A 72,089-nucleotide genomic window follows, 5' to 3' on the forward strand; every position below is an offset into this window, starting at 1 on the left:
ACAAGGACACGGTCGAATGCCTTTTCCAAGTCCACAAAACACATGTAGACTGGTTGGGCAAACTCCCATGCACCTTCCAGGACCTTGCTAAGGGTGTAGAGCTGGTCCACTGTTCCGCGACCAGGACGAAAACCATACTGTTCCACCTGAATCCAAGGTTCAACTATCTGATGGACCCTCCTCTCCAGAACCCCCGAATAGACTTTTCCAGGGAGGCTGAGGAGTGTGATCCCTCTGAAGTTGGAACACACCCTCCGGTCCCCCTTCTTAAAGAGGGGGACCACCACCCCGGTCTGCCAATCCATAGGCACTGTCACCAATGTCCATGTAATGTTGCAGAGACATGTCAACCAAGACAGTCCTACAACATCCAGAGCTTTGAGGAACTCCAGGCATATCTCATCCACCCCTGGGGCCCTGCCACCAAGGAGTTTTTTGACCACCTCGGTGACCTCAGTCCCAGAGATGGGGGCCCACCTCCAAGTCCCCAGGCTCTGCTTCCTCATTGGAAGGCATGTTAGTGGGATTGAGGAGGTCTTCGAAGTACTCCCCCCACCGACCCACAACGTCCCAAGTCGAGGTCAGCAGCGCACCATCCCCACCATATACTGTGTTGACAATGCACTGCTTCCCCGTCCTGAGATGCCGGAGGGTGGACCAGAATCTCCTCAAAGCCGTCTGAAAGTCATTCTCCATGGCCTCCCCAAACTCCTCCCACACCCGAGTTTTTGCCTCAGCAACCACCGAAGCTGCATTCCACTTGGCTTGCCAGTACCTATTAGCTGCCTTCAGAATACCACAGGACAAAAGGGTCCGGTAGGACTCCTTCTTCAGCTTGACGGCATCCCTCACCACCGGTGTCCACCAACAGGTTCGGGGATTGCCACCACGACAGGCACCAACCACCTTACGGCCTTAGCTCTGGTCAGCCGCCTCAACAATAGAGGCACGGAACATCGCCCATTAGGACTCGATGTCCCCCACCTCCCTGTGGACATGGTCGAAGTTCTGCCGGAGGTGTGAGTTGAAGCTACTTCTGAAAGGGGACAGACGTTCCCAGCAGACCCTCAAAATATGTTTGGGCCTACCAGGCCTGACCAGCATCCTCCCCCACCATCGAAGCCTACTCACCACTAGGTGGTGATCAATTGACAGCTCCATCCCTTTCTTCACTCGAGTGTCCAAGACATGTAGTCGCAAGTCCGACAACACGACCACAAAGTTGATCATCGAACTGAGGCCTAGGGTTTCCTGGTGCCAAGTGCACATATGAACACCCCTATGCTTGAACATGGTGTTTGTTATGGACAATCAGTGACGAGCACAGAAGTCCAATAACAAAACAACGCTCAGGTTCAGATCAGGTCTCACTGTCATTGCCCATGTGAGCATTGAAGTCTCCCAGCAGTACGAGGGAGTCCCCAGAAGGTATGCCCTCTAGCACCCCCTCCAGGGACTCCAAAAAGGGTGGGTACTCCAAACTGCTGTTCGGAGCATACGCACAAACAACAGCTAGGACCCGTCCCCCCACCCGAAGGCAGAGGGAGGCTACCCTCTCGTCCACTGGGGTAAACCCCAATGAACAAGCTCCAAGTCGGGGGGCAATAAGTATACCCACACCTGCTTGGCGCCTCTCACCAGGGACAACTCCAGAGTGGTAGAGAGTCCAGTCCCTCTCAAGGAGATTGGTTCCAGAGTCCAAGCTGTGCGTCGAGGTGAGTCCGATTATATCTAGCCGGAACCTCTCGACCTCGTGCACTAGCTCAGGCTCCTTCCCCTTCAGAGAAGTGACATTCCACGTCCCAAGAGCCAGCTTCCGTAGCTGAGCATCAGAACACCAAGGTCCCTGCCTTCGGCCACCACCCAACTCACACTGCACCGGACCTACTTGGCCCCTCCTACAGGTAGTGAGCCCATGGGAAGGGGGACACACGTTGTCTCTTCAGGCTGTGCCCGGCCTAGCCCCATGGGTGCAGACCCGGCCACCAGGCGCTCGCCATTAAGCCCCACCTCCAGGCCCGGCTCCATAGGGGGGACCCGGTGACCCACGTCCGGGCGAGGGAAAACGTCGTCCAAGGTTTTTGTTCTTCATAGGAGGTTTAAAACTTTCTGATGATTGTTAAACTTTGTGAATTGCAAACATTATTTAATAAGATGTGTTGACACAATAATAATAGTAATTAATTAACCTTGATATCATAAGTAATTTGAATTATTTTTAATGAATTTACTGATTAAAAAAAAAACTAAAATTATGTTGTGGTAACTTTAGTCAAATTTGTTGTGTTTCTCCCAATCTTCCCTTGAAACAGGATGTCTCATTTCCCACTTACTTAGTATGTCTGCACAAGTTCATGGCATGTGGTTTGCAAGTTGAACACACTGACTGTAGTGCAGAAACACTCCATTAAAGTGAGGATTGCTTTATGCACAAGCTTTATTATCATTAAAGCAATGTCTGTATACAGGCTTTGGATTGTGATATAACGGATAAAGGTTTTATGTTGATGTCACAATCTAACTTGGAAATGCTAACACAAAACTATGTGGAACACTTTAAATGTGTGAAATGTCATCATAAAAACATATCAATATTGATATTTATATTTACAAAGTTCATAATGCATAAATGAGTCACACAGAAGCACTGCTGCCACTGTTCACATATCTGGACATGACATGTTCTCATCATGTCAGTGTGGGTTTCTTCCAAAAGTCCAAAGATATGCAGGCTAGGTGAATTGGTACTGATAAATCTGCCTGTGTGTGTGTGTCCAGGGGTTGTTCCTGCCTGTCCTAGTTGTTTGTTGGAATAGGCTCCAGCTGCTCTGTGACCCTGCCCTGGATTACTAAAATACCCTTAAATATTGAGAAAGAAGCACTTTTCAATAACTAGCTTTTGTGTAGCCAACTTTAAAAAATGAATTTATACTCCTAATTAAGTACAGTGAAATTAAAAGTACTTTTAAAGTTAAGGAAAGGATTATGCACTTTATTCATTGCAAGGTGTTGGATCTACTTAATTTTAACAGAAGTTCACATTACTGATAAAGTTAGCTGCAAACTTTTTTTATCTGAAACATTTGTTTTACAGTGTGTGTCGCCTTTATAAAATGTATATATTTACCTATTTAATTTGTTTTTAATTTGTAATTGTTCGAAAGGAAATTTCTATACAAAACTACATTCAATCAAAATACTTTAGCCGATATGTAATTTCTTTAAAAAAAATAAAAACGACGTACTTATTCTTGTCCGTCATAGCTTAACAGAGTGACAGGCAGGTGAATGCGCCCACATAAAAGAAACAATGACATGAAATAAATATCGAAATTAAAAAAGAAAGCAGTAATACATAAAAGATGTCTAGTTATAGTCCAGCCAACAAATCCAAAGCCAGCAGCAGTCCTGGCGCTCGTCCAATACGCTCCCTTATAAAACTTCGCAGCGTGCAGGCGAGCGCAACAGGATTTGTGATTTCGCGATTTCAGTCCGGTCTGTAACTGGGCACTGGAATCCCACAACCACTAAAGCCACCTACACTGGAAGCCCCACACAGACTCTTCCTGAAGTGTTTAATGTCTAATCCCTTGCGCCAACTTCAGATTCGGATTTCAACAGTGGAAATCTTTCATCAGTTTGATGGAAAGCTGCGAGTCCCCACCCCAAGCCCTCCTCCTCCTCCCCCTCTTCCTCCTCCTCCCGAGGAGCTTCATGTGGGTCTATGTGAATATGAGCCGTGAGGGATCACACACAGAAAGAAATACAAAAGGATCTGGACACGCAGAAGAGGTCGAGTAAACAAGAATGTCGTGTCAGAGTGGCAGTGCCGCACACGCGTAGCTCTGCACGGCTGAGAGGCGCTAACTGCCTGAGGCTTCGTTGGATTTAACATCACTGCTATTTAGGCGAACGCTGTGCGTGAATAAAATCGCGCGGACTTCAAAGAAACTTTTAAAAGTGTCAGCTGCTCGATTCATGAAACGAATGCTACGATAGCTTAGCGAGTCCTGCGGACCTTGAATACTTCTGGCGGGTTGGTCTTTGGCAAAGCGACCTTCTCGTCCTTTAATTCTGGAAGAGCCGTTCGTGTAAAGATAGTACGTTCTCTGTCGCTGTGGACTTCTCTCAAAAAATAAGGTCTTCAGTGTGTTTTGTACTACAGAACCTTCAGAGCTGCTGTCAAGTGCTTTCCCAAGGGATTCTCCAGGAGGCGCAGCGAGGTTATATATTAACTCGGGAAAAGCGACGTGCCGCCCGTACAGTAGAACGGACAGCCAGTGTTTGGAAACGGCGAGAACCATAATAGGATTTTTAAAATGTTACCTTCTTCCTCACGGTGGATTTGCAACTATTTTTTCGTATTTATACTTGTCATCTATGGTAAGCGTCCCTTTTACACTTTATTTTCTTAAGATCATATCACGAATTTACATTGTGACTAAACGAGGGTGCGTGCGCGTGAGCTTGCTGTGTTCTGTCATTTGTATCATCTTTAGTTGTTTCCCTGCATCCGATGCGACAGGGAGAGACACCGGCTACCCGTCACCCCGTAATGGAATAAACGCTCAGATAATGGGAGAATATACTTATGAATTCTATTTATGTATCATGAGAGCAGCAAGTTGGCGCAGTTATGTTACCTCTTCCCTACTGTATATATCTTAAATTAAATCCCAGCCTGGGCGCAGTCACAGTGTTCATGTGAGTTTTCGGCGCTTACCGAGTTCTCCACAATCTCAAGGACAGCTTCTTAGGTTGGCTGATGACATTAAACTGACCCAGTAATTTGGCCTTTACCGGGAGCTTGTAAACGGATTAATGCAAATTTTGAGTAAAAATATGATGGAAGAAAGAGGTCACGGCTGAGTTCTGCCATGATCCCGTTCAATGAAGGCAGAGCTCTGCTCGGGCTGTCTGCGACTCTGAAATTGAAATGTTGAGTTTGTGAAATTAATGGGTACAATAGTTGAAAGAATAAGTACATACACGTAACCTGCCTATCCAATGGTTATTGACTCCTGTGAGGCAGACGCAATAGCACCTTGCCTTGTTGAAAGCAGGCATGATGTCGGGCTGACTCGCAGCAGTAAGTCGAGCTGTTGATCCCCGGGTTTAATGTATCTGCAAAACTGACTTTTGAGTATTAGATGGTGCATGCATTGTCAATCTGCAGCCATGAACTGGAAAATCTTAAGTTCAGAAAATGTGAAAAAAAAGTAGCAGCGGTAATGGTGCAATCTAAAATTATACTGCGTGACTGTTAGAGAGAGAGAAAAAGAACTACATCCATGTAAACATGACTGAGCACAGATTCGTAGTATAGTTAAATATTCACGAAAAGATAATGTGCTAACCAAAGTCAACATTTACAGTTTACCATACTTTTTAAAAATGAACTGGTAATTGCTCTGGCATATTAAGGTAACTGTCGGTTCTGCTAGTATTGCACGAATGAAAATGGTAACTGAAAATTAAAAGCACCTGAAACGTCTCTAAAATCAGCAGTAGGAATATAAGAAAGATGATATTTGGTAAAAAAAAAAAAAAAAAGCCACATGCCTCCTTGTTCATATAGTTCATAGCTCAGTTAAAAGTAATGCACTAATATAGCGTCTTTGTCGGATAGATTGCATTAGACGGTTTCCCAAAATAGCAGTTACACAATTCGAAATTTTGTCTTTGTTAGCCCAAGAGATTGATAAAACAAGTCGATTAACTTAATCTTTTTCAACTATAGTAGCACAGCAAGGAAGAAATAAAACGCATTAACTAGTAAAGTGAGAGCAAAAAAACTGCAAATAAATATAGACACGCACACAAACACATAGAAACCTAGAAAGGATTCGGTAGAGCGTTCATGCCCCCCGAGTTTTTTTGGTATTGTTTATAAAGGTGACTGTATTGAAATTTAATACCGCGATCATTGATTGTTATCTTATAATTGAATGACCAAGAAAAAAAGAGCACAATTGGCTGATCGGGTTTATTTGAAGAGGTATAGCGATCGGATAAACCAAAGAAGCTCTCAGTTAATGTAAGAATATTATTTGTAAATAGTATGCCTACGTCACAAATGTATTAGCATTCCACCTTGGAGCAAGAACGTGAGCTTAGTGGAGCAAAATGCAGGGTTTCCGCGATCGCTTGGTGCGGTGCCAGTTTCATGGGGTGCATTGAGTAATGCGCTGGCAAAATTGCCAGGATGAATGAATTAGATGCTGTGCACGACTTATTGTGTGGGAAATAAAAGTGCACGTTTTCGCAACAATTTCTCAGCATTATCATTATTCAAGGAGGAACCCCTGCGTATGCTTTCTATAAAGTTGTCAGTCAAGTAAAGCACTTTTATACGCAAAAGGACAAGCTATTACGCATGATCCGACATGGATATATTACACAGGTCATGTACAGCAAGACGCCAAGATACTGTACCGTAGTGAATTTGTGACAGCATGAGAAAGCTTCATAGATAAGATGTGAAGCTGGAACATATTCAATCAACCATTGGTGTACTTCTTTTTATTACAAGTAACATCTACCGCTCTTTCAATTTCACATCCGCTTGGTCTAATGAGGGATTGCATCTGTAAGGCAAAAACCCAACCCATGAGCGAGTGCCAGTCCATCGCATGCACACTCACGCACGCAGTCTATCTGGACCTACTCATATAACGGTTACTTGCTCTTACTTATCGTTTTCTAGCATATAAACGTTTGAAGAATAACTTTAGTGCTTCCGTGCTGTAGTTACGTATTCTCGCGGCAGTCTAGTACAAACAGAGCATGTACTCCCAAGCAGCAAGTGCCCAAAGATATTAGGCAGCCGTAAGTCTAAAGTGTCGTTTTCACTTTTCGCACTTCACAGCAGTGACTATACGTACATCGGGTAGCCCCTGTTCTGAAGTACTACGACCGATTAATTCATAATAAGTGTAATATTTTAGAAGCAACGGTATCATCGGTGTAGCGCTTAGAATTATTTTTTTATTCCACTTCATGTTTATAATATTATTTGAAGTGTTGTAATATCTGCTGATTCCGTAACAGGCTCGCCAATGAACAGCGCATACATATCTTAAAATTAATATATGCGTCTGTATAACCTTATTGATGTAAACGTACCGTGGCCCAGTGATCGACGTATTTACAGTACTACATATATTTATTTATTTATTTATTCCATAACTGATACGTGGTTCCCAGCGCCTCTAAACGACAGGGTCAAGTGGGTTTCGGATTTGCATGCATAGTTATTATTGTTGATCTCATTAAGATGCTCACAGTTGCCATACAAGTAAACAAGCGGTCAAATTATACACTTGACTGAAACATCTGGTTACTAAATACTGTACATGCAAGCGTTATTCTTTTGTAGTTTAAAGTGTGGATTTCATTCATATTTCGTTAGAAAATAACGTCCATTTTGTCCAAGTCTTTCTCTTCCAAATGCTGCTTGATCCTGGATTCTAAACCGTTAGCTGCATTTGAATTTTGACTAATATGTTTTTTTCTGTACCCACAGTCATTTTCTTCTTATTTTTAGTCTCTGGATTCTTCTCCTTTAAACCTTTTAATTAGGCTAAGAACAACAGTTATTTGGACACACCCCTTCAGTCTAAAGTGTCTTTTGAGTAGACTGAAGAAATCAAGATGCCTTTGAACTTTGCATATGATACAGAAAAACAGTAAGCTGGAGAAGTAAACATTACAATAAAACCAGCATCAAACATATTAACTTAGTTATTTTTATAAAAGGACTTCTGAAAAGTAATTTCAAGACATATTCAAGATGTCTCATTGCTTATAATGAGGAAGGGCAATTTAAGACACGCTGCCTTGTAGTTTTAGGTTTAATTTAAACACTTGACAATCCGGCTTGTTCAATTGAACATGTAGCCTTCAATTAACTTTTCCTTTGGTCTTAAAACCAGAGCTCAGTCCTGGTTGTCCCTGACCTTGCATGGCAGCAGCAGTTGATTGATTTCATTGCAACTAATCTCCTAATCAGAGGAGTATGGCACAGGTAACAGGTAATGTTTAATTTGAAATATTTCCCCATATGTACCGTTGAATTTTGCCATGTGGCTAATACTTCTAAGATAGGTTGTGGCCCGTCATGACCTTAAATGGATTAAGCTTGTTTGAAAACGGATGGATGCTTTCCGTTTGTGGATTCAAAAATTAACTTAATCAAGATGTGTAATAACTATAAGGAAATGTTGTGCAAATAATGTCTTTCATACTGTTTTTCATATTGCCTTTTGATCTTGTTTTATTTTAAACGAGTGGCACAATTTTTAGTACTTCTGCCTCACATTTTTGGAGACCAAGGCTCAGGTTCTACAGTATACAGTATGTTTATCAGGTGTCCATGCGGGATACCTCTCTGTACTCCAGTTTCCTTGCACATTCAAAGTAAATTGGTCTGCTATAATGGAGTGTGAATGTGTGTGCAAATATGCCACTGATTAATCCTGGGTGGTTTCCTTATACATTCTGTGCTCCTGCAGACAGTGAGCTGTGTTTTCCCAAGTAATGGGTAAGACAGGTTAAAAAAATGGATAGATGCCCTTTATTGACAATGAGAAAAGCAGCCAGTCTTCAAGGAATTATGTTAATGTGCATTTGAGTCAGTAAACGTTTCAGAAATCAATTTGGTCTTATTACTGATTTTATCGAATACACTGCAGCAAAAGCAGACATGCTACTTCCAAAAAGGACCAAAGTAGCTGCAGATTTTATTCCAGTTTAAATGACCATCATAAACTAAGATAACTTCAAATGAGCTTCTTTCTTACTCACATTTGTTTTGAGTTATTTTCATGTAGGTCTTCTAACAAACACTAGCGTGACACTTGTCTGTGTCCACTTTGATAAGTTTCTGTACTTTTTGGTATATCTGCCTAGAAGAATGCAACACAAGTGACATCGTTGTAATGCATTATTGTGTTATGGTGTTTTGCAAAAGCTCACTAATAACATAACAATAATGTAAACTTCATATGAAGCAGTGAAGTTCAGGTGAGCAGACACATTTTAACATGTTAGTCAGTACACAAGATTCATTCTACTACATGTTAACCAGAAGTGATCTCACCATAAAACTTGCAGTCAGTATCTCCCACTGTGTTTGAGCAGCCTTCAATTATAGAGACAGAATATATCCATTTATCTATTATGTCTACAGATTTGTCTGGTAAACTGTTCCAGCAAAAGATGTAAAACAAGTACTGAAGCTCTACAGTTGTAAATATGGACACTTTAACATCACAGTCTTTATAGTGTGGAGTAAACGAGTCAATAAAAAAATATTAGAAAAGAACAACAGTTGCCAGATAAAACTGTGCAAATATTCAGACAGCACACAAACTACACATAGAAAAAGGTTGGTGTATAGGTGTGCCTTGACTGCAGCACTGTCAGAATTTATAAATGTAACTACTGTACTTAGAAATGTTAAGGAGACCATTAAATAGGTTCCACAGATTTTGTGCAAAACATGTAAGAAAAAAAGTGTTAGTATTAAAACAGTTAACATCACAAAATAGACTCAGATTTAGAGATTTATTGTAATGAAAATGTAGATGTTTGCACTCTCCAGGACCAAACCTAGCAAAAAACTGAATTACTTGCACTTTTCAAGTCTTAATCTATTGAAGGCAGTGGCCAGCTGATGTGCTTTATCTGAGCAAATACTTTGGTTTGATCAGACAAATTTAACTACAGATTTGGAATGTCAGAAAATCTATTTTATTTGAAAAAGCCAATGGTTTACAAGTCTGCAGTAATCATTACAAATTTCAAGACAAATACTATGATTCAGTTCTTTATAAACATTCCAGGTGCACATACTGCAAAACTGTTGATTAGAACTGGCATTTTTCTTTTTTGTAATCCTTATTTGCTCATTCCCTGAGTATCTTGTGTTTTTATTCAGCATCTACAACAAGCTTGAATTTGCAAATCAGATATCAATATGTAAGTTAGGTTTGAATGAAAATTAACACAGCAAGTCATTGAATATTCTATGGCCAGTGTTTAATTTGTAAGTCATTAACTGATAAATAAAACAGGCAAAAATAAATCATTACATAGTGTTTACAACAGTTAGATAACCCTGGAATTTTTAAATTGTATTATGAAACCACTTGTTAAAGAGAGCCTTACAAACCACTAGTCATATCAGATGATGGAATAAAGCCTCAAAGATTGTTTGCACACTCGTTTATTAATAGGATTTTTGTAAAACCAGTAGAGTCCAAATGTGTACAGTAGTGCTTCAAACAGATATATGTGGGATGTATGCTCTATTGAAAAATAAAGTTAGTAATATATATAAATTGTAGCTACATTTCTTTAATGTGTCTCTTTCTGAAATTTTCTTGAATTGTCCCATTACTGAAAAGGTAAAGGTTGAAACACCGAGTATAACCAGTAACATTTTACTATAAGTTTGAAAGTAAAAGAAAAAAATCATACAAATTGAAGAGAAAATTTCATAAAACACAGCAAAATACATTTCTCTATGACAGGGATTCCCAAACTCGATCCTGGGGAGCCACTGTGGCTGCAGGTTTTTGTTCCAACCAACTTCTGTTTTTCACTGGACTCTTAGCCTAATTCAGTAAGTCATTAATTCCTAGTTTCTGTGTTTTGGAGCCAGTGTAGAAATTACAAACTAAGTTTGGTAGACTTTTATTAAAATGTAATAAGCAGTTATATGGGGAATATGCAGGTTTTTTTTTTAGTCGTTAACAGTATTTTCAACCTAATATTCATTCTGCTTTTCCATGTGTTGTGGTTATTTAATTGATTATTTACTAATTAGTGCGACTGACACTGAAGTCATTACACCTTTCGTCATCCTGGGTGTTTGCTGTGCTGCATTAAGTGAAGGGAGCAAACTACATAGGTAAAAAGAAAAATAATAGGAAAACAACAAAAGAGAGTTAACAATTTATAGCTTGAGAAAAAAATAGAGATATATCAAAAAGTCTTATAAATGTCAAAACCATACTGTTGTGTTTTTCTGAATGCAGAATAAGAGAAGAGTAAAAAAGACCAGTTAATTAAATGCGATCAGTTGTTATCGATTACTATCACTGATTGTGAATCTGGTTGGAACAAAAACCTGCAGCCACAGTGGGTCTCCAGGATCGAGTTTGGGAGCCACTGCTCTATGACGTTACTAGTTCAGGCTTCTATATGTACAGTATGGCCTTTTTTATTATGTCATTTATGTTACACTGTGTATTACTTGTCAGTTTTGTTACATTCAAAAAATGTATGTTTTAATTCCTTGACATTAGCCAACAAATTGAACCCATTTTACTGCTTGTACAGAATATAGCAAGGTGGATAACTGGAATGTTCCATTTACATACAATATAAGCTTGGAGGTGAGCTAAACAAAGCTGTCAATAGTAATATTTTGTCCTTAGCTATGTATTCTAAAGCCAAACAGTTTTATAAGTGAGTTTATAAATAGACTGAAATTAACCGCATATTGTTTATTAGTTTAATGCATGTGATTGTAATTAACCTGTAACAGTATAATGGTCCACGGAATGGTCAAACTGTTCCAAATACCATAGCTGCTTTAGCATTGTTACTCTCACTGCACCTTCCTTTTCTTCTTTCTTCTAATGCGCAGATTTATGCATCTGGATTTTTCTGTGCATAAGCACATTTCGGCTTTTGTTCTTACATCATGTTATAGTGTGAATTCTACGCACGGCGTTATGCATGAGGCCCCTGGACACTAGTCCACTGCAGGACATCTTACCCAGAAAAATTCTGATGATAATAAAAATACAAGATCAAATGTGCAGACAGGGTGGTTAAGCTAATGAACTGTATGACGATGTTTGACCTTAAACAAGTCACTTCCTCTGCCTGTGCTCCAATTGGAAAAATAAGAAAAATTTTGCCAATTGTGTCTCTCAAATTTTGTAAGTTGTCTTGGGTAAAGGTGTTATCCAAATAAGTAAATAAATAAGACATGCTTGTCCATGGGCAGAAAATTAGGACTATCTTTGTGAAAACACTTATTTTGCGAACATGTAAATTCCATAAAGAAAGTATCTTCACAGAAACTGACCCATCATTATAAGGGGAAAATTCTTCTTGCTACATCTCTGTCACCATTATAGCACAATATATATTAATGGCGCAGCTGGTCCCCTTAACATATGATACCACTGCAGACTAAGAATAAACTGTGCCAGACCACAGTCGATTACTCAAGAGTTAAGTTATAAGATGGGCAAAACACAAACCATAAAGAAAACAAACAGCAGCCTCATTCAGATTCACTTGGATAGCTGCTTGAATCACTCACTAACCATAAAGGCAACTGTAATGATCTCTTTATGACTATACCAATTGTCCCTCTTAACTTTATCAATCTCTTTTCACATTGCTCTTGCTGCATTTGAAGTTTTAGCACTTAGAGAGCCTATCAGCTTCTGTGGGTACTAGCCCATAACATACACAGCAGGTCCATCTTCTTTGTTATGATAAAATTAATATAAGGCTCATCTCAGTCAAGAAATGTGGCATTGATTACTGTTATCACTTATTGTTATTAGAGTATAAGTAGCACAAAATTTGATTTTGTATAGTAAAACAAACACAAATACACAACATAAGGACAACAGCAATGATGACTCCACAAAAAACTACAACCACCAATCTTAAAAAAACACTCTGATGTACTGTATATTACTTTCAGAATTTCAATTATATAAATCAAGGATACAGTCCAAGCAGCACTAGGAATGAGTTTGAGGCTCATTTTTAGAAGTCCATTCATGTATATTATGCATAGGGAGTAAAATAATAAATCTAATGTATGGTCTTACTGTAAAATATAAGTACAGGCATCTGTGAGTAGACGCCCTTGTTGACATTGGACATGTGGTGTAAACGAGCATGGCAGACAGAGGAGACACATAGACATTTTTTTTGCCTAGTGACATTTCTGAGGATCCTTTAATAATACACAAATCAGTACCCAAAGGGTGGGATTATTCACTTATCAATAATTTGCACCCATCCTTAAGCAGCAGCCTGACATTTAACGCAGCATGATAAATATAGCACAATTAAATTTTCATTCAAGGTTTCAAGATTATGTTCTATTTCATTTGTTTATTTCTTTGATAGCCCACATTTACATTTATTCTTGGCATTTTGTGTAGGTCTTGTGGAGTGTGCCATGTTACGCAGTCCAGAAAATCGAGGAAATCCTTTATCTCTACAAAAACATGCAGGAAGGATGCCAAAGGACTCTCACTGCCATCACATGTTAAAGCATCTTCACAATGGTGCCCGGATCACAGTACAGATGCCCCCAAACATTGAGGGCCACTGGGTTTCTACAAGGTAAGAAAAGCCCACATGGAAGAGCTATCATTTGCAAACTGGTGTAAACATGCATCTGAATGAGGATTATATAGGGTATAATTATTGTAATGATCTAACTGGTCTTCAGTTCGTTTATGCATTTTGTTTTTACATAGAATTAAAAGAGTATTTTAAGAAGACTTTAAGGACAATAGTTCCATGAAAATAATGCACTGAACAGAAGCAGTGTAAATGCGGATTATATGTGAATACAGATAAGGCACAGTACCTATTTAGGTATGAATATCAAAGGTAATGGACTTTTGAATACAAAGATATCTTCCTATTTTATGTCATTGACTTATATCCATACTCCTCAAGTTCAGTCTTTGTGATGCATTGTGTATAATTATAGTTTTGACTACTGAATAATTTAGTTAATTAAAATAAGAGTTTTGGAGTTTTTAGTTTTATTATTGTTACTCATGAAACAAAAAAAACTTGAAGGTATGCATCTGAATTAAAAAAAAAAGAATAAGTGGAGCACAATATTGATTGCTAAAGATTGGTTTATGATTTTTGTGGTTGTGATGAATCTGCAGAGCATCACTGTTAAAAACCACAGAAGAAAGCCTAAAGAGGGTACAGTTGCTCAGTTAATTAAGTAAAGTATGGCCATTAGAGAAATTTGGTCGAATTATAAAACTAACATTCTTCTAATTGGAGAGTCTACCTTGTTTTTTTCCAATTTACCAATATTTTCTTGTCTTTTGGGCTATGGTACACTTGCACACGCAGTATACAGGCAGATTACCTCATTAAGAAATCAAAGGATACCTGTCAGGTCCAACAGCCTATGAGCGCAGTCTCCAACTGAATTCCTTTTTAATTTATGCTCTCATTTATAATAAGGGTGGCACAGTACTTAGTGCAGCTACCTCTCTTATCTTTCAGTTTAGTCAGTGTGTGTGTACGTACATTGTCTGTGTTAATTTGGGTATATTATGATACCCTTTTTGTCTAATATACCTCAAAAATACACATTTTAGATTAATTGTCAACTCAGAATTTTCTAGGTATCAGTAAGTTTGAGTGTGTGTGAAGGCTAGATTGAACCAACAAACCTTGCGGTACACACTAGGGCTGTCAAATCAAATTCCGCCATTTGAATATAATTCATATTTAATTAATAAAAGCTCTTATTCAAAGTCACAAACTGATATTCATTTGTAAAAGTACAGTTGTTTATTTTACCTGCACTAATTCTTGCAACGAGTTACTCTACGACAACAACATTTATTTATATAGCACATTTTCATACAAATGATGTAGCTCAAAGTGCTTTACATACTGAATAAAGAGAAAAAAGTCAAAATAAATAAGAAAATAGAATTAGGGAACGCAAATTAACATAGAGTAAAAGTAAGGTCCAATGGCCAGGGAGGACAGAAAAAACAACAAAACTCCAGACATTCTACCTAACATAACTGACCTCACAATCAGTCCTCATTTTATTCAGAGTTCACATGGAAGAACTTGATGATGACGGTCATGTGGACTTCTGGCCTTTAATCCATCAATGTAGGAACATCACAGTGCTTTGATCAGGTGGTGGTGGCACAAATCACCACCACAGAAAACCGGAAAAAGAACAGAAGAGAAAGTAGGGTTTAGTATGGATCATGGAGCCACCAGGAATGATATTGATAATTAAATGCATATACAGAGTATCAGGATTAAACTAAAATGAAGCTATGAGAAAGCCATGTTAACATAATGAGTTTTTAGCAGTTTTTTGAAGTGCTCCACAGTATTAGCTTGGCGAATTTCTCTCGGTAAACTATTCCAGATTTTAGGTGCATAACAGCAGAAGGCTGCCTAACCACTTCTAGATGTGCTGTGCAAAGCTGCAGTGTTTTATCGGTCAGTTTTTGCACTTTACTTCCCCGATTAGCCTTTTCGTAATTGTAACAAAAATTATGCAAAATATATAGCCAAACCCCTTCACAATGTTTTTTTTTTAAAAACCATCCCACTGCTCTATACTACAAGTGTACTCGGAGCAGTTATCCTAAACTATTCTCTGGTGCTCTTAACATATCATTTTGTATCTGATTCTATCCCATTCACTCTCAAACCTTAGAACCTAGAATATTACTGCACGTGTAAAGAAGAAAAAAAGTAGATAGATTGTGTGGACCCTGACTTGATACTGTGACAATGTCGCTTTACTTGGTGAATTCAAAGGTGCTCACTAGATTATATTCTGAATTTATTGTCCCTGCCTCTACACATTGGACACCTCCAAAATAATACAAGTACGTCTTCGTCCTCTTCTCTGCACTTTTATATTGCTCGCTATTCTCAACATGTTGTTGTCTTACTAACTAACTTGTATTCCTCCTGATCCTTATCAGGGCAGCAAGCTATAAAAGCAGCCACGAAAAGGAGTTTAAATCCTTACAAGCCACGCACACTGGCATCACACTTTGCTACATTATTTTTAATATTATCAAAGCATTAAGTGCTTGTGACAATGTTGCATGGGTCTTGTCTGTATGAGTCAGTTGGTGTCCTGCACTAAAAACATATTGTAACACGTCTTGCAGCTGCTGTGAGGAATTTGAAGCGAGGTTGGGGTAGAGGCCAAGGGAAGCATCTTATGTTAAGGCACAGAAAACCTCCATAGTTAGAGTTGAGTAACTGGGATAAGGGATAGTGCTTTTGTGCCCAACAGGTACAGCAGTTTACGACTTACCTAGCCATACCAGCACCTAGCCATCAGTCCTAGACTGAAAACAAGATGTCAGTGCAGATGCTTTCCTTTTATAGGGTGCAGCTGCTCTTTATTTTGATGGCTCTTATATAGAAAGAACATTGTCTGCCTGTTTGTAACTGAAGACATTAATATTAATAGTTTTATGTCAAATATGTCCAGTTTTCTTACTGCCTTTATGCCTATCATGAAATATATTAAAGCTTTTGATGTATGTAACCTGCAGACATTTATCAGAACAGAATTCAGTATTACTTTTAAAAAGGGCACATTTAAAAAAGATTCTTTTGTGGAGCCAGATAAAATAATGTAAAACATAGAATTTTGAAGGAATTTATGATGAACCAAGACCAGATGGTCAGAAGGAATGCATTGCCTCATAGTGTCGCATCGTGCAGATACAAATTCCTCCACACCAGATGTACCAAAGCCCTGCCCCTAATAAAGACACAATTCAAACACAGGAGGTTTATCCTTATACCCCGATCCATCTACCTAAAATAGGTCTGTTCTTTTAGACAAGTTGTACATATGGCAGCTGCCAAGGTTTTCTTTGTATTTTACCCTACTTTTCCAGTTCTAAGATAGAAAACTATAATGTAAATGACAATACATCAGGACAAAGGAGTGTACACGTTACCTTGTTTTTGTGCGTATCCCCTGCATTTCACCTAGTCAACTATCCATCCATCCATTTTCTAACCCACTGAATCCGAATACAGGGTCACGGGGGTCTGCTGGAGCCAATCCCAGCCAACACAGGGCACAAGGCAGGAACCAATCCTGGGCAGGGTGCCAACCCACCACAGGACACACACAAACACACCCACACTAGGGCCAATTTAGAATCGCCAATCCACCTAACCTGCATGTCTTTGGATTGTGGGAGGAAACCGGAGCACCCGGAGGAAACCCATGCAGACACGGGAGAACATGCAAACTCCACGGGGAGGACCCGGGAAGCGAACCCGGGTCTCCTAACTGCGAGGCAGCAGCGCTACCACTGCGCCACCGTGCCGCCCCTAGTCAACTAGGTTTTTCATAACACTACATGGAATAAGCCTTTTCAGAACACATACATTGATAAACATTTTCACTCCATAAGAAGAAACCTTGTAAATGTCTACCTGCATTAAATGACTAATGAATACAATATCTTAGTCGGGATTAAGAGTAAATCAGGTCGTAAAACATGATTTCCTTGTGTTTATTAACATACCTGCATCTGGTGCAGGTTCCCGCAAAACATTTAGTCCAAAGTCATTATAAAAGTGGTTATTCCAGCATTTCTGCCTGTGGCATTTAATAAAAGTGATTCCCGAAAATCTGATCCATCCAGTCTCTTTAAGCTTGCATAGAAATGTAATATTATTATGATTATTGTCATTTTTATTGCTAAGGTTAAGCACCTTACTAATAGTTTGGACTTCAGACATGCAATGCTTTATTTAAACCTGTCCCGGCCATTTTCTATTCATGTTCCATACCTGCTTTTTCGATTTCAGGTTAACTAGGACAGAAGCTTAACCCAGGGGTATGAGCTGAGGCAGGAACCAACCGAGATTGCATATACCAGTTCATTACAGGGCACACTCACACACACACAACCCCAACCATTTACACTACACCAATTTAGAGCCATCGGTTAACCTAATTTGAACACCTTTTGGATGAAGGAGAACAATTCTGCGTAGCTGGAGAAAACTCAAAGGCCTGGGGAAGAATGTGTAAATTCCAGATGTAGGTTGGCCTGGTCTGCAGGAGCTAAAATTCAGTTGCACTAAGCAGTGTGCCCCCTTTCTTCCCACTGTAATATTTCCCTTTTAATCCTCTTTTAATATTAAGTTATGGAAATAATTGCTTCTGTGAAAACTACCTTAAACTGTAAAAAGTATTAAGGAAGTTGAATTAATAATGACAGTACGGCACATTTTTATAGGACAACAAATAAATCATTTGTACATTTCAGACTGCTGCTTTCTCTGTAAAAAGGCAACTAACATTTATGTGCTACGTAAAATTCACAAAAGGAAAACCTTTCTGACAAGGCAAAAATGTAGTCGCGTAATGAGAGTTTCAAACTTAACATGGACTGTAAAGTGAAATATTTGCACAAGCGATAATACTTGAAATTCATTTACATTAGTTTAGCTAGAGGCCACTTAGTCACTCCACCCCAGATAAAAGTGCTAAAACAAATTAAAGAGCTGCTCATAGAAGCAAAGACACAGGGAGCTATTAACAAAAGGAAAAAACAACAATCAAAGGAAAGCAAAGTGTAATAGGTTGACACGTATGCAAAAGGTTGCCAGGGTTGGAGAGGGCTAAGCAGTGCCACAGACCAGAGGATAGGACCTTCTGACAGCAAAAGTTAAAGGAAGATCCCACACCGATGACTTAAGCATCCTTTAAGCCAATGTCACTTTACATAACATCTAGTTGGATGGTATCTCAAACTTGGCAGCTGCAGTTACTGATCTTGATGCAATAGTATGTCAGTTTATGCAACTAGAGGTTTAAGAGAAACTTTGGAAGATGAGTAATAATGTGTCTGTACACCTCCACCGCTATTAGATTGGAACTAGACAGTGTGAAATCAAGCCTAGTTCTTCCTTTGATCATCTTCCCTTGAGTTTATTTTAAATACTTTTGAATATTGTGACAATCATTGTTCTGGGTCAAGGTGGCACTTATAAAAAAATGACGATAAATTTACAAATACTAAACTTCATGTAAAAGTCTCAGTGAAAATAATAGAAGCAGGTGATGTGTGTAATACAGGTGAGTAAGAAAATCACAGTTATATACTTATTTGGTAGTTACGTGTTTACAATAAGAATATTATAAAAATTGAGAACTAAAATATGTTAATATCAGAAATAATATTTTTGGATGCATTGCAGGCAATAAGTACACTTAAAAGGAAATTTTGCAAATATTATTGAGTTTGACTTTAGCAGTTCTCAAATGTATAAAGCAGAGGCGGGCAGACAGTCAAAAAGTCTTGCCACTTTATTTATACAGTCAACTTTGATTTGCTTTTGTTTAGGATATACTAATCTCAAGAATTCTGTTCCTTTCTTTGCAGTTGTGAAGTGAGACCAGGCCCTGAATTTCTCACTAGATCATACAAATTCTATCACAACAATACTTTTGAAGCATACCAGTTTTACTATGGAGATAATCACTGCACAACTCCTAGGTATACATTAGTGATTCGGGGAAAGCTGCGTCTACGCCAGGCATCTTGGATCATTCGGGGAGGCACTGAAGCCGACTACCAGCTACATCGAATCCAGATAATCTGTCACAGTGAAACTGTGGTTAAGGAGATTAGCCAGAGACTGAACCGTAGTTGCCGTGGTGTGGTGACTCGGGATGAACCCTGGAAGCCGAATGTTAGCTACGACCTGTGGACTGAGGACATGGGTTGTGATTGCTCACGGGCACTCAATTTTGCAATGCATGAGCTGCAATTGATGCGTGTTGAGAAGCAGTACCTACATCACAACTTAGACAACCTTGTGGAGGAACTGTTTTTGGGGGATATACACACTGAGCCAGCTCAAAGGATGTATTACAGGCCTTCAAGCTACCAGGCAGCCTTACAGAATGCAAAGGTAAGGCATTCTTTCTATATAAACGCTATTTTCTCTATTTTTCTCATGATAATATTCATTTGTGTAAGTTGATCCCTGCTTCAGGAAGGGAGCTTTCCGAGGTTTAACAATAACTGTCTTTTTGTCAAGGCTACTTATCCATTTATCGATTTTCTGAATAGGATACCATGTTGAGAAACAAATAGGCACCTTTGTTAAAGTGAACTTTTAAGTGTCCGGAATATATAGTTGATTAGTTTTTTTGGTTGGTTCTTTCTCTCTAAACTTTCATTTCCATTTGTTTTCACATTGTCAGGAAAGATTCTGACACTTTCATTTTGTTCTGATGTGTTATTCATTTGTACTTTTTTTTTTAACCGTTCTCAGCATTTTTCAATGGTCACTGCCATTTTGTGGACATGACACGTTGCAGAGCTTTGTAGGGAATATCATAAAACAAAGCAATGCACATAGGAAAGCATCCAAGCTTTACCCACTTGAAAGAAAGACTTAGAGGGTAGTGCTCAAAATAAAAAAAACAAGAATGAAAGCATAGGGAAATATAAAAACAGTTTTGACTCATGTCTTTTGTTTTGTGACTTTGATTTTGATTCATTCTTAATAATGTTAAGGAAAGCTACCGTATGTAATAATTTCTATATACCAGCTTTGCTGATGTTCCCAACTACTTGCAAACACTACCACTCACAAAATACTTTCCTTCCTAGGGACTCCAAGCTTTTACCATTGAACACACGTGTCTGAAGCTTAGTATGGCTGAAACACAATTAAATAATCAAAACATAACAACACATCCATCTATATCCATTACGCACAGATTGTCTAGGCTTCACTTTCAAATGACAGTTGCTTGATAACTGCAATTACCCAGAAGACACATGAGGTCCTTATAAAGTCATTACCAGCAAATCTAAACTGATTCTTGACCTCTCGTTGCTAAACCATTTTGATCTCTCAGGTCCTTTCTCTATCTTCCCTATCTTTTTTTCATTTTTCCATTCATTTTACTTCACTCTGTGATTTTGTTTGTGCTTTTCTTATCTGATATCAGATGATATTTGGTATTAGATCTTTTTGCCTATTTTTGAATTTGTAGTTGCACACTAGTTTAATATAGTTTTGCCATGATCAGATTAATGCTCTTTGCGCTCCTTGACCATGTCTCCTAAAGTGCTGCTTTTATGAATGCTTCAGACAACTTTCAATATCCAATGTTCAGCCAACAGTAACTGTAGAAAAGGGATGGAATTATGAACTGCATACTTGAAATGTTGGATGTCATGTTTTACACGGAGAGCTAAAGGCAGAATTGCGTAAGGTTAGTTAAACCCATTATTGACCCTGATTAGCCAGGTAACAGAAAAAGTTGTATCAAGATTGTGTGGTTATTTACTAGTTCAGTAATACTCAAATAAAATCATTTCACTGAATACAATGGGCTATGTAAGTTGCCACTAGCCAATGGTTAAGATTTGTTAAGGTAGTTTTTACTAACATCTATTTTCTAGTCTATAACTTTCTAACATCTAGTTACAATATATGACAGTATAGAATATTGGGTTAATGGCTCAGACAATGGTTAGATGGATAAAAATGAAAAATTGTATTTACATAAGGAGTTATATTATTTATTTGTGATAATGTTTAAAGAAGCTGAATATATTATAATTAGGAGTGTGCCTCATCATTATCTCAGTTGTTCGCACCCTAGAAGCTTTCAGAATGAGCCCTGTTGATAGAGTCATCAATATCAAATTTTTATTCAAAGGGAGTATGCGCCAACATCATGTAGGGTGGGAAAGTGAAGTCAATAATGGCATACAAAGAGGAATCATTTTCTTCGGTTCAAAATGGATAGAGTCCATACATTCTTTAATACTGAAATGGTCTGTGTTGTTTTACTCAATTCTGGAAATTAAAGGCAAATATAAACACAGTATAATATCGTAACATTAAGTCATTTAGTATTTGATACTAGCAAAATTAGTTGGCTGTTACTGGAAGAAAGTTTAAGCTTCAGTTTCAATGAATGAAATTTTGATGCCTTTCTCGTGAACGTTATTCATGATGAAAATAGTACTTGTGGCTTGCAAGAGGGAAATTTTCCATAGTCCTGTAAAAATTAAAAAGGCTATATAGAGGAGTAAGAAAACACAAAAATAACATGTACAAATGCTTAAACATATTTGAAAAGTACCTTGGTTTTTAATGCATATACCATACATTAGTCTTTGAAAATTAGACGTAAAGTAAAAATGTCTGAGTCCCAACCCTGCTGATTTTTTTCATATTCAAAATGGTTTGTGACAGTTGGTGTCATGGATAAACCAGGGCCTGTTCAGACACAAGGAGGGATTTACACTGGCCTAAATGCTATATCAATCACAGCATTTTAATGGATTATATTCAATTCAATTCAGTTTATTTTTGTTCTTCACTGAATGCAGGCTCAGGACTCTGTGACAATTTCAAGTGAAATGCAAATACAAACTTTACAAAATATGAATTACATAATCTGTACACTTAAAGATACAGATTTGTTTTAAAAAGGAAGGAAAACAAAGCAGTTTGAACCTGATCAACATAAATGAAGCCCAGCAACATCTGTGCATTAATTAATTGCTGAACTATGCCCATTTGACAACAGAGGCAGTAATTCTTTTTGCTCCAAACAGCGTTCCATAGAATAGTGGAAAACATTTGCATAATGAAGTATAATGTTATGTAAAACTCTTGTGGTAATTTAAATCAATAGCATTTTTACAGCCTCAAAAGTCCTAGTCTTATACTTAAATCCCATCTCAGTTTTTAAGTTGAATCTAGTTGAAAGCATTTATTTCTTGTTTCAGGCTTTTATTAGTCTGGGACAATTGATTCAATTCATATTATTACAAGATTCAGTTACATTATAAATATTCACACCTGGCATAAATTACATATTGCGTTACTTGGCTGGCAGGGAGTAGCTGGGTCAGGACAAGCACAGAAATGGTGCCCTACAAGAATAGCATGGGTGCCAGTGTGAGTAAGCTGCCACCAGGCACATATGCTTAAAGGGTGCCCTGGAAGCAATTACTCTGTGGGCATGGACGTAAAAATTTACAAAGGATTATGGGGGGCCATGAGATGACTCGAAGAAGTACAAAAGATCTCTAGATGGCATCAGTGGTGTTTTTCTAGAAATAAATGAGCTCCCACTGCGTATTATATTGGGATGGCAGCATGGGATCGGCTATGGGTGCATCTCCTCTTAATTAGTAATTGGAAATAACAAGGATAATTAAAGACACCAGAGGGAGCTCTTAAGGTGTCTTTAGGATTTTAAAATGTTGTGGCTGACCTTAGAAATGGTTCCAGCGATTGCCACAGAAGTAATTTCTGGGTGGTATTGAAAGACTGCTTTGTGCCAGGTGTCTCATATGCTTAGACTTGAGAGGTAAGTTGGGGCAAGGGTCCATCTAGCAAGGAGCTGGTGAGACCAGAGTGTTGACAGACAGGCAAATGGGAGAGAACTATGGGTAGTAAAATGACAACATATGCTAGTTGTGGACCAAACCTACAATAGTCAGACCCTTTAATAGTTCTCCCTTTGATCATTCACCAGTAGTATGTTTTGATTAATAAATCCACCAATTCTGATCAAAAGATTGAGTTTAGTATACGTTGTCTCTCATTAGAGTGGCACAAAGAAGTGAATACCATTTCAAAATATATATGAGTTATGAATATTATTTAAAAAGATGCCTTTAGGAAATTATGAACACTTGAATTTTTTAGATAATGTGTACAAAATCTCAGGATTTATTGTCATACTATACTTTAATAGGAACCTATGTCAGGACCATGTGTAGCTCCACAAGCATTAGCATAGCTAAACCTGTATTTCAGAGAGCATTACATTGCAACTGTTTCAACATCTGCTGCACAGGTGCAGGGAGTGGAGGAGCTGGAGGGGCCAGTCCTCCTTTTCTTTCCTTTATTTGTGGGGAAAAGGGATGTTGATTTGTGTTCATTTCAATGTGGAGCCACTTTATATCTTGTGTGAGATTGTTCAACATTTGGAATTAGAACTAATAACAACTGATCTAATAAAGCGCATCAGCAACCAGTGAGGAACTGCTGTTGTTCAGGAAGTGTGTGGATAAAAAGTTTGAGAGCTTTCATGTATAATTTAAATACAGATACCAATGCTATATTTAATTGAAGTTGCTTTTGTATGAAGCCCTAGAATCCCAGGAAATAAACATATTTTACATACGTTTTAAGATATTTATCTTCAGTGCAATCATTTGACCTTGGATAGGTACTGGCATCATTTCATTGTGTCAGTTTTTGAAAAATTTCACCAGACATGTCACACACAGAGATTAGTGGACCCCCCTTCATCTCCTCTTTATCTACATAAAAAGATCCCCATGAATTTAGCCAACTGTCAAACAGATAAAATCAAACTGCTTAATGCATGGAGCAGTTTTAAAGTTTATTAATCCAATGTGTAGAGTCAGTTTAAAATATTTTCAGTTTTTTAAGTGCATATTTTAATGTATGTGGACTTCAATTCTCAATTCATACTGAACAAATGAATATCTTTTAAAAGAAAGGAAAACACATTATAAATGAGAAGGTTTGTTTCATATTTATTTCATGGTTGTTTTCCCAGCCCCAAATTTGACTCTAATAATGTTGATCTCCTGAATTCCATTAGCCCTTGTCCTGCTGGTACTTCAGTTTTACAAAATGTGTCTATTCTTTCCAAACATATTACATTTCTATCCATTATCTTTTATCCAAACTACTTGACAACACTGATTAAAACATAAAAATGTTTAAGGAAGGAAGAGATGCACATTTCACGTATGTTCTTAAATCTCTGAAACAAAGATACATAAAAATATAAGTGCATAATCAAACTTACCATGGCTTAAGTTAAGCAATCATTTGTTTATTTGCTCCAAATCTATGCATTACAGAAAAAAAAACAACAACCAAACATATTTCAGAAAAACAAAATGTAACGATTTAAAAAGTCTGTTCAATCAGAAATACAGTCAATCCCACATATCACAAAACAGTTACTGTAGATTTGCAGTCGTAAGCCCCACTACCCCTAACCTCAGCCAAAGCAGGAGCTAATTAGTAAGAAAAATTAAAACATGGAATGAATGTAAATCCTACACTAGCTAAATGGTAGGAAATAATATTTTCCCAAAAAGGCTTTAATTTTGGACAGTGTCAAAACATATGCCCAAGTCAGGCCAGGGCTACCTGGCATTGTTCACAACTAGGGTGCACACCCTGATATATTTGATATTATTTTAATTGTAATTTTGCTAAGTGTGCATCTAAAGGGTTATCTGCTGAATTACAATATCAAGGTTTTGCACAAATTTAAGAAAAATGAAGGTTGTGAATTCCACTCCTTGCCTAAAATAGAGAGGCCTCTTTGCCAGCATTGCTGTAGTTGGGCTAGTAATGAGTACCGTAATAATATTTATTATGTCATGATACTGAATTTTTTGTTTTTGATACGAATACCTGATTCTCCTTACTAGCTAAAATATTTTCTAGTATGGGCATTGATAGTGAGTTAGGAAAGTTAGGCGACATTTTTTTTTTTTTTTACAAATTACCTAATTTGGGAAAAGAAAGTAAGTGTGTTAAAAGAATTCCATACTTACAACAGAGCTGATCAAAAGGTGCAAACATATTATCAATATAAAGATCTGTTAAGGTGAAAATGCCCAGTACCTTCCAAGACTTAAATACTACGTATATAATTGACAAGGGGGCTCTAATGCAAAGTTATTCTGTAATGAAGCAGTAGACAGCAGTGTCTTTCCCTTGAGGGATTTTTTTACATTGATCCACAACTTCATTGAGTGGAGCACTATCTGATCATTAGTAAATTCATGATAATTGTTAATGACCTTAGCACAAAGAAAAGCATACAGTGGGGAATTTCTACAAGTTTCTTTTCATTTCTAACAAATCAGGTGCATACTCAGCACTAACCTCTTTCCATTATAAATTATGAATATTCACAACCACAACCCAGTACTATAGCCGACAGTCAGGCAGCGCCATGTCGCCTTCTTTGTAGGCTTTTTGCTTTTCATATAATTGATCTGATAATGGACTTGAGCTTTTGAAAAAAAATGATTTAGTAATTGTTACAGGAATACTGTGAAATAGTAATAAAAACTTTAAATTTAAAACTTTTAATTTGAACTATTTCCGGCCAGTAGAGACAAATGAAGCATTAACCATCTATTGACATCTTATTTAGTGCTTTTCATCAAACTGCCAAAATTGTACTTGAAAAGATGTTTAAGCTTCCTTGTAGCTGTAACTCCCAAATACTTGAACTGTTCTTAAAGAGTCGGAGGAAAGCCTTCTAATATACTATTACTATTCGAAATTAATTCTAAATCCAGAGACCTTGTAAAAGTCATTTAATACGTTTATTAAGATATATTTGGGTCAATGATGAACAGAATCATATTGTTCATGTGGAAAGCTATTCCTTCCCTTATAATTCCCAGTATTTCTGAGTGTTGATGAAGAAAAAAGGCTAGTGTTTCAATAGCAGTTATAAATAATTTTGGAGACAGTGGGCACCCTTGTCTGATTCCATGTTCTAATCTGAAATAATAGGTGTTTATATTGTTTATTCATACAGAAGCTTCTGACCGTGAGTAAAGTAATTTAATCCAGGTGACAAACCTAAATTTGCAGAAACTAAAGAGATAAAACCAGTCAACTCTGTCAAAAGCTTTTTCTGCATCTGGAGACACTAAAACGTCTGGGATCCCCATTGCTAAGAGAATGTATGGAACATCCAACAGGCGGTGAACATTTCGGAATAGGAATGGAATATTAAGATGTTGTTTAGCTTTATTGTTCTAATGCTTTAATACTGATGATGTTATAAATACAGTGCCTTTATATGTATTATTTTGGAAATGGAGTTAGGCCATATCCTATCAGAAACATGTACAGTGCAGGAACAATGTCTGAATGAAGAAGCAGCAGTACATTAAAGGGCAAACAAAAAAATCACATTCTTACCAATTTTCTTGGTGGTGCAGTGGTAGCACTGCTGCCTCGCAGATAGGAGACCTGGGTTCGCTTCCCGGGTCCTCCCTGAGTGGAGTTTGCATGTTCTCCCCATGTCTGGGTGGGTTTCCTCTGGGTGCTCCAGTTTCCTCCCACAGTCCAAAGACATGCAGGTTAGGTGCATTGGTGATTCTAAATTGTCCCTAGTGTGTGCTTGGTGTGTGTGTGTGTGTGTGTGTGCCCTGCGGTGGGCTGACGCCCTGCCCAAGGTTTGTTCCTGCCTTGCGCCCTGTGCTAGCTGGGATTGGTTCCAGCAGACCCCCGTGACCCTGTGTTAGGATATAGTGGGTTGGAGAATGACTGACTGACTGACCAGTCTTCTTTCCTAGCCAAGAACAGTGTGTCTTTTGAATGTTTGAAGTAAACTAGAGTTCCTGAAAGAATACTATGCAAGCATATCCAAATATTTAAATTTCACTTTAGTTTCTTTCAAGATAACTTCCCAACTCATCATGTTTCTGACCTTTTTTCTGGTCAGCCTTTGTTTGTTTTAACAAACTTTCCAATTGTGAGTTGACCCATGTAAGTAATAAGAAGAGTATTGTATGTAGAATTTATCATTTGACATGCAAAGCAGAACAATCCAAACACCTAACTTCTCCTTGGATTTTTTTTTTTACCACTTATCATACAATTTCCCAAGAACTGACTGAACAATAACAACATTTATTTCTAGAGAACATTTTCATACACAGGATGTAGTTCAAATGTAGTTTAAAATTCTGTCCCTATACATATTTGAAGTAAGTTGTTAATATTCAGACTGTAATGTTTCTTCTAAAACCTGCATTAGTTTATTCTTATCACTTAATTAGGAGAATGATAAATTGTAATATGTAATTAAATACCTGGGTTTTAAAAAAAAATGAGAACGGTACCCTAGGTAGTTGCAGTCATCTGTTTACTAAGTCTTAGATTAAAATAGGCAATCCAAGTATATGAAGCTTTCGACAGTGTAGCTACTGCCATGTAGTTGTACATTATTTGTCAATCAATCATCTACTGTATTTACAGAACCTCTTCACATGAATTGCTTTTAGAATCTGGAACAAATAACTCAGTTATTTAATTGATGTGGAAATGGAATTCACTGAAGGAGACAGTAAGACAACACATCAGTTCTCAATGAAGACAATAAATCTGATGGTGCAAACACTTTCTACTCATTTTTAAAAAAAATTGATAGTCCTAATAATCATTTCAAGTTATTTGTACAGTAAGTTATCTGAAGAAAAGAAAATGCTTTTAAAAGTATGTATACTTAAATGTTACATTTATAGCACTATTGTGTTTTATTTCTGGTTTTTGTTTTCACTTTGCTCCTTCTCTGTGTTCTTAGTAGTAAGCGCTATTGCCTCATATCTCCAGGAGATTAGTTTAAAGTCCCAATCCGGTCACAGAATGCAGAATTTTCACATCCTACCTCTGTGTATGCGTGTTCCCCCCACGTAACATTGTTTTCTTAACCAAGGAGCGATTTCTTAGTAAATGTAAGAACATTTTAATATTACTTTGTTTTGTTTTAATACCTCAGGATTTCTTTGGCATTCGTAGAGGAAGCCTATACAAAAAAAAACCAACAAACAACATACGTCTCTGTAAACTGTATTAATTTTCTTCACTGAAGTATTACTTTCAACTTTAATAAACGAGTGCTTTATAGAAATTAATGAACAAGGAACAAATCATCCTTGCCTACCTGATTTTTTAGACACTTATGCCAAGAACTTTGCAATTTTTTAATTATCAATTTAAGTCATGTGCTTATTATTTTAGTACTCTATTTTTGTCTTATAAATATGTGACATGATTTGCTCAAAAAATGCTTTATCATGATCTTGTAAAACTATAAGCCCAGACAGTTTACAATACAAAAACCAAAGTGTTTATACTCTGTAGCCAGGAAGAAAATGTGAAAGTATTTAAAAAGACGAAAAACATCTCGATCAACAGTTCCCTTCCCTAATTGCTGTTATGTTAAAATGTAAATACCCATTTTTCTTCTGTAATTTCCACAACCTGTTTTAAATTGAACTCCAACCATTTTTTTTTCTTTTTGCACATTTACTTCTTTGTAGATCTACGTGACTTTTTACAGCCCAGCTTTGGGAATCTTTTATACTGCATTTTTTACTGGAGAATGTAAAACTTGACAAGAAAATATGTCCGGGACTGGGAGACTTCACCATAGCAGCAAAACAGCTAAATGGTTGCTTCCCTGGGGATGGACAGAAAATCTGCCTCAAGATGTCTTTTTTCATACCGCCCCAATGGGCCATGTGGCCTCTAGGATTGTAAATGATTATATTCTGGGGCACTTGAAGGCACCAGGCGATGCCTGAAAAGTAATCTGATTTACAGGTACATTGCATGACAAAGGAATACACTTGTAAATCCTTTCATTTGTTTTTGGAACACATTTTCCAGTACAGGAATAATTATAGTGGATATAAAACAAGAACCATCCAAAGTGGTATTCCATGAAAAAATACACTTACACACACATTCACAACAACAACAACAACATTTATTTATATAGCACATTTTCATACAAAAGAATGTAGCTCAAAGTGCTTTACATAATGAAGAATAGAAAAATAAGAGACACAGTAAGAAAATAAAACAAGTCAACGTTAATTAACATAGAATAAGAGTAAGGTCCGATGGCCAGGGGGGACAGAAAAAACAAAAAAAATCTCCTGACGGCCGGAGAAAAAAAATAAAATCTGCAGGGATTCCAGGCCATGAGACCGCCCAGTCCCCTCTGGGCAATCTACCTAACATAAATGAAACAGTCCTCTTTGTATTTATGGTTTTCACGGAAGGACTTGATGATGATGATGATGATCACGTGGACTTCTGGCTTTTAGTCCATCAATGCTGGGGCATCATGGTGCTTTGAGTAGGTTGGTGGTGGCGCAGGCCGCCACCACAGAGAAACCGGAAAAAGAAACAAGAGAGATCACGTAATGATCATCAGTAAACCTAATAGCACACCTCTGGACAGTCGGAGAATGCTCACTCACTCAATCAAGCAGCGCAGGATGTATAATATCCATGCACACGTCCAGTCACTCGGGAACTGATCCAGGACCCAAGTGCTGTGAGGAGTCAAAGCCACACATTGTGTACATCTTCAGCCAGTTTCCCAAATTCACATCGTTTAGCGTTCAGAGCTAGGTCATGTGACATTAAGGGTCTCCAATTGAGCCTGTAACGCCCTGTTGTCATGGTTTTGTATTTATTATTTTTGTTGGTACTGTGAAAAAAGCCACATTAGATATTTATGTGTTGTGAACAAACTTTAATTAGAAGCAAACAAAAATTGAAGAATGAAGCTGTTGCCAAAGCCATAAGGTCTAAATTTAAAGCAATAAAACCCAAGGAACATCAAAACATTTTTAAAATCTACCACAGTGTTTGCAAATAAAATGTGTAAAACCAAGCAACAGACAAAGTCCAACAAGATGGAAAACCCAAACCAAGCAACAGCGGATTCCAGTCCTTTGTTAGGACTGCCAGAAGGCGAGAGGGGAGATTAGCAGAGAGAATGATGTCTGTATGTTGGAGAAGAGTACCTTCTATGGGAAAGTACAGGGAGGCTGTTCCTGACTTGCAGCCCATATGGAGTTTAAAATTATTCTCTGGGTGCATCAAGTTAAAGTTAAATAACAATGTAACTGATCAAAAGATTGGTGTCGTGGATGAATCACTATGTGTGTTTGTGAGTATGAGAGAAAAAGAGGGTGGGCAAGTTCAAAGTAGATCCAGCCTGCAATTTTCAACAGTGTTTAATCACATCTGTTGAGAAGGTATTTTATCTCATCGCTACAAAATCAGAGAAAAAAAAAATACATATATTAGTATCTAGATGCCAAATGGCTGTGGGAACCGCAAAGCGCTATATATCCAAGGCAGGATAGTCTTAACCAACCATGCCAAGGGTCCTAGGCTGGGAATGAGATCTCCAGGAGCAATAATCTTTTTAAATGCTAAGTAGCAGCAGTATTATTTCACTGATGTGGTTAAGGTTCATGCAAAGACTTCTAAAAACTGCAGTAGTTGCTTTAGTCTTTATATGCTGAGGTGGCAATAGAAGCACTCAGAAGAATACCCTCATAAGAACCTCCATCCGCACAGGCAGGTGAGACTGGAGTTGCAAGAGAGGCAGAGGCAAAGCTGGACTGGACTTGTGTCTGCTCTGGATTACCACATTTTGCGGATTTATAACATTTTAAAAACAAGAGAAATAATGACCAACCAGATCAGTGATAAACACATGACAAATAAATTTACTGCATTAATAACATAACCCAGCCCAGCATGTTACATTTGGTGCATTTATTTAAAGAAAGATGCTAAAGTATTTATCAAAAACATACTGGTTTTTTGAATTTTGTATGAAGAATGCAAAAGAAATATAAAAATAAAAAATAAATTAGAATAAGGTGTCCCAAAATTGAGCAGATCAGCTTCAGGATTTCAGTGCTGGGTAACAACTAGCTATATCTAAAATATACTTATACTATTAGTCTCCTGTTTGTCCATTTCCATTTTGTGGAATGCAGGGTTATGGAAGTGAAATAGAGTCAATGCTGGCAACAATAGGCAGTACAAGGAACACATGAGTACCCAGAAAACAAATTTGTGCAGACATGGGGCCAAAGTACAAGCTTCTTGCAGGCTGGAATTAGAGCTGGGCGATAAAATGATAAAAATAATTATCGCAAAATAACTTTTCCTGAATAAAAACATAGGACATTGTCAATAGAAAGTCAATATAACTCATTCCATCTGTGTTTTGACAGACAACACCAAAAGCCAATGTTAATGAGAATTAGCGCAGCACCAAACCATTCATATGTCTGGAACACAGTTACAGACATGTGAGGTTAGGTTGACCCACAGAGCTGGCAGCAGCACACATGCTAATGTTTGGGTTGCAGAAACCACGCACAATAATAGGTCAGGAATGGTAGCGAGATAAAAGAGAACATAATGACAGAAAAATTCAGCTTTACCGAAGGAGATGTCCCCAAAGGGTACAAGGGTAGAGATGTATTGGTTATTTAAAGTCTGACAAGAAGCAGAGTAGTGTGCACAACAAACTGTGTCAAAAGCATGTTCCCATAAAGACAGGCCATACCAATAATCTTTTATACCATCTAAAGTAGTAGTACCATCCTTTAGAGCATTCACAATGCAAGACTTTATAGTCCCAGATCCAAGCAAGTGCTGCACTAATGGGGATTTCGTGTGCCTTTTTTTTGCCTTGGAGTATAGAGCTGACTACTGTTGAGTGAATATGTCAGTTTTGTTGTCCTTCATTTTCATTTGAAGGCTGCTTGAATTTTTATTGAGGATATATACAGAATGTTTTTGTCTATTTATCTCTGGGTTTGTTTCCCAACCATTTAAAACAGTTAAATCTATACAAAGGGAAGGATGCAGTATAGAGGTTGTTTTTTTTTGAGATTTTATTTTTTATTAATGCCTACTTTATTTATTTATTTGGAAATGACCAAAGAATTTACTTTACTCAGGTCTGGTTGGGGAGCATGAACCGGTATAGCACATTGCCATACCCACGACATGACAAAACAGTTCGGGATCCTGGTTGGCAACCCCAGTTCAGGGTCATGGAGTCTATCAGAATACACACTCTGTCTACTCACTGAAATTCAAACTCACCAGATTATCGAGGTTTAATGTATGTGAGATGTGGAAAGAAAACCAGAGAACCTATAGAAAACCTATGCTGAAGAAGAATGACTTCTTTAAACTCATTTTGTACACTGATATTTGTGTCAGAACAGTGGAAAGGAAAGACCACTAATGTTATTGTCTGATTTACATTAAAAAAAAACCTAACCAGACTCATTTATTAAACCAGACTCAGTATCCAGAAAGCTATCTCAAAAAGCATCTTCAGGCCAAGTGTTTCCTCACTGAATTAGATGAAAAACAGAAGCCACATGAACCTGATGCTTTGTTTTTCTAATAAGCTCACCGTCTCCCACACTGGTGGAATCTTTTAAAAGCAGCCCATTATTTTTTTTTGTCAAGAACAGGATCACTAAAGAAACACTAGGGAGTAATTAGGGTACAAATACATTTTAAAATACTCTGGCCAATGCAAAAAAATAGAATTATATTTAGACAGAATAAAAAAAGTAAAAGAATGTACAACTCTGCCCACACCTGGGGTCTCATTTCTGTAATAAGCTTTTTTCTAAATTTTCCTTCTTGATAGTTTATGCATGTATTTACTTTGATGCAGAAGGGAATGTTTTAAAATATAAGCCACAAAAGGTCTTGCACTGAATTTCAGTGAGTAGACAGAGTGTGTGTTCTGATACCGGTACAAAGTTCAGACTCCATGACCCTGAACTGGATTAAGCAGGTTCGATAATATATGGATGGCTAACATAGCATACTGTTGATTGTGTTAGTGTTATTTTATTCATGTTTTGTACCATTGCTCAAATTTATTTTATGAAATTGCAATGTAATTATTGTAATTAATTTATAAGGCATTTTACAGATCCAGTGGTTGTTAGTTAATGATGTGTCACTTTGTCAAACATTCTAGTAATGGTTTACATGCTTTGAGAGAATTGGACATTTCTAGCTGTACTTTGATACATAATTCATTTTCCCAACAATTTTGTGCAGCAGTCTTCAGCTTATCAATCATGAGTCAATTTTTCTGGCAGTTCCAAGTGTGTTTCATGGGGTAGAGAGCCACAGGACTATGTAAAGCCACAAAGAAAGAGCTAGCCAAATGTGTGTTTAAAGTAGTGATTTCCTGAAGGTTGGTTTGCAATACATGGGTACCATTTTAATTAACAATTTTGATTAAAACGTTATGTTTTTTTTAAATAAAGGAAATATGTATCTGGCTTCTACTTGATTACACTATAGTATGTATTTATAACGAAGTTACAAAAAAGAATATAGACAAATTATACACCACAAGAAACTAAAAAAATATAAAAATTTTTAAATTGACTAACAATCACAATTAAAAATTATATCTGATTATGTCAGGCAGGTTTTTTGTATGTGTGCTTTAAGTGAGGTAATTCTATTATTATTAATGAAAGTCTTTTATTGGCAAACAATATCACTGACAACTATTTACAGAAATACATCTCAAATTACTACAGTTAAATCTTACATATAAATTAAGTTTCATAGAAGATTTTTTCTTCTGCCTGCAAAATGTTTTATTTGTTTTCAAATATCTTATTTTATATATTATATTTATTAATATGGTATACTGGGTCAACGCACTATCAGCACATGCTCCCAATCTATACTGTAATGCCTTAGGTGACTGAAGTAAATGACTCCTGGTGAGACTTGATTCCAGCTTTGTAGCATCATTACTGCACTGAAAACAAACTTAGTTTTTAAGTGAAGAATTTAAAAATGCCATGTAAAATGCAGAATCTTTCATTTAATATTATGAAGAAGCCAAAGGACCACTGAACAGCATTCATTAGATAAGAAGTTGGTTTACAGTCATTTTAAAGATAGTTTTCCATAGGTTTATTTTAATAATTCTACTTTTAGTCATTTAATTTGCAGCAGGGGTAATGACAGCAGTGATGAGCTCACCATAGAAAGTGACTTAGAGTAGCAGGATAGTCTGTCACAGAGTACATACAAACACCCCAATACTAAGGCAACGGACAGTTTCCAGTTGGTTGTAACAACAAGTCTTGGGGAAAATGTATTGAAACCTGGCAAGACTTAAATAATCTACACAAAAGGTGGTGCTCCAGACTTTAGCCTTCCAGTACAAAATAATTCAACCATTACACACATCCCGTTAAATTCATATCTGTTTTACTGTGCATTTAATTTAAATTGTGTTGAATGTATGGAAATGTTGTATTCTTTAATAATGTATCGTTGTTTTATTATAGCTCTATGTATGTGTAAGGATTCTGTGCGTGTATTTAGTGAAAAAGGTGGCATGATGGCACCGTGGCTAATGCTGGTACCACATGTATTTTTAAGTTCCTTTCCTAATGTAAGAGTATTTGTGAGTTTTCTCAAGAAACTTAAGATTTATCCTAAAGATATAAAGCAGGTTGACTGGCAACCCAAAATGTGTCCAGTGTGTGTCTCCTGCCTTGTTCCAGGTGCTGCTGGTGTACACTATCAGGTGCCAGGGTCCTCTATTGGAATAATCAGCTTTGGGAAATGAAAGAAGGAAAATATTTCTTTTTATTTACCGACTGAAAGCATGTCTCCTGTAGTCAGCTCCTTTTCTGTATCCATTGAGACGTACCCTATAATGTAGCCTCATAAAATGCTGCCATCTAATGTTTTCTTATCATTACAGCAGACTTTACTTTTTTATTGCTATCCACTCCTATACAAGCAGGACAAAGTGTATATTATTTATTTAGTGGTAGCTTTCTGCACACCATGCTTCTGAAGTAGCATTTTTAGCATTGTTTCTATGTGCATCTGTGAGTGCATGATTTCATATATATTTATATACACATGCACAAACATACACATTTATATTCACCAGCTACATATGAATAAATGTGTTGTATATATACAGTTTGTTAATATCAATACATTTTTCCATATATAATAGACTAGTTGCATCACCCAGCTCCAACCAGGAAATCTGCTAAGAACTTGTTCCTCAGTTATAGTAGCATCGTAAATTTTTATATACCACATGTACTATGTAACAATCTAAATATTTTTTTATATATTATTTGTAATTTTTATACAGGGTAATATTATTAGTTCACTCGCGCTCCTAACTCTTGAATATGCTAAATACAATTGCTTGTTAGTAAAATATTTGTGCTATAGAACGATTGATATTGAAATATATATATATATATATATATATATATATATATATATATATATATATACAGGGTGGTCCAGATCTAATTATGCAGATCCAGATTGTCTGGTTGACTTTGATTTATGCAGGGAAGATTCCAGTTTGACACGGAGACAATTCTTCATGTCGTCAGTTCACACACTTCTCGATGGTCTGGGAGTTTTTGGGTGATTTCTATGTAATAAACTTAAGTTATAGCGTAATGAAAATTGGATAATTAGATCTGGACCACCTGTGTATGTGTGTGTATATATATATACTGTATATATATATATATATATATATATATATATATATATATATATATATATATACACACACACATGTACACACATATAAATATATCTAACGAGCTGATAATTCCTTTTGTTTGCTGTTTTTGTCATGTTCACTTATTGGATGCCTTCATTAATCACATCAATTTCTCCAGTGCAAAGTTTTGAGTCAGAACACTTTACTGACCAGTATTGCTACTTTGTATATAGAAACACTGACATGTTTTTAATACCTCTAATTTGAAGTGATTAAGAGTTATTGAGAAATGGATTTATCTATCAGGGGCAGTTTTCTTTTTCTCTTCTAGTTATGGGTAATTTTTGTTACAGCCATTTCATTTTGTTTTCTGTACCTAAATAAACTTTAGTGTCCTATACACAGAAGTGTGACAGGTTTGTCTAGTGCCGATCATGTGTTTAGATAAGTTGCCACATATTTTATACTTTAAAATATATTTTAAATAATATTTGTGTCTGTTCAGACAAGTCCACAACAGCACTCTGTGTGCTTTCAGACAGACAATAAAAGTGTCTAGACAATGTATTACCTTTTCGGATTAACTTGAAGACCAAAGTCAAAAGAGTTCTTGCAGCTTGACACCTGTGCTGTATTTAGATTTTCTCGGCCTAGATCTCTCGACTTGTCAGTTCAGCCTTATTATAAACTGAGATTAAAGTTGGAATGACCCTAATATTATTATTTTCGCTCTCTGAATATGAAAGGTGAAGCCAAGATTATTGGTACCTTGCCAATGATTATGAGTTGCAATGTTTTCAACTTTCACGAAAGACACCTGCAATTATTATTGACTTCATGTTTTGGACCATGTTGTGGAACATGACTAAATGCCTATAGTTTCTGCTTTTTAGTTCCTTTTGATTTGCTCTTTTCCCATTTTGTTATTTCCCTTGGTTTTTTTTTTTCCTTAATTACTGTTTTAAAGTGAGAATTATGCAATGGTAGCGTTTCTGTGGAAAACTGTAGATAAATGTATATGTATGTTTCACTCAGGGTTTTTTTCTACTTATTTTTCTATCCATTCTTTTTTTAAATTCTTTTTACATTAAAGCATAGCGAAATGATGAGTGCTAAATTAACACGTATATAGAAAATACACTACAACTGCTATGAGGGTTATAGGGCCCCCTGAAAACAGTTTTAGCTGCCTCAATTCTAAGGCAGGAAATTTATTTTTAAAGCAGTCACTGGCCAATGAACAATGAGACATCTTCAATACCAATTTTTGTTTTACTACATAAAGCAACAGACACAAGACAGAAAAACTTTACAATAAAAACTGAACTATTAACATATAAAAATGTACAATTATACTGTATATGATAAAGGTCCACAGCAATGTCCTTTCTTATCCTTTTGTAATTATATTATATTTATATTTTGACACTGCAGGGACTGCACCTAATTTCGTTGTATTTGTTACAATGACAATAAAGATATTCTGATTCTGAATATGAATAATTTAATTCAACTCAAATTCACTGTTTACAGTTACTGTATTTACAAGTATAAAATGATAACAGTAAAGTACAAAATTTATGTACACGAACACGAAGTCTTTGCCATTCTGTGAACATTAGATTAGATTAGATTAGATTAGAGAGATTGCTATTTGATGTTGAAGGAGAGATGAGCAAAAATTCCAGTTAGCAGCAGTCCTAGATAAAATTTACGACTGGGTGTCCACAATCATTTACAAAAGCCAAAGTCTTAGATACGTTAACTTAAGCCAATTGACTGCTCTTCCTCTTCTGAGTATTTTTAGAAATAATAAAGAACAATCTAAAATCCAAGTGTTGCAAAATTGTATTGTGACAGCAAACATTGTATCGAAAGGTTCTTAAACAGCCCGTCTCATTCCATGCAGAGATGTACAGGTCAGCCTTTGTGATTTGTGGGTTTATGATTCGCGGATCCACCTATCTGTGGGTTTGTCACCAATAATTTAAATGGAAATTATTTAGCAGTTTTTCAGCCTATTGCAGAAAACTGCAGACAATGCTATAGCAGTGCTACATAAATGGACTGCAAATCCCATTACCCTAGCAGTGCTGCAGCATTAGGCAGCTTCAGCAGTAGCTGCAAGAGTGAAATAAGATGAAGCACAACTTTTAAAAGGAAGTCATAAAATCATCGGGTGACATTTTGTATCACTGCACTATTGGATTAAATTACACTTATTGGATTACTATTTTCTCTGGATGTATGTTCTTGTCCTGTACTTGCTTCTTTGTGTGATGTGTGTGAATCTTTACTTACATTGGCATCACAGTAGGACAAAATTTTCAGGCGCTATTCACATTAGATTGCATTTCATCATCACTATACCGTCATCATCTGCATCTGTGAGACTTGACTTAGTGGCTTTGTGTTTTTTTGTATTTCTTTTGTATGTGTAATATATTGTATATTACCATAAATTTACACACACACACACACACACACACATATTTATTATAAGTTACAGTACATTTTGTTAAAGTTTCAGTTCACTGAAGAAATACGGAGCAACACACTTTGTCTAGGGGACGCCACGCATTTTTGTCTCAGCAGCCAGCCTCACACACATGATTTGCTTGTGCTGTGATCATTCTAACTCACATTTCATGCAACATTTTGCATCATTGTCAGTGCAATAAATTTAGAATACTGTATAATTATAAGCATATTCACTGATTTTCACAATTGCGGGGATCCTGTGCCCCAACTCCAGCAAATCGCAAGGAACAACTGTAGTAGGATGACAAAGAAGCAGTGGCACAAAGTAAGACAGTGAGAAACATGACAAGACAAAATGTAATTAACAGATCCCCTTGTGAACATTATTATTCACACAAAAACCTGCCCATCTATTTATTTTCTAAACTTGCTTTTTTCATTAGTGGATCATGACTGTATATGGTGTCACAAACAGATGGAGGTGGTACCCAGCCGGGACGCCTGAGAAGACAGGAGGAGAGCTGGTGCCTCCTCCAGACCTTGAGGGGGCGACCGCCCTGGAGGCCTCGGGTAAAGAGCTGGGAAGCTTGACCCTGTAGGGACCCGGGGTTACCGCCAGGGGGACCCCAATACCAGGAAGACCCTAGACCTCAGCACTTCCGCCACACCCGGAAGTGCTGGGGGGAAGAGAAAACGGGGACACCCGGAGTGCTTTCAAGGAGACAGCCGGCACTTCCGCCACACTGGGGCATGTCGGTGGGAGATTGCCGGGAACACACCTAGAGCACATCTGGGTGCTTATTTAAAGGGGCCACCTCCCTGCAGAAGGAACAAGAGTCGGGTGGAAGAGTGACAAGGTCTGGAGAAGGCAGGAGGTGGCCTGAAGAAAAGAGAGAGAGAGAGAGACAGAAGGCATTGGATTGGCCTGGACTGAGGGGTATTGGGGGGCTTGTGAGTACTGAACTGTATCAAATGATAAAAAATAAACGTGTGTTGGGTGACTTGAGTGTGTCTGCCTGTCTGTGTCCGGGGCAATGTTCACAATGGCAACAACTAAGTATAGAAGGAATTGCCAGTCATACAGTGGCTCAGAATCTTGAGTGCAAAATAAACTGGGAACAAAATGAATAAGCAAGTGGAGAGACACTTGTGAATAAGAAGACAATACAAATGCATGAAATACATGTCCAGAAGTAAATCCTATACAGCTTTGTCTAGAGACTCTGAGCAGAATGAATGTGCCGTGCTCAGTGTAATAAGAAATTCACAGAAACACCAAACATGGTCCTAGAATTACCAGTGCTTCACCTATCCTTTGACATGATGAGCAGGTTAGGTGGAGCACTGGTAATTTTCCTAGGACCATGTTTACAAACTCTCTGCACTATGTGCTTTGAAGAAATAACTTCATCTCCATAAGATAAAATGATAATAGCAAAAAAAAAAGACATATTGAGCAAAAGTCAGGGGTAGCCTTCATGTTTTATTCAAGGAGGCAGGTCAGACTAGCGATACAGTAATTTTCCATTTCTTATCAGTTTATTAGTGTCTTTACATGACATCATGATGACTGAAATCACTACTCAAGGAAAATAAGGCATATTGCCAAAATGATCCTTCATTACATGTGGAAGAAAAAAATGAGCATTCAGAAAAAAAGGAAAAAGCATATTCAAATGTGTGCAGTAATCCATTTTAACAAAATATGTACTGTATAGAACTCCTGCAGTGGGCTGGTGCCCTGCCCAGGGATTTGTTCCTGCCTTGCGCCCTGTGTTGGCTGGGATTGGCCCCAGCAGACCCCCGTGACCCTGTAGTTAGGATATAGCGGGTTGGATAATGGATGGAAGGATGTATAGAACTCAATGTAACTATTCATTTAAAAGCCTTTATTATGCATTACTATTAATCAGCAATAAATCAATTTTAACTGGTTTGTAAGTGGTAACAAATTATATATAACCAATGATGTAGAACAACAACAACATTTATTATATAGCACATTTTCATACAAAAAAAAATGTACCTCAAAGTGCTTTACAAAATGAAGAATAGAAAAATAGAAGACACAATAAAAAATAAAAATAAGTCAACATTAATTAACATAGAATAAGTAAGGTCCGATGGCCAGGGTGGACAGAAAAAACAAAAAAAAACTCCAGAGGCTTTTTCCAGAGAAAAAAAATAAAATCTGTAGGGATTCCAGACCAAGAGACCGCCCAGTCCCCTCTGGGCAATCTACCTAACATAAGTCAAACAGTCTTCTTTGTATTTAGGGTTCTCATGGAAGGACTTGAAGATGATGGTCACGTAGACTTCTGGCTTTCAGTCCATCAATGTTGGTGCATCATGATGCTTTGAGTAGGTGGTGGTAGCACAGGCCGCCACCACAAAGAAACTGGAAAAAGAAACAGAAGAGAGAGTAGGAGTCAGTACGGATTTTAGAGCCACTGTGAATAGTTATTATGATGAATTGAACATACAGAGTATCAGTATTAAGTTAAAGTGAAGTTATCAGAAAGCCATGTTAAAGTAATGTGTTTTCAGCAGTTTTTTAAAGTGCTCTACTGTATTAGCCTGGCGAATTCCTATTGGCAGGCTTTCCAGATTTTAGGTGCATAACAGCAGAAGGCCGCCTCACCACTTCTTTTAAGTTTAGCTTTTGGAATTCTAAGGAGACACTCATTTGAAGATCTAAGGTTACGATTTGTAATATAACGTGTCAGGCATTCCGATATATAAGATGGTGTGAGATTATTTAAGGCTTTATAAACCATAAACAGAATTTTAAAGTCAATCCTGAATGACACAGGTAACCAGTGTAGTGACATCAAAACTGGAGAAATGTGTTCAGATTTTCTTTTCCTAGTTAGGATTCTAGCAGCTGCATTCTGCACTCGTTGCAAATGATTTATGTCTTTTTTGGGTAGTCCTGAGAGGAGTGCGTTACAGTAATCTAGTCGACTGAAAACAAAAGCGTGAATTAATTTCTCAGCATGTTTCAATGATATAAGAGGTCTAACTTTTGCTATGTTTCTTAAGTGAAAAAATGCTGTCCTAGTGGTCTGATTAATATGTGATTTAAAATTCAGATTACAGTCAACAGTTACTCCTAAATTTTTTACTTCCGTCTTAACTTTTAATCCTAATGCATCAAGTTTATTTCTGATAACCTCATTGAATCCATTATTGCCAATTACTAAAATTTCAGTTTTCTCTTTATTTAGTTTGAGAAAATTACTATTCATCCATTCAGAAATACTAGTAAGACATTGTGTTAGTGTATCGAGAGAGTCGGAGTCATCAGGTGCTATTGATAACCTGAGATAATCTGACCTCACGGAAGCATGTAGATTGAGAAGAGCAGCAGACCCAGGATAGAGCCTTGTGGAACATCATATTGGATATCATGTGTCTTTGTGTTGTGATTACCACAACTCACAAAGAATTTTCTACCTGCCAGGTAGGATTCAAACCAACTAGAAGAACATTTCACCATAATCTATTGTAAGAAAGTTCTCAAACTACAGTTTCCTACCTAATTTCTCCATTTGCCCAATGAGAATTCTTTCAAAATATGTAAATGTATTTTAAGTGTATAAGTGAAATATACAGTATATTTTATATAGTGTGAGTTGTGTAAAAGCAACAAAAAAATTACATATATTTGAGATGACACAGGCAGCCATGTTTAATGTTAAAATAAAATTATAGGCAAAAGTGGTACAGGCTGGTGTCTTGGTTCTGTACTTGTCCAATGACCCTGAAGTCTTGAGTATGTGTCTTTTAAATGGTGGATGGACTGCAAGTGTGGAGGCATGGTCTTCCAGTCTAAGGGCAGAAGTGAAGGATAGTAAGCAGGAGTGCAACCAGTAGTCCTTTCAGCAATGTACCCTTTATATCACACCCCAAGAAGAAATAGATCAATATCATGTGTGTGACAATACATACAAATAGGAGGACTTAAAATAAAAAAAGGTGATGACAGCTGTGGTAAAATTGTCACTTTTTATCAGAAAAAGCTTCCAAGCTAATTAAATGTACTACATCTTTAAAAAATTAAAAAAAAATGTTTAGTTCCTCAGTAATATGTATTTTTGTGTAAATTGAAAATGGACCATTATAAAATTATGGCTGACATATTTCAGTCAAGATCTAATCAAGTCAGTTTTTTTCCTTCTAGTGTGAATGTACTAATCAAATTTGTGTACTCAGAACGTATCAGACCCCAGAGAAATATAACAGTAGCACTATTGTCAATATTTAACTTATATATAAGAATGGGAAAAGCATCATCAGAAATTGAATAGATGGATGACCAAGTGTAGAAGGTTTATTTTATAAATATATACATACAGTATATTAAATCAAATTTTTGCACAACTCATGTCATACATGCACATGTAAAATAAAGGAAAAATAATACTAAATAACATTAAGTAACACAATTCAGCACATTGCAGTAGAAAAAAAAATGAACACATCTAAAGGTATAACTCTGCAAAAAGTATATATTTTAAAACTATCTAAAATGTTTTAAATATGCACATACTTAGGTGTGAAACTTACAACATTTTATTTAGATTGTCTTGTGCATATTATTTGTGTTTATTTTAAGACACTTGAACTTGTTCAAAAAAATGGATCGATGGATATATCAGTGCGCGGCACAGTGGTAGTGCTACTGCCTCCCTGCATGGAGTGTGCATGCTTTCCAAGTGTTTGAGTGGCTTTCCTCCCACACTCCAAAGACATGCAAGTTAGGTGGATTGGTAATTCTAAATTAAAATGGGGTGTGTGTGTATGTGTGTGTGCGTTCACCTTGCGATGGGCTGGCACCCTGTCCAGGGATTGTTCCTGCTTTGCGCCCTGTGCTTGCGGGTAGGCTCTAGCTCTCCCACCACCCTGCTCAAGATAAAGCAGGCTTTGAAAATGGTATGGTATGGATTTACCAGCGATACTGTATATTTCGTACTAAGAGATTGATAAAATGGTAATGCAGAATACAATACAGAATCCCGACAGCCAGAGTCTTTATCCAATAGAACTGAGTACTTTGATCCATGAATTCAACTTCATATACCAAAACCTCTATTCCAGTTCAAAATAGACATATAAGGTGAACTCAGTAGCAACTGGGAAAAGTTAAGAAACAGTTCAGAATGAGGCCTATCAATTGGTTACACTTGTAAGTTATCACTTCTTACATTCACTCTTCTATGCATCTCCACTTTTCTCACTAAGGTGTTGACAGGAGCCTAAGGCTTTCACAATGACAAATGGGGGCAACCCTGGAGGGGATTCCAGTCGATCATGGGGCACACTTAAGCTTTGCCGATTTAAAAATAACCAAACAACTCATCTTTGGAAGGTGGAGGGATTATGTGCAAACTCCGCACAATGACCAGACCTGATTTGAACCCGTGAGACTAAAGCTATATGGTAACAGTGCCATCCACTGCACAAACTATGATATAATATACAATAATTAATGTAAAATGAACAGGAAAAAAGTAAAGACTATAGAAAAGTTTTAGAAATATATTCACATTATCTCATAAAATCTCAGAGAGGATTAGGCTAAAGAGCTGAACAGCTGATTGTGAATACTTTAAGAAGTCTTACAGTGAAGGAAGTAAACAAAAAAATGAAGTCAGTGTAATTGAGATGCATGAGTTTTTGTACATTTTGCTGCCTGCACTTGCAAATGTTGTTTAAAATCTTGTCTTCTTTTTATCCCACTGTTCACTTCATGCCCTAAGGTTAATATGAAGAGGTCTCTTCTGTTTTCGATACAAAATGGAATTTATTTTTTTTTTATTGCTTAGACAGGCTTCTCTGAGCTGCCTGCACTTGATATCTATATCAGGATCATCCTGCAGGTACTTCTTGGATTGGCACAGTAAGCCCCCCAAGAATGTTGATGCTATCAGCCAGTCACTCATCCTTACTTTACTGGCCTCTCCTTGACAGAGAGATGGATTAAACTCTCAGGATGAACCTGTGATTGAAATCCAAGTACAGAGTCATTGTGAAACTTTCCTTCTGGGGTCTTTGTTAACCTCTTGAATGGGCAGCAAGCACATAAGGCGGCATTAATAAAAAAAGGTTTTAAAACTTCAGGTAGCAAGGAGTTGAACATCTGGAATGATAGCTTTTTGTTCTCCTTTGTTTCTTTGTTATGCCACAGTCTCTGGCTGGTGCAGGTTTCACTGAAGTTTCAGTAGCTAGTGGGACATACTATAACTGCAAATGCAGACTTTTTATTTTAATGGAGAAACATGAGCATATTAAGCAATGTGATTGTTTGATGCTTAATGAATAACTAGGATCTGTAGTGGAAATTAACTTGGAACCACACAAGCATGTAAGTAACATTGGGAAAAGTTGAAACACACTGCACATACCAGTAACAAACTTTTATGATTTAAAAACATTTTTCTAAAAGTGTTCAACATAAACTGGCAAATTCAGTATTGCTCTATGCAGAAAATCAGAAATGTCTAGCCATTTTATGTACCTACTTTAATTTGTGATGGATTACCAGTTTTTCTAAGGGCATATTCTCAAGCATATATAGTACATTCATTAATTCATTTATACTGGATCAGGTTAGAATCACCAGATAACCTAAAATGTTCATTTCTGAGTTGAAACAAAAGTACTTGGAGAAAAATCCACACAGAGGTTAAGACAATATGCAGCTTGGCACAGACCATGGTCACGATGAGGCTAAGGTTTGAACCCAGGACCTGTAAAACTTGTAAACCTGTAGAACCTGTAAAAAACAGAGATTTTAAACACTGCAGCACCGATCAGCAAAAAAAAAAACCCTCTCTATGTGACCATAAATACTCATTGCAATTGGATTTCCTCCATTCATCCATTACTGTGTCCATGATAATTAATTTCTGGGACACAACCTATCCTAGGATAAGGCAAGAAGTAAAACCAAACAAGGTGCCAGTTCATTAATGGGCAAACTCGGTTGCTCATGTCCACCCTTAATTACCCTTAATTATATGAGCTAAATTTACATTCAATAATCAATCTACTCAGAGTAAAAAAAATTATGAAAAGATAAAGACCTCAGGTGAATTTAAAAGCTCTAAAATTAAATTGTGCAATTTTTTGGCAACTCTTCCAGTATTATTGCTGGCTATGTTTTACCAATGTTATTACAAGTGGAATAATAGTCATTGAAATTGCTCAATTTAGCCAAGAAAAGTGTTGCATTATACAGTATAACATAGCTAAAAATTAAGGAAGATCATGTAAAGAATCTCCTTTAAGACTATATGACATTTAACACCTTCATAGCGGTTTTCAGTCAAAGCCTTCATTTACATCATCTTACACCCATGAAGGCCATCACTCAGTCTGACATACCCAGCAACTCACTGCAATATTATCAACAGGTTAGTCGTAGGGGCGAGCTCTGTGTGTCCCTTAATGCTCAGCTAGAAGTACAATGCAGCAGTGAGAAATAAATAACCTGCGTGTTTTGGACCTAGCAAATAGAAGAGAGGTTCACCTGTCTGATGTTTTGTGCATTACATACCACAAGAAAATGGAAAAATGAAAAAGAGGATGAGATTGTGGCTAAACTTGCCATACATGTTAACCCTTTGTACAGCACTGACAAAGTTAAGCAGCACACTATTGGCAGTCCAGAAACAGTGGTGAGCATGGCTGTGCTGGAAAGTCGCCACACGGTCACTATACTTGACAGGCCCAGTGTTTTTTGATCATGTAAATTAACATGGTCCAGAAACAAAATCGCTGACAAATGTGACAATTACTCTGATTAGAAGTCACATAATGTGATGTCAGCTTTAACCTATTTTTTTTTTACTTTTAATTGCATTGTAAAGCACAGTAGTTATCTCTGGTTTCTCATAACTACAAGGTTTTGGGTTAATTCATAGCATGGTCCCAGTCAAGTTAAAGTTTACTATCATGTATCCTTCTGTATAAAAGAGGTCGAGATTGTCCTTCCGTCCTGTGAGTGCTACGCAGGCGCAGAGTTTCACACACGTCCCGTCCATTTTGCAATGCACGATGGGATTTGTAGTTTCGTTTTTCCAGGTAAAAGATGATTTTCTACTCCAGACTCTGTGATATCTTCTTCTTCTTTCTTACTATATAAAAGCGGTCGGGATTGTCCTTCCGTCCCGTGAGTGGAAAGCGTAGCGGTATTCCGCTTATCACAGACTTACTACTTGCAGCTTGCGGCAGGCGACATGATGTGAGCAGAGTTCTGGTGCTTCCATCGTTCCCTTGCTTTTGTGCGCGATGCCCTGGAAAAATACACAAAATGATGTCTCTGGAAATAATTCATGTTGATGGAGTACAAATGCTTCACCGCGTAGTAAATATCAGGAGGGTTCATAAGGGCGACCTCAATATAGAAAAAAAGTTTAAATTTCAACACAAAAATAACAGAAACTACGAGTATTAAAGTAATACCGCTCAAATGCAATATAACCAAATTAATGAGTTTGTATAAAATATCAAATTGATCTACATATTGAATTGCCTTAAGAAGTGGTCAACTTAAAAGGCGGGTCAGCCTAGTATTGTCCAATAAGATTTGTACCTGCATATTATTTACAGAATACTGACAGTAGCATAAGATGTCAGACCGCAAAATAAATCCAAATGCAGATAATAAATATAACAACCATTAAATGCAACATCACACTCTATACAATATATAAAAGTTTGCACAGAGTGCTTTTTCTCCCGACACCTTGGAATCCTCAAATATCCCCATAGACATACTCATTATGTTATTTGTTGACTCTGAATTGGACCGGCATGGGAAAGTGTGACCTTTGATGAGATGGCATTGAGTCAGGGCTGATTGCCACTTTGTCCTCCTTGGGCTGAGGTGCCCTACGCCCTGTTATAGGAAAAAGCCAGTTCAAAAATTGGATGGCTGGATGAATTGGATCATGTGAATGAACATGGCAGTCAGTTGTGGTTAAGTGCACACTTATCATGCAGCCAGTGGAAAGTCCTTAGAATTCCCACAACTATGCCAGATCTTTATTGTTTTCCATTCTGCTCAGTTTTTCCCAAAGGTCTGCATTTTGCTGCTGCTGTTGTTTTTAATTATTACAATCTAAACAAATGCAAATTACAAAGTTTGCCACTGCAAAGAACAATAATAATAATAATAGCACTAAAAAAGACAAACGGTTGTGGATTCTTTTTGTTTTTACTTAGAAACTACAAGCCATATGCAACCCACAGCAGTAAACTGACAGCCTAAAATTATGCAGTACATTTACAAAGTTTATGCACGCAACAGACCACAGGAACTCCACACTGAGTTTGTTCCATATTTGGAAAGCACAATGAGTGGAAAAAACGTTTTGTGGGAGCTCGTCTATGGGTCTGAGCTTTGCATTTTGTTCAGAAGGCTGTGATCATGAGAAGGGGAAATTAGTTGTCAGTAATTCTTGTTCTTTGTGTACCTTTGTGTCTCATTTTATGGCATGGTGATAGAAAGAGATGAAACTGAAGACTGGTTTCTCATAGATTTAATACAGGCTAACTAGACAAGCTTTACATTCTAATCTCTTGTTGTATTTTGTATTCCCCATGTTTGAGTGTGAATATCTGCAAGCACTTCATTAGTTACCATCTCAGCTTCATCAGTTACCATTTGGTTTGGTAATTTATAAAGACGCTTAATTAGGCTCACACTTGCTGAAAGCTGTCAATGCAACTGATTTAGTTTTTGATCTCTAGCATTAATTCACTACCTATTTACTAGTAGCAATTGCTAAAGTTTTACTACACTTCTTTGTTTTCTCACAGCATGAGTTAAACCTGGGAATTCTGTGAACAGAACTTGAAAAAACAATTCAGTTTTAAATTACATAGTGTCAGAACTGCTGAGGATCAGGACTATTAGCTTTCATTGTTACACATAGCTGTTCAATACTGAACCTACCTGTTCATTTTGGCAAAAGTTAAAAAGCACAATATCAAAAACTCCAGCAAAACGTTTGATGATAAAGAAGTGAATAACAATACACATATTCCAGGCATCAATTTTCTGATCCACTTTTGCCATTTAGAAGCACGGGAAGCCAATGCCTTTGGCACCAGCCCTTTTTTCTTGTTTAATTCAACATGCAGTTGACGTAAACCAGCTGTTCGTCCAGATTTGCATTGTGTAACAATAGAGTACACCGAGAAACATCTTCAGGTAAGTATCCAAAGACTGTGGCAGGGCTGCATAACATGAAGAAGCAGGATGTAGATTGTAATGATTCCACTTCTGATTTCATTGAAATAATATTGTGGCTAAGTGTTGCAGATTCTGGCCCATAAAACTAATGAAAAGGCTCAAAAATTAGGCCTGGCTGTAGCGATAAAAACGTAGAGGATAGCCATAAAAACCCCTGACCTAATTAACAACAACAGTAAATGACAACATTTTACTCAAAAGGAAATTCAAAAACACAACTAGAAGTGAATTCAAAAATAAACAATAGGTAACCAAAAAATGGACACTATAAAAATTCATAATCCACAGAACAAAAAAAAAGCAAACACCAAAGAATTAATACCAAACGAAAAAACTTACAAAGAACTTCACAAGGAATATCCAAAAATAAGTACGAACGCCACAAACAGGAGAAAATGGCTCAGTACAGAACTGAGGCACATAGAAGGGATATACTGTATAGGGTACTTTACTATAGGTTACACCTGAAGGCAGTAACTGCAAAGAGATGAGAAATGGAACTGGGGCAAAATTACTAACTATATATTAAAAGAATGGAATATTATGAAACTACAAAAAAATTTTAAAAATGTATACACTTTTGTACTTGAAGACATCAGAATAAAAAGGACCAGTATAGCTTTAGAGGAATGCATACAGGACGTCACACATCCTGTCACATGATGTCACACATCCTGTCACATGACAGCAACTGGCCTAACAACTGCAAAACAAGATGCCCTAAAAATAAATAAAAACGCACAAAATGGAGGAGCTCATGAAAATAACTTTAAACAAAATAGTATAGCTAGAACTTTAACAAAATATTGTAAAAAAAATTAATTATTGCATAAACCAATATTATCAAGAATCAATAACATCAAGAATAACATGGAACAAACCCTAGCTGGTAAGCCAGTCAATCACAGGCTAGGAAGTCCCTTTGCCCAAAATGAAAGTGGTACCCAGAAACATGAGAATTAGATGTAAAATAACAAACTCAAATTCTAATGAGGGATGGAACCAATTTTGGCTACATTAGGTACAAGTCCATCGTAAGCTATCATTACGGCTATCATCATAGATATGTTACCCATAATTTTAATGATGCCTCTGTAATGAATGGGCAAGCACAGTAGTGCTTTTGTCTCACACCTTCATGAATGTGTGTTCAGTTACCTCTCTGATCACAACATGGTGGATTTTTTTTACATTCTCTCATATCCACAAGCATTTGCTATGGTACTCCTCTGCCCCATTCATTCTTCTCCTTCAAGGTATGCAGGTTAAGCAGAAGTGAGGGCCATAATTATAACAACATAAAATGCTTAATTTTCTAAACGTACTTAAGACAATTCAAGGTCAGTAGAAGCGGAGCAATATATTGACAACCACCAACCACTGAATGGAGGGGCAGTCCATCATAGGGCACATTCACTCACACACCTGTTCTCAATGTCGAATGGACTTTTAAAGTATAGCAAAACATTTTTGTACAAGTAGAGCATATTAAATAATCTGCCTCCATCCGTTTTCCAGTATAACAAATGTCCATTCTTGTTATAAATATGAGTATGATACAGCACTTCTCACAGTCCGTGGAATATCATTCAAATGTTGAAACTAAGGGTTAAACCACAAATCTGAAGAGCCAAATTGTCATATTACAGACAACTGATACCTCGCTTGTTGTTCTTATTTGTGGGACTCCACTTCTGGCAGTTCTAAGTCACCTGAAGTTTGATTTATGTAATACCTCCAGGTGCACATATTCCCTGGGAAAAGAAGCACTATCTATTCCCGCAGAGTATTTCCCATCATAGTAAAGGTCAAGGTCTGTCTCTTGACTAGATATTCTCCTTGGCACCAGCTATGGGGTGTCCAAGGCTGGTTATCACAGTCCCAAGCATTCATGTAAACAGAACACAGATGTTGCGAAAGAGAGCAGCTATGGCTTTTATAAATGAAGAAGTCGAACAAAAACAAAATTTACATTTCTTTCTCCCAGAGGCTATATTTTAAAAATAATAAAAAAAACAATGGAAGAGATAAAAGCATTTTTTCAGACAGCTGCTAAATGAAAAGACGCAGCTTCAAGGAAATCTGCAAGTAAACTTGGCTACAAGGAGGACTAGCAAGTTTCTAAACAGTAAAGCAGAATGAATCATTGGAATAGACACAGTTGTCGAAGTGATGAAATGCCCTTCATTGAAAGGTTTGTATTATTGGTTAAAGTGTAACCAGCAAGGTAGCTCTGCTCTCACATAGTTCCAAGGAATGGGGTTCAATTCCCAGCTGGGTTACTCTTTGTCCATGTTGTACCCATAGGGGTTAAGACAGAGAGACTCAGCTGTCGTCACAGGAAGTGCTCTGTTTGCAGTGCTTAGAACCAGTCCCTGCATCTTCTAAGGGCCTTTGTAAATAAGGTTGTACATGTTCATGGCTGAACATTAGCAGTTACTACAGTGTAAAATGTGTGACCTGGGATGTACCATGAAGCGATTCTACAACAAAACACTTGGTGTAGTCAGCAGGATTTGCACCGTGGATGCATGGAGTATCGTGGTGGTGCCATGCAAAAGATGGTAGCAGCGAGAGGGGGAGAGCTCTACTGGCATCATCAGGAAGCACTCTGCTTGCATAGCCTTCAGGTAGTCTCTGTGTGCCTGGGGATAACAGTTTGTTAACCGCTCATGACATAGAAGGAGCTGCTCCTGAGGACCTTTGTAATGCAGATGTTGCAGGTTTGCAGCCGAACACCGTCAGTTATAGTGCAAAATGTGAGACCTGGGATGGTTCATGGAGAGATATCATAACAAAACACCCCCACAACTCCAAAAACCGTATAAGGTTATGTTAATCGTCACTTTTGAAATTAGTGTACTTTTTATTTATTTTTTGGATTGTGTTTTTGTGAACAGTTCTTAGGAGACATGCAAGTAGTAATTTCATTGTGCTATTTACACATAACAGTAAACTTGATTTGATTTGACTTGAACCCATCCTAACTAGCTCCATATGTTAAGATCATCTTGCCACCCTGTAGCACGGGTTCAGAAAATGAACGGATGTATGAAAGTTAAAGTGCAAAAATCATTCAGCAAGGTGACAAAAGTAGAGAAAAGTTTTTATTTCTATTGTTCAGTTATCACAGTAAATATGTACTCTCAAAACAAAGCCAAGCAACCTTTAGAAAAAGGTTCACTCATAGTCAGTCTTACATTCTGGCAAATAAATGCTCCGATAACACCATATGGCACTTCGGTAGAAATATGCACTCGTGGACACAAAGATGAAGTTCTCCACCACTCAGCAGTAGCAGTAGTGAATTTCCCCTTGGGATTAATAAAGTATCTATCTATCTATCTATCTATCTATCTATCTAGTAGTAAAGACCATGGCTCAAGAACTTCAATGGGGTGTTATTTGTCATTAAGACTATTATGCAGAACCAGCACAGGACCCATTGAGATTCTGCTTTATGTGTAATACGGCAATATTTCAATAGAAATGGTATTTTTGCCCAATACTGTTAGCAACATATCCTGATATGTCATATATGTCTCTTTTCCTCTGCTCTCCCAGAACCATGATCATGCCTGTAGAGCATGCCGGATCATCTACCGTTCTGATGAGTATCATCCACCCATCCTGCCCCCTAAGGCTGACCTGGCCATCGGACTACATGGCCAGTGGGTGAGCCAGCGCTGTGAAGTACGCCCTGAAGTGCTTTTCCTCACCCGGCATTTTGTGTTCCACGACAGCAACAACACATGGGAAGGAAACTACTATCACTACTCTGACCCTGTCTGTAAGCACCCAACATTCACCATCTATGCCAAAGGACGGTACAGCCGTGGAGTGCATTCCACCAAGGTCATGGGAGGAACAGAGTTTGTTTTTAAAGGTAAATTACTTTCATAAATTGATGTTAAAAGATGAAGGGAAACATGTTCGCTTTTTTGTGCCCCCTTTAAAACTCCATATTCTGTATGAGAGTTACAAATATCTAAGGGCAATATGGTCGTGTGATGGCTAGCATTGTTGTTTCATAGCTCTTGGGTTAACTCGTGTTTGTTATGAAGTTTACATAGTCCCTCTGTGTCTGCATGCTCTTCTCTCCTGGCCTGGTTTTCTCCCACACAGTAAAATGTAATATAATTTATTTCTTTTGTATAAGCTTACTTTTTATTTTATCAAAATGAAATATGCAAATGGAAAAAAAAATATATAAAAAGTCAGGTTACATTATGAAGGTGTAGCAGTTAGTGGTGCTGCTCTACAGACCCACCACTTTAAGAGTAAATTACATACCTAGTCACTGTCTTTGTAGAATTTATCTCTAATTATTTTGCTTGCGTTTGCACTTCCTAAAAATGCGGTTATTAGATTGATTGGTGTTTCTAAACTGGACAGGTGATAGTGTGTGTAGGTGTGAGTATGTCCTGTCCATGATAGGCTAGAGGACCGTGCAACACTGATTTGGCTTGAGTGGTAAGCAGTCTGGTGTAATGTTTAAGGCACTAGACCTCAAACTGAAAGCTTATTGGTTCATTTCAAGCCTTTGACATTCTGTGTGACTTGGTCCACCACCCATTTGTCCCCTTGGAATATCTTGTAATATTGTTGCCTGTTAAGGGATGACACAAAATATAAGAAGTAATATAAGAAGTAAAATGATTTTGTAGAGGCACCTGCTGTGATTAAAGCAGCAATAGAGAGAGTTTGGAAGAAGTCAGCACAGTGGGACAAACCTGCAAGAGATGTGAATATGGTGACTGTATTGGGAGCCTGTAAGTATTTGCCTACTTAGTATACATTATCTACTCATGAGCACAAAAAGGAATACCTAATACAGACAAACTGGAGTAAATGGATACAGTACAAACAACATAAAGGCATAAGACTATGAAAAATAATAAGAAACGTGTTCAAACAATAATGTTTGAGACATAACAACAGCTAAACAGTATGAAAAACAGAAAGAAGAGGGAAAAAAAATCACAGCAACCTTGCCAGACTAACAACCACACAGTTGAGCATTTACCTATATTTTTGAGATCTTTTAAGAAAAAGAATGGCCTAAGTTCTCAGAGACCACATTAATTATTTTGTGGTTTTGGTTTTTTGTAATGTTATTTTATCGTAATGAGGAAAGCTGTGTTGAGGTTAGTGACGATGCTCATTGTTAAGCATGACTTTGGTGGCAGAGCAGCATTGCTGTGCCAGCTGTCTTGAGCTTTGGATCATTTGAAAAGGAAATAAAAAGAAATAGAAAACAACTTAGCACCATTAAAGTCTTGTGAGGCATATTACTGTTACGGTTTGACCTGTGGTAGTGTTTTTACTGTCTTGCAAAATAATCATTATTTGCGACTGATCAGTTTCTTCCCCCTTTCTATTCTGAATGCGCCTTCACCTGAAACTCATGAGCAGTTTGCTATTTGAATATAAAACACCAGCATTGTGGTTTTGAGCGTGATTGGAGTTAAAACTACACACCTACACACACAAATCACACATTTGCTAAATTCATGCATATATGTGACCCAATACTTTCATGAGCATAATGATTGCCATCATTTTATCACAACAGCAAAGCCATCTTAGAACTTCAGGAGACTTTGAACTGCTAATCAGAAAGATGGAGGGACAACAGAAAGTGTAACATAAACATAAAACATGTTGAATCTATCAGTGAAAATGCAACTAAATATAATAGTCTAATGTTAGATAACGATAGATAGATAGATAGATAGATAGATAGATAGATAGATAGATAGATAGATAGATAGATAGATAGATAGATAGATAGATAGATAGATAGATAGATAATAAAGTATCTATCTATCTATCTATCTATCTATCTATCTATCTAATGTTATCTAACAAGAGGAGGTACGTGATTTAATGTTGATCATTTTTCTGGCAGGTATAATTTGAAAGCATACTTCAGTGGTAAAAGAGCCCTAAAAAGTGACAAGGGCAGGATTATATTAATGTATATTTTTTTAGTTGGCTGGGGGGATCTCTGGTAGGACATAGGGTTTGTCTGTGAATTTCCCCGTGGGATTAATAAAGTATCTATCTATCTGTCTATCTATGTATCTATCTATGATATAGTGCCTCTCATATCTATCTATCTATCAAAATGTATGCAATAAAATCAGATTAATTAACATGATGGCTGAGATAATAGAAAAAAACAGGAAAATAATCATCACTCAGTCTCTGCTCCTAAATGTTTTTCATCACAAACTGGCTTGAATGCTTTAGTATTATTCACACATATAAATTACCAGCAGGCTCCCAGTCACACACTGTTACATGCAGTGAAGCACTTGGTATGTAAAGTGTAAAAACATGCAAGATTATGTCGGACAAACTATAGTGACTACTACTCAAAGCATTGTGGGATGTTTAATATTCTTATGCTGAAAAAGGTAAAGAAGATTGCAGACTCGTATCATGTTTTGGTGTTTTGACACGTGTAGATTTTAGATCTGTCCTTATCTTTTGTGAATCTGTTCATTATCAGTGTGTCAATATTTTTTGCAGTTTTGTTTATTAAATTTCTGCATTGCTATCATGGATTGTAGTTTTTTTTTTTTCCATAGGAACTGAAATTTTATGTATTTTTGCATGGACATGGCTGTATTGTTTACAGTCAATATGCTGGTTGCCGGTCACATGGCACATTAAATTATCGCACAATGGTCTGTACACAGTGGTGGTGTGCTACTGTCAGTGTCCAAGTTTCTGAATATTGTTATCAGCCAATGCTGTGCATTTAGCTTTCCAAAAATAATTTGGGAAGTTAGGACTTTGTGTGTGTTCCTCAATATTTTTTTTGTTTGCATATTGAGCTTTGGTGTTTGGTTTAATGATTTTCTTGGCTCTAAACTTTGGCACATTTCTGACAATGATTCTCTCTTTTATACACTGGTCCATAAGCAAGACGTTTTGTCTGCCATTCTTTCATAGGCAAAAGAACAGACTCTTCAGATGTAATGTGAAAGGTGCACAAATAAAATATTAAGTCTCTAGCCTTCTTTTCCTTTTTTCAGTGTGGGAACCCTAACCCTTACTAGTCTTCCTTTGACCAACACATGTTGACTCAGCCCTTCACTAACTTCATTCTGTATAATATTTGTCTTTTCCAGTCAACCACATGCGAGTAACACCGATGGACATGGCCACAGCATCTCTTCTTAATGTTTTCAATGGCAACGAATGTGGAGCAGAAGGTTCGTGGCAAGTCGGTGTAGAACAAGACGTGACACATACCAATGGCTGCGTGGCACTGGGTATACGCCTTCCTCACACAGAGTATGAGCTTTTCCGCATGGAGCAGGACACCCATGGCCGCTATCTGCTATTTAATGGCCAGCGGCCCAGTGATGGCTCCAGCCCTGACCGGCCTGAAAAGAGAGCCACATCTTACCAGACTCCACTAGTACAATGTGCATCCAGCAGCCATGGCTCAGAGGGTGGTTTGGAAGAGACCGACAGACCTCTTCGGATCAACAGCAGCTCACACAGCATTAGCCAGCCTCAACTCAACTCATTTTTCTGCCTCACCATGGTCTGCCTCCTCCTGTTTTTAAGCTAAAGAAGAAAAATAAGACAGATGGCTGTTTTCTTTAAATACTGTTTATTATCCAAAGGAAGTAAAAAAAAATCAACAAGGGGCAAGCCAGGAAACCCCATGGTGTACTATCCTATGTCTTCAAAGGGAGTTTATTTGCTTGATGCACTTGAATGCCATGAAACTGTTGGCATTGTTCGAGGAAAAGCTCCAAGAGCAAGAGGAAGGACATTCCTCTCACTTTCCCATTTTTTTCTCTCTTTAACAAATAAAACTGAATTTTGTTGGGCTGAGAAATTAAACTACTCCACAACAGCAACTGCACTTTAAATGACCAATGTATAAGTGTATACATAAAGAAATGTTGGAAAAAGTAATCAGCCCTGGAGACAGAGGGTGAGAGAGAAGAAAATTCAAAAGCAAAAAACAAAACTTAGACTTACAGGTTTTGCCCTCCTTATCATACATCACTGTGATATTGACACAAACAGAACAAGATTCAAATGACTTGGCCTGCCACTAAAAAAAAAAAAGAAAAACACGGATTTGCTTCAGTGTACATATGTGACTGTTATAATGAACGATGGTTTGGAAAAGAGTTGCCTTCATTAAAGTGTTTTCTTATTTTTAGAAAAAAATCGATTGTACAGTGTGGACTACGGGTGTTTATGATGAAGCAAAATGATGCTCAGAAATTTATGGCACTTTTTGTTTGCTTTTTTTTCTATATAAAATGTGCCCCTGTGGCTTTTTTATTTTGCATTCAGTTTTATTTGCTGTAGGTCACAAGTTCAATGGATTAATTGAGCACATTGTCAAAATTGGTTAGAAGCTTCCTTTGTAAATCTTAAAGCAAGACGAAGCATTTTTGTGAAAAGCACTACCTAGACCCCATCTCTGTTGTTATGTCTTGGCCTGATGCAGATGTCTTTGTATGGTGTTTGTCTGAAGAACTGGATTGGTTATATAAATCAAATATTTTATATTGTATTTTGAGCTAAAGAAACCTTTGAAGTCTTGTCATTATTTTGCTTCCAAAAAAAAATCTGGAAGGTAAGTCAGGGAATTCATATACAGGCCCATGCATTGTGTGGCTTTCAAATGTTCTGCCTTTGTCTAGATGAGTTATATACACCTCAACACAGCTTGGGTGGTGTCTCTGAATCAATTCTCTGGTGAGCTGGCTGCCATCAGGGTTGATTCCTGCCTTTCACCCAATACTGCACATGACCCCGAACTGGAGTTTCATAATGGATTGTAATTAATCACGAGGAGATTAAGATAAAGAGAGGCTATGAGAACATTTATTACAGAGCATAATAAAGATAAAAAGTGCTTTGCAGCACTCTTAGCTTGAGGCCTATAACTCAGTTAAATTAAGAAAGTTGCTGAAATGATAAACAACAGTCACTGTGGCCCTTGAAGAAGTGAGTTTGAGACTGGCTGTGAAAAGTACCTGAGTGGTACTGAAGTCCAGTTTCATATGATATTATTATTAATCGTAAATCTGTCAATGGAGCTCACAGTAAATTCTATACGTCTGATCAGTTGATGTCTGATCCAACAGAATTATGAAAATACCAGTAATGGCGCACTGCACGATAACGTGCAATGAATACACTTAACTTGAGCATTCCTAGTTTTCATACTCTTTCTCTGTACATTTAGCATTCATTTGCTCAGACATTGATGAATTTGCTGCTTCCTGAGCTTCTTCTCTTCTTTCGTCTGCATCTTTTCATGTTAATTAAAACTGATTAAGTCAGATTTTGTATTGCGGTTACTTAGTACGTTTTCCTTAATTTTTCACTTAAGCTCACACTTAAGTATTCAATCTGGCTCAAGAATGATTTAAGATATGAAGAGGAAGGGATGAAAACGGCACCCGTATGCATGCGCCGCACAGCTGCTCTGCCGGCCACTGCCGAAGGTTGATTCTACAATAAAATAAAAAAGAGGAATAACCTTGGAGGTCAATCATCACCCGAAAGCGGATAGCAGACATCACATAGTATATGTGTACCAAATTTCAGGTCAGTGGTTTGTGAGCTTATTGATTTAAAATCCTGGACAGACAAACGAACAGCCATGGTAGCATATTACATAAGAAGATATTTGCAAAATATGTATGATTAAAAATGTACTAAAACAAAAGAAAGTTCCTATCCAAACATGTCAAATCAAACCTCATGCATGTCAGCACCATTTGTAGTCCTATAGCACAACGGACAGAAACGCAACAGCTCATCTCCACAAGCCAGAGTCTGACGAGCAGTCACAAACAAAAATCCTTCTTACTTTCTTTGTTTTCACATACACAACATGTCCTCTGCATGGTTCAACGTGGACTAATATACACTGCTCACAAAAATTAAAGGAACACTTTAAAGAAACACATTAGATACATCAGATCTCAATATGAAGTTGGATATCTATACAAATAGCGACAGGGCAATGTCTTAGGAACAAAAGGATGCCAAGTCTTTTAATGGAAATAAAAGTTTTCTGCCTACAGAGGGCTCAATTGTGTAGACACCCTAAAATCAGAGTGAAATGAAGATGTGGCAAGCTAGTCCATTTTTTCAAAAACTTAATTTCTGCTACTCAAAATGCTTTTCAGTATCTTGTGTGGCCCCCACGAGCTTGTATGCATGCTTGACAACGCCGGGCATGCTCCTAATGTGACGACGGATGGTGTCTTGTGGCATTTCTTCCCAGATCTGTATGAGGGCATCCCTGAGCTGTTGTACAGTCTGAGGAGCAACCTGGCGGTGCCTAATGGACCGAAACATAATGTCCCACAGATGTTCTATTGGGTTTAAGTCAGGGGATTGTGAAGGCCATTCAATTGTTTCAATTCCTTCATCCTCCAGGTACTGCCTGCATACTCTTGCCACATGAGGCCGGGCATTGTCGTGCATTAGGAGGAAACCAGGACCTACTGCACCAGCGTAGGGTCTGACAATGGGTCCAAGGATTTCATCCTGATACCTAATGGCAGTCAAGGTGTCTTTGTCTAGCTTGTAGAAGTCTGTGCGTCCCTCCATGGATATGCCTCCCCAGACCATCACTGACCCACCACCAAACTGGTCATGCCGAATGATGTTACAGACAGCATAACATTCTCCATGGCTTCTGCAGACCCTTCAACGCCTGTCACATGTGCTCAGGGTGAACCTGCTCTCATCTGTGAAAAACACAGGGTGCCATTGGTGGACCTGATAATTCTGGTATTCTATGGTAAATGCCGATCGAGCTCCACTGCGCTGGGTTGTGAGCACAGGGCCCACTAGAGGACGTTGGGCCCTCAGACCACCCTCAAGAAGTCTGTTTCTGATTGTTTGGTCAGAGACATTCACACCAGTGGCCTGCTGGAGGTCATTTTGTAGAGCTCTGGAAATGCTCATCCTGTTTGTCCTTGTCCAAAGGAGCAGATACCAGTGCTGCTGATGGGTTAAGGACCTTCTATGGTCCTGTCCAGCTCTTCTACACTAACTGCCTGTCTCCTGGAATCTCCTCCATGCCCTTGAGACAGTGCTGGGAGACACTGCAAACCTTCTGGCAATGACACACATTGATGTGCCATCCTGGAGAAGTTGGATTTCCTGTGCAACCTCTGTAGGGTCCAGGTTTCACCTCATGCTACCAATAGTTACACTGACCATAGCGAAATGCCAAACTAGTGAAAAAAACAGTCAGAAAAGATGAGGAGGGAAAAATGTCAGTGGCTTTCACCTGTTAAACCATTCCTGTTTTGGGGGTCATCTCATTGTTGCCCCTCTAGTGCACCTGTTGTTAATTTCATTAACAGCAAAGCAGCTGAAACTGATTAACAACCCCCTGTGCTACTTAACTGACCAAATCAATATCCCAGAAGTTTCATTGACTTGATGTTATACTCTGATTAAAAAGTGTTCCTTTAATTTTTTTGAGCAGTATATATATCCCAGCCCCAGATAGACACAGAACACACAGAAGTCATAATTTATTTTGCTCACAAGCCTCTTTCTTTCTTTCTTTCCTTCTTTCTCTTTTTCTTCTCTGCCACCTCCACTCCTCTCCCACAAGCTCCCTCCTCTGCCTCCTATCTCCGGATCACCAAGTGCTGTCTGCTGGCTCCTTTTATGTTACCCAGAAGTGCTCCAGGTGCTTGATGACCTACTTGCGGCAGCACTTCCGGGTGTGCTGAAAGGATCACCCATATGGGCTCTGGAGCAGCTGCAGCGCACACTTTGTTGGCGCCCCCGGATCCCAACAGGGCTGTCGACAACTCCATCTCCCATGAAGCCCTGAGGGAGTCTGAGGCACCACTGCAAACCAGGTCTGGTCGATTTGAAAAAAATTAGGGTTGGGAATCGATTAAAAAAAATAATTAATTAATTGCATAAATGTATGTACAGTACTGTACCTAATTGTAATTAATCACATTTAACATTAAAACATGCATTTGTAAAATTAATACATAAACCATGAAGTAAATACACACTGAATCACACTTTTTCGGGATTCTTTCCTATTTATCATAAACAGTATTATGTATTAATATGCATAACAGAGCCATAATAAACATTTAAGAAATGCTAATATACAAATCATATATAGAAACATACTCCCAGTAAGACATATAAAAACATACACAAACATGAGCATAAAAGAATACTAAGAGCATTCTGTTATAATATTCTTAACAAGATACCGTCACTTTTATTTTATTTATGAAGTTTTGCTATTAATCATTACAATATTTCAACAGTAAATCTTTAAAATCAACCTACTGCTTTAATAGCAGGCTGAACAGGCTCCTCTCAAGAAAAAACTGAAGTAACTTTATGGGAAGCCATATACAAACAATGCGTAACTTTGAAAATTCTACATTACTGACTGGCAGCATTACAAACTCATTTCAAATTTTTTTCTCTTTTTTTTTTTTTACAAAAGTGGAAGGTAGCGCTTTTCCTATATTACAACTAAAGGTCTGCCATGGTAAACATCATGCAATGCTGTTTTATCTTGGTAGAGTAAAATATATATTGCTCTACTTTCCCCTATTGTATTATTAATATGTAGCGTTAGAATACCTAATCTCATAGACTTACCACTGTTTATAAGGTATTATTGTATATGACTTATCCCCACTTTCCCTTCTATATCTATAACCTCAGGCAATTAGATGTAGTAAAAAGACAAGCAGGAGTTAAGTCACACATAAAATAATGTATTACTGATAATATTCATAAATAATAACAATATGCAAAGTACATTTGAATATTGGCAGCCAGACAACCTGATTAAATGGTGATGTGTAGCTCAGGTGGCACACAGACTTGTTGTTACTTAAAATGTCTCTAGTTAAGGCATCATTGGTGCTCAGCTTTCTTCAGAACAGGCCTCAAGCCTGTTCAATATGTCTGCTGAGCTGTGCTCTTAATTGTGCTGTTCTTGTCTGTTCATGGTGTGATGGTCTTCATCAGTTGTTAACAAGAGAGAGAGAGTGAGATAAAGCAAGCAAATGTATGGGTTTTCTGTCCAAACCCTACAGCCAATACGACATCATGGCACTTAAAGGCCTCTGAGACAAGCCAATTCCAAACAGCCATACGTCAGACCAATGGGGGAAATAGAACATCTTAACACCTACCCACAAACCATATGTTAAACATCCTGGCTTCCTTGTGGGGGGGTTGAAAGACTTTAACAGAGAAACACTCTTCAAACTGGTTTAAGACACATCCCCCAAATCCTGTCGTAAAATTACAAAGAGACTCAGTTGTAAACGGGGGGAGGGGCAAACACGAATGCCTCTCACCAAAGTAACACTAAATTACATTGCTTTGCCTAAATTACAAATAAAGACATACAAAAACATTTATCAAGTTATATGCAAAATCTCACATCACAACAAATGCCATCAACACCTTAGGCTAGAGTTTGTATCCAAACTCTAATGTACCATACTATTAACGTCTTTTTCACATAATTTGCTAGAGTAATGTCTAGAACCATGTCGACAACATGACTCGTAGTTACTAGTTTATTATACAAATTAAGGTAGTATCTCCCTAACCAGTTAAACAAGGCAATACATTTTTGTCTTGCAGATCTAGATGGCCCATAAAGACTGACAAGTTATGAAAACAGAATTGAAATCCTTGCTATAGGATGTTGCTGTGGCAAATATAATTTTATGTGTAGAATGCAGCAGAAGAGTATTGCTGCAGCCAGGGGCCGAATGTCGAGCAGGAAGGGCAATGTCAAATGGGAGGGGACATATTTGTTGATGTACTTGGTATAAAACTTCCATTCGACATTCCGCTCCCTGACTGTAGGGATACATACTTGGAATGCAGAACTACTCAGACCAGATACGCTGTAGTACTGCTGGGGGTGCTACTGTGTGTGATGATTACGGTGGCACGGTAAAAGACTGACAGGAGGTGCCAAAGGCAAAATGCAGACAAAGGGGAGTGGCTGGGTGCGGGGCTCCAGGCATATTCTGATAGACTGCAATTGACTCCTTTAGTTTAAGACAACACTGACTCAAAATGTAAAATAAAGAGTGGAGACTGTAATATAAATCAGCAATGAACATTTTGTGTTAATTTTTATGAAGTGTGAGTCCAAAAGATTTTTGCATGCTACTTTTTAAAAATATTTTACATATTTGAGCACTGCTCCCTATCCAGGGATTATTCCTGCCTTGAGCTCTGTGTTTACTGGGATAAGGTTAGGATTAGGGTAGGGGATATGGCCAGAATTGGCAAGCATTGGTATACAGTCCAAATCAAAAACAATACAAAATTTTTAGGTTTTATATTTCTGCCGGTTGTTACCCTACTCAATTCAATAGGTCAATGATCTTTTGAAATATTTTTATTTAGTTAAGGTTCAAACCAAGTAAAAAATACCAGGTACAAGTGGGAAATCTAAAATAAATAATTAAATTAAAAAATCCTCTATACAGTTACAAAATGGGGAAAACTAATCAAAAAAATTAACCACTGATTCCTATTACTATTTTGGCTTTCTCTAATCTTTAATAGGGTTACAAAAATCTCATTAAATTAAACTCAAAGCCCCTATAGGTAATTGATTAACATCAGGGCCTAATAATAGTGACGTTAAAGTTAGGATCTAGGGTAAGGGTTTGGGCATATTTTAGGATTATATTCCTGGAAATAAATTATTAACCTAAAGGACCAGAAAGGTAAATTCTTAACATCAGGGATAAACAAAAGGAATATTTCAATTAACCTCAGATTCCTTATGAATAACTAATTAACATTAGGGCCTTTATGAATAACTAATTAACATTAGGCCTAATAATAGTGACTTTAAGGTAAGGGTTTGGGGTGAGGGGTTGGGCCTATCTTGGGGTTATATTCATCTATCTAAATTATTAACCTAAGAGACCCAGAGGTGAGTTTTTTAACATCAGGGATAGACAAGAGGGATAAACAGAAGGGATAATCAAATTAATCTCAGGGACCCTATGAATGATTAATTAACATCAGGGCCTAACAATAGTGACGTTAAGGTTAGGATCTAGGATAAGGGGTTGGGCATATCTTAGGGTTATATTCATAAATTTAAATTATTAACCTCAAAACCCCAAAGGTAAAAAAATTTTAACATCAGGAAAAAAAAGGGAATATTTAAATTAACCTCAGGGACCCTGTGAATATAGAATTATTAACATTAGGGTCTAGTAATAGTGACCTTAAGATTAGGGTCTTGGGTAAGGGGTGGGGCATATCTAAAATATTACTCATTAAAGGTCATCTGGAGGAATCTCAATCCCTAAAAGATCTTTTAGCCTATCATCATATCTCACAAAGTACAAATAGTTTAATAAGATTTGATTGGCTGCCTCGTGTGTAAACTGAAAGACATATTTGGGGTCTAATGTTAATGTTATGCCATTTAGTAAAACAAAATCATATTAAAATCCTCAATTCTTTGGGAAGTTCTAGGGGTCTTATTAAATTGTGGGACTTCTATTATAAAAGACTCGGCTGCCGGAAAACATTTTTTAAGTACTTTAAAAGTTTCCCCTTTCTGAATGATATCAGTAACTCCCAGTTGAAAAAAGAAATATTTCACCAGGTTCTTGGAGGCCAATTGCTTAAAAAAGCTTATGAATTCTGGCCCTGTATATCTATCCACAATCTCTACTTGTAGGTTCGATGGTGGAACTGGTCCCAAATTATATAATAATGTGTCCCCTAGGAAGACGACAGGTTGTTGACGCCATTGTTTCATATTAGGACATTTGTTTGGTACCACTACTGGTTTAGAAATAGGAGGGCAACCAGAATTGGTGTTATCCCATAATTTATGTTTAGAAGAATCACCATTCATCATTGTCACTCCATTTGTCCTAGGTGTACTTGATAATTGTTTAGACTTAAATTTAGTAGAGGCATCCGATAACCCAGAATCTGAAACAGGAGAAGATGGACAAGAAGTATCAGTACTGGTTCTAAAAGATGTTACACTAACTCTGTCATCCTCACTAAGGGAAACATAATCTGCCACTAAGGAGGGGACATTTGTTTGTGGACAATAGATCACCATTATCTGATCTGCCCCAGAAGATTCAACTTCTGGATCCAAAGGTATGGTTGGTAACCATTCAGTTGTTCCCAAATCGGGCTGTATTTGTTGTTGTCCTGGAGCAGAAGAGGACTGTGATGAATCTCCTGTCCAATGAAATTTGGAGACAATCATATTTCTAAAGGCTTGAACAGAAGAGGCAGTCAATTTATTCTTATATCTATTTTTAGCAAAAGTAATTGCTTTATGAATTATTTTCTCATCTACCTGAACTGTTTGCAACCTGTCACTTATAGTACATTCATAATGTTCCTTTAAAATAAGCATATTAGTATGTATCCAATTATTAGTATTAATTCTATTTTTTTCTAGAACATCAGAGTTAGGAGAAGAGAGCTTAATAAAAGAGGTTCATTTTACTACCTGCTTTTGCATGCCTTTAGGTAGTTGAGGTTGTTCACAAACGTCAAGGTGATGAATTCCTTGTAAAAGCTTAAAGCAGGTTTTATCTAAGCAAGATGAAGAGGTCATCCTAAGAATAGAAAAATAAACACAAACAAAACAAAGAAAAATAGAAATCCTAACAGTTAAACAATTAAAATAGAAGGCTATCTTTAAAGAATAAGGGGTATGAATAATTATAATTAACCACAGATCATACTAAACTTTGAAAAAATCTGTTGAACTCACCAGATGACTCCCTTTCAGATGGCAAATTCCAGGTAAGCATTTAATTGTAGAGTAAGGTAAATATTAATACTCAGGTAAGTATATTTTTAACAGAAGGTATTTTTGACTTCAGTGTGAAGCCACTGAGGGAGGGCATCTAAAAAAAGTAGTTTTAAAGTCTTCATTGTGAATAAAGTGAAAAAAACACTGAAAACAGTTCAAAAAAGCAAAGTGCACTTTGAAAAAATGGAAAAATTTAAAATTTGAAAAAATAGTGATCCCTCGCTATATCGCGCTTCGACTTTCACGGCTTCACTCCATCGCAGATTTTAAATGTAAGCATATCTAAATATATACAGTGCATCCAGAAAGTATTCACAGCGCATCACTTTTTCCACATTTTGTTATGTTACAGCCTTATTCCAAAATGGATTAAATTCATTTTTTTCCTCAGAATTCTACACACAACACCCCATAATGACAACGTGAAAAAAGTTTACTTGAGGATTTTGCAAATTTATTAAAAATAAAAAAACTGAGAAATCACATATACATAAGTATTCATAGCCTTTGCTCAATACTTTGTCAATGCACCTTCGGCAGCAATTACAGCCTCAAGTCTTTTTGAATATGATGCCACAAGCTTGGCACACCTATCCTTGGCCAGTTTCGCCCATTCCTCTTTGCAGCACCTCTCAAGCTCCATCAAGTTGGATGGGATGCGTCGGTGCACAGCCATTTTAAGATCTCTCCAGAGATGTTCAATCGGATTCAAGTCTGGGCTCTGGCTGAGCCACTCAAGGACATTCACAGGTTTGTCCTAAATCCTCTCCTTTGATATCTTGGCTGTGTGCTTAGGGTCGTTGTCCTACTGAAAGATTGTAACGGCCGACCTCTTATTCCCAGCCGGCAGCTACACCTCCAAGACCTGTGGCCTGGATAATTTACTGAGAAACCTTTCCTGTCAAGCTGTACTCCTACACAGATAAACTTTCCTCACAATCGACGGTTTGAAATGCAAAGACACAGTAGGCAGAATGTAAAATTAAACAGGAATAAATGTATTAAATGAGACAAGACACGCCACAAGACAAATGCACACCCAAATATTCCTCCACCCCAACAATCCCAAAGCAAAACTGAAAATATATATATACAAATCCCCTCCCGCGTCCACGTAACATATAACATACACCACACAAACGACAAATGACTAGCAAACGGAATGATCGTGAACTTAAGTCCGAACGTGAATAAATGTCCTGAATACGGATACTGATTAGCGGCAATTGTAGTGTTTGTATTTCCCGGCGTTTGGAACAACCTCACCGTGATTCCTCGGCGTGTGGCGAATGATGATTCGACCCCGGGGTCTTCAGCGGCAAGCAGGTTGAAAGGCAGTCCGGATGAATGAAAAACAAACTGGATCAAAGCGCAATGAAAATGAATCGGCAGGCAGGTTGTATTGTGAATGCGTATTGGTTCTCCTCTTTCTCTCTCTCTCGTGCTAGTTCTCCTTCGTCTCCTTCTTTTCTCCTTAAATAGTCAGTGACGGCAGTAATTGATTTGACACAGGTGCTTTCCAGATTAGTGGTTGTGAACTCCTCCCATCATCCGTCCTCCTTTACGGGGAAAACATTAACTGATACACATACACGCAGTCAATGGGACAATGAAACGAGACACACACAGAACTGACATTTAAACACTAACTATGTGGCACCGCTACATTCCCCCAACCTTGGACAAGGGAGGGCCGAAGTACGGCTTGAGGTTGGCCACATGGATGGTGTCTAACTTGGAGGCAGCGCCGATACCCCTTTGGATCTGGAAATTGACTGGACCTGTTTGATGAATGATTTTAGCTGGACCTAACCATTTAGGCGCTAGCTTGGCGGAGAATTTTCTGCTGGCATCTGAGAGATGGTGAGCTCTAATCCAGACCAAATCACCCGGCTGGAAGTGCGCTTCCCTCCGCCGGGCATTATATAGCTTGGCGTGTCTGGATGTCGAACTCACCAACCTCCCTTGGATTCTCCGCCGTAAACCCTCTACCTTAATCAAATTATTGTAACTGGTGGTTTCTGGACTAGGGGTGCTGGGAAGGAGTCGGTCGAGTGGGCCCTTAAGCTGTCTGCCCAGCGCAACCAAAGCAGGCGCCTCACCTGTGGCTTCATGCACCGCGTGTTCAGGGCAAACCGGAGTTCGGGGAGCCATTTATCCCAGTCCTGATGGCGTTCACCCACATAGGAGGCGATCATGTTCTTCAGGGTCCGTTCACTCGCCCGTCATGTTGGCCTGGGGATGGTAAGCGGTGGTGAGGTTTTTCTTCACTCCCCAGGCTGCATAAAGTTCATCCAATATGGAGCTTGTGAACTGCGGACCCGATCCGAGATGATGTTTCTTGGCACCCCCCAGCTGGTGAAGATTTCGTTCTTCAGGATGGAGCATATTTTGTTAGCCCTTGCATCGCTAACGCAAACAGCTCCACCCACTTCAAAAATAGTCTACTACTACCATCAGGACGGTCTTCCTCGAGCTGGTGATAGGAAATGGCCCCATTAGGTCGACTCCCAAAGTCTCTCCTGGTCCATCTGCGATTGTCGATTGAAGTAATCCCGCCGGTTTACCAGGTGGGTTTTTAGTTGTTGGCAGGTCACACACGTCTTCACGTGGTGGCACACGTCTTTCCGGACAGACGGCCACCACGCAACCCCCAGAATCTTTAATAAAGTTTTTGTCCTTCCAAGGTGACCACCTAAAGGACTGTCATGGTAGTGCTTCAGAAAGTCGGGACGAGCTCTTCCGGGACCACAAGTTGATGTTGCAGACCCCAAGGGTGGATGGAATAGTCCTGTACAAGACCCCCTGGAGGTCCACAAAGTGTACCCGGTCAGTACGCTGTTGCTCCAGCCCTTCCCTGATGTTCTGGCAGAATGGACTGGTAGCTTGTGCTTGGGCCAGGTCTTCAAGGCTCCTTGGCAGAGGGAGGATCATCTTTTCGCCTCTGCCAAACACACCATCCCCGATGGCTCCGATACCCTAGACAGTGCATCCGGCACGATGTTACCACAGCCCTTCCGGTAAGTCACCCTGAACGTAAAATTCTGGAGGCGGAGGACCCACCTGGTCAGACGGGAGGAGGTCTTCGGGTGATTGAACACCCAGGTCAGAGCGTGATGGTCGGTGTACACTTCGAATTCAACCCCCTCTAGATAATGTCTCCATTTCCCCACAGCCCACACGACAGCCAAGCACTCCTTCTCAGCTGTCGAGTAGTTCAGCTCAGCGCCACGCAAAACTCGTGAGGCGTATGCGATGACATGTTCAGCCTGGTTAATTCTTTGAGTGAGCACGGCGCCGAGCCCCAGGTTGCTGGCATCAGTTTGTACCTGGAAGGTGAGCTGTGGATCTGGTTGGGCCAGAACGGGTGGCTCTTGTAGGTGGCTCTTTAGTCGCTCGACCGCGTCCTGGCATTCTGTGGTCCACTCCCACGGGACATCTTTTTTTCTAAGCTGGTTCAAGGGAGCCGCTATATCTGCCATCCGGGGAATAAACTTATGGTACCACCCCACTAACCCAAGAAAACGTTTGCAACGACTTCAAATCTGTGGGCGGGGGTACTCCCGGATGGCCAAGGTCTTCTCGGGTCTACAGCGACCCTCCGATGAAAGAATGTGCCCGAGGAAGCGTATGTGGGGTTGAATGAAGGTACACTTCTTCGTGTTCAGCGTAAGGTGCGCTTGATGAAATCGCTGGAAGATGGTGTCTAAATCCCGGAGATGTTGATTTATAGAAGGGGAGTAAACAATGACGTCATCGATGTACACGAAGCAGATCTTGCCTATCAACCCCCTCAGAACCTGCTCCATGAGCCGCTGGAAAGTGGCCCCAGCATTTTTAAGCCCAAAAGGCATGACATTGAACTGGAACAGGCCTTCAGGGGTGATGACTGCCGTCTTCTTCTTACTCCCTCGCCCATCGGCACCTGCCAATAGCCACTGCGGAGATCTAATGTGCTAAACACTGCAGCTCCATGCAGTGACTCCAGGATTTCATGAACCAGGGGCATGGGATATGCGTCCAGGCTCGTCTTCTCGTTAACCCCCCTGTAGTCCACACAGAAACGATAGGAATTATCCGGCTTCTTCACGAGGACCACAGGGGACGCCCAGGAGGAGGAAGATGGTTCTATTATTCCCTCGGCGAGCATCCGATCGAGGTGTTCTTTAATGACGCCTCTTCAGTGGAGAAACCGTAAGCTCGGTGCCTTATAGGGACTTCGCCCAAGGTGTGGACCATGTGGGTCACCCCACGGGCAACTCCTAACTTCTCCGCCCACACCTCGCCCACTTCTTCAGCACCGCCTCACCTCTTCAGGTTGTCCCTCCACTGGGGCTGCCGCCGAGGTGCTTGCGCCGCTCCTCTCTGCTGCGTAAAACCCGATAAATTCAGAGCCCAGATCTTCTTTGGATTTGTAAATGAATTCGCATATCCCTTCCCCCGGTACCGTATACCCCCTGGGACTGAGATGGATGGTCATCCTCATGGTGGCTAACGAATCCAGCCCAAGGAGTAACGGAACTGACAGGTGCTGGTCCTCCAGGACATACGTATCCATATCCCAGGTGGTGGCGAGTACACTGTACCTCAAGGGGACTCTGCCCAGGGCCTTGTGTTCACTCCCATCCGCCAATACAAATCGGACGGACGGGGCAGATGTTAATTTGTCTGTTGGTCGGCTAATCTTCTCCCACTGGCTTGAGCGGATTAAAGTATGATGGCTCCCGTATCCACCCCCGCATCCATCTGCCACCCCCGCAGCATCACTGGGACGATCAGAAGGGACGTGCTGGCTTGCATAATGGCAAGATCGGCTTCCAACCGGCAAGGTTTGGCTCGTTGTGGTTTTAGGGGCTGGGTTTCGTGTACTGGCCTGAACTTTGTGCCAGTACGCCTTTGAGTTTCCCCAGTCCCGCTCCACTTGGGAGCCTACCCTCACCAAGTCCTCCACCGATCCCACCACCCCCCTGAGACTCCCAGCTAACCGCGGGTTACAGGCATTAAGGACGCGGCGGACCACCTCTTCTTCAGCCATAGCCGCCGCCACTTCAAACACAAAGCCCGGTATTCATAGGCGAAGTCCCGGATGGTTTGTGAAGGTAGTTGCACCATGGACCGCAGCTTGTCCTCCAGTTCGGTCTCGTAGTCTTCCGGAAGAAAAGCCGCGAGGAAAGATCGACGAAAGGATCCCCAGTCGAAAATATTTTTCTTGGCCGTCAGCCACCAGCTCCGCACCGGTCCCGAGAGGGATGTCCCTATCACCCCAATTAGCTCTTCCGGGTTAGAGGGTTAACGGCCAGGTACGCCTCCCCGTCCTCCACAAAGTTCAGGACATCATCGACATTATAGGGAGCCCCTAACTTGGGAAAAGACAGGCGCACCCCAGGAACAAATGGCGATTGAGGCATGCGCCCTCCCGAGATACGTCGGGCGCTGAATGACGGGCGACGGTCTTATCTTCTGGAGACACCTTTGGACTTCCCCTGAAGAGAATCTTGCCAGCGCCGATCCCGCCTCTGGAGGCACAACACATTTCCGCCCAGGAGTTGAACTTGCTCGTTGATGTATTCTTTATTTCCTCCTGGGAGCTGCTGATGCGAGCCCGCAAGGCTGCTTCACGCTCGAGTGTACTTTCGGCAACCTCGCGGATCTTCTCCTCCAGCCGGGTCATTTGTTGCGCCAGATCCTCCCACAGAGGCGAGACATTTTCTAGGCCTTCCTCTTCAGGTCCATGGTGATCTTCAAGGTACAGCGACTGCAAAGAATCCACCACCTCTCGCACCGCTGAACACGCTCTGACCGTGACGTGCGCGCCCCGGCTACTCCATCATCACACCGAGGCGAAGCAATGGTGTCGTCCTGCTCGGCACGCCCTAAAGACATGTTAATTTGGGAAAGTTTAAAGGCAGACAGTGATCGAATTAAATAAAGATTCCTCAGAGAGGGCACCACTTATGTAACGGCCGACCCCTTATTCCCAGCCGGCAGCTACACCTCCAAGACCTGTGGCCTGGATAAGTTACTGAGAAATCTTTCCTGTCAAGCTGTACTCCTACACAGATAAACTTTCCTCACAATCGACGGTTTGAAATGCAAAGACACAGTAGGCAGAATGTAAAATTAAACAGGAATAAATGTATTAAATGAGACAAGACACGCCACAAGACAAATGCACACCCAAATATTCCTCCACCCCAACAATCCCAAAGCAAAACTGAAAATATATATATACAAATCCCCTCCCTTGTCCACGTAACATATAACACACACCACACAAACGACAAATGACTAGCAAACGGAATGATCGTGAACTTGAGTCCGAACGTGAATAAATGTCCTGAATACGGATACTGATTAGCGGCAATTGTAGTGTTTGTATTTCCCGGCGTTTGGAACAACCTCACCGTGATTCCTCGGCGTGTGGCGAATGATGATTCGACCCCGGGGTCTTCAGCGGCAAGCAGGTTGAAAGGCAGTCCGGATGAATGAAAAAC

The 72,089-nt window shown here is 38.6% G+C and overlaps 1 protein-coding gene across 1 annotated transcript; it reads left to right on the plus strand.

Annotated features, from left to right (window-relative positions):
• Positions 1-3,716: 3,716 nt before the first annotated feature.
• On the plus strand, positions 3,717-57,312 carry LOC120530344 (protein APCDD1-like). The gene is made up of 5 exons (XM_039754764.1): positions 3,717-4,383; positions 13,206-13,389; positions 19,215-19,746; positions 52,308-52,629; positions 55,886-57,312. Exons 1-5 carry the CDS (start codon positions 4,320-4,322, stop codon positions 56,332-56,334), a joined length of 1,551 nt encoding a protein of 516 aa, XP_039610698.1. The 5' UTR covers positions 3,717-4,319; the 3' UTR covers positions 56,335-57,312.
• Positions 57,313-72,089: the final 14,777 nt, after the last annotated feature.

The sequence above is a fragment of the Polypterus senegalus genome, chromosome 5, assembly GCF_016835505.1.
Source record: "Polypterus senegalus isolate Bchr_013 chromosome 5, ASM1683550v1, whole genome shotgun sequence".
Classification (NCBI taxonomy): domain Eukaryota; kingdom Metazoa; phylum Chordata; class Cladistia; order Polypteriformes; family Polypteridae; genus Polypterus; species Polypterus senegalus.

What these genes read in the sequence shown, in the direction of transcription:
- LOC120530344 (XM_039754764.1), top strand. Translation starts at nt 4,320, where the DNA reads ATGTTACCTTCTTCCTCACGGTGGATTTGCAACTATTTTTTCGTATTT. An exon ending in GGCCACTGGGTTTCTACAAG is followed by an intron (nt 13,390 to 19,214) that starts GTAAGAAAAGCC and finishes CTTTCTTTGCAG; the next exon opens with TTGTGAAGTGAGACCAGGCC. An exon ending in CAGCCTTACAGAATGCAAAG is followed by an intron (nt 19,747 to 52,307) that starts GTAAGGCATTCT and finishes CTGCTCTCCCAG; the next exon opens with AACCATGATCATGCCTGTAG.